Source organism: Gobio gobio (genome assembly GCF_949357685.1).
Source record: "Gobio gobio genome assembly, chromosome: 16".
Lineage (NCBI taxonomy): Eukaryota > Metazoa > Chordata > Actinopteri > Cypriniformes > Gobionidae > Gobio > Gobio gobio.
This window is the reverse complement of record NC_137109.1, coordinates 2650389-2722477: the sequence shown is the minus strand read 5'-3', so window position 1 is coordinate 2722477 and position 72089 is coordinate 2650389. Positions and strand designations below refer to the sequence as shown.

Here is a 72089-nt window from a genome sequence, read left to right as displayed (position 1 = left end):
TTACAGTTTTGCACAATAAATGTTCTCAAAACTACATACGTTTCTTTCTTTAAGTAAAAAATGCATTCAGCAGTTTGGCTTTCCTTAGTTCTCCCTGTTCTGAAACGCTTCTATTATCATTTATATATCGTTATCGCAAGATGGATTTTAGGCCATATCGCCCATCCCTAGAAGCTACAGTAGTTTACTTTAAATTAAATTACAGTGTACCAAATTTGTTTATTTTATTTATAAACAAGCCCGAAATACACAAACCATCGCCACATTTACAACACAAACACACATTTATACACTTTAACCTCAGATGCTCGACTTCAGTGTTGTGCTTCTTCACGGCGTATGATGTCATCACGTCGGAAAGGTCACATGACGTATATGGAAGTGCCGAAAAACATCTCATGTTCTCCTCCAACTTTAAAATCGTCCAATTGTACCTTTATTTGTGTAAAGGGCGTTTAGTCTTTGCACGTTCGTTTTAACACTGGGTCGGCACTTCCACCTACGTCATGTGACCTTTCCGACGTGATGACATCATAGATACAAAAGTTGAGCATTTGAGGTTAAAAAGTGTGTGTTTGTGTTGTACATGTTGGGATGGTTTGTCTAGATCAGACTCGTCTGGGATTGGTCAGAGCCTCTGAAACTGCAGTGATTTGGACCTTCAACCATTGGTTCCCATTGAAGTCCATTATGAGCAGAAAAATCCTGGAATGTTTTCATCAAAAAACGTCATTTCTTTTCCACCGAAGAAAGAACGACATGAACATCTGGGATGAGAAACTAATCCTTTAAAGGGTTAAGTTGTTTATTGTAACATTACGCGCTTTGAGACATGAGGTGGTTTAGTGTTATATGAAGGAGGCGTGGCTTTGGGCGGAAGCAAAATTGCCTTCCCTATCTATAATGTGGCGTTCACACCGGACGCGATTCGCGCAAAGGTGGACGCTTGTACATTTTGAGTTTACTCGCGCGTGACATTCACTGCACAACAGACGTGATTCTCCTCATGGGCGGGGCTTCTGCCAGCAGCTCGTCTCGTTGAGAAATGGCTGACATGGGCTGTGTTTACATGTCTTTTTGTGTTAAAATCTACTGTTAATGTGTGACAAAACATAGTTTAAAGACTTTTTCAGTCGATAATGTAGTAGTTTAAAGCTCAAATATGTGGTTTATTTATATAAAGAGTGCCTATTTGAACATGTGATGTGGTGTGTGTGTGTGTGTGTGAGCTCCAGTGGATCAGCGGTGCTCATTAACCCGGTGAGATCAGCCTTTCCTCGGCCAGTCCTTCTGCCGTCTGCCGCTGGCTCTGATGCCTCTGTGGTGTCTCGAGCTATAATTCATCTTGTAACGGCCGATCTTTGGTCTATAATTTGTTCCCTGGCAAATCGTTTAGACTGAAGGCAAAGAGAAGTTTCATTACTTTATATTTTTAGGCTATAACTGTACGTTGCAGTTGTAACGTTAGCCGACTAGCGCTGACTTTGAATGTTTGACTGCATTGTTTGCTTTATTTCATGTGTAGCTTCTTATACCTTACGTATACTTTTGTATTATTGATCATACATAAACTTGCATTTAACAAAAAGAGACTGTGTTGTGTTTCATGTCATTTAATGTTATCACAGTGATAATCATATTGTCTGAACCAGATATTAATATACAGATTTTCTCATTGTTGTCACTACTAGAGCAAGCTCCTGATTGGTTAACGCGGCGCGAAATATCCGCCAAAGTTCAGATTTTTCAACTTTTCAAAACGCTCAATTCACGCCGCCTCAATCGCGCCGCAGAATGCCATTTCGCGTCTCTGCATTGACTTAACATGTAAATCACTCGTGCGAATCGCGTCCGGTGTGAACGCAGCATTAGACTGAGCATCAGCCGAACGCCAGGATGAGGTCAGAATCCCATTAGGGGTTCGAATATGAGACACTGAACATGGCAAGCATTTGAACACATATGCAGTTGACTCTCTTGAGAAAGCTGGGTTATGGACGCACCTCTCCGGCCTGCTCTGGGGACTTCTCTGATCTGGGACCAGCTCTTCTCCAGCGGGAGATTTCCTCAGGACCCCATCGGCTCCGCGCTTCCTACAGTGGGACCATCTCGAAGAGCCTTTGTTCCTGCAAAACAACACACGAGAAGCAGAAATTAACAAATCGGCACTAGGGTTGCAACGGTTTATCGCGATATTGATATGTACAGTTATCATCTCGTGAGCATTTGTTTATTGTTATACACCAGGGTTCTCACTCTTTTTCAGCAACCATTTTCCAGGACATTTTCAATTTTACTACGGCGGGAATAAAAGACAAGGATCATGCCAAATATTGCTTTGAGTCTTTAAAAGTCGTCCAGTTTATTGCCATTACTTAATCCAGCATTTTTCAGTATGAGCTCTTAATCATACATTATGACTATGGAAGCTTGTTTACACCACAGAATAGAAAGAAAAGGTAATTGTGACTTTTTATCTCGCTATTCGACTCTCACAATTGCGAGTTTACATATGTGATGTAAACGCGAATTATTTTGTCCTCAGAACTGGACTTTATAACTTGCAATTGCAGTTTAGATCTCACAATTCTGAGAAAAGTCGTCAGAATTGCAAGATATAAACTCGCAACTGCGCAAAAAAGTCAATTGTGAAGAAAAGGTCAGAATTGCCCTAATTTTCCATGTGTTTTCCAGGACTGGAAAATTTGTCATCAATTTTCCAGGTTTTCCAGGACGAGTGGGAACCCTGATACACGGTTTTTGGGGGGAAAAATTTAAGCGGATCTATCCTGCGCTATTGCGCATATAAACTTTATTCCACACGACTGCTCAGACTCCACTCATACATGTACAGCTCAGAAAAAGCCAGAGGCTACAAATTCTAATCTCGATCCCCCGCCGAAAAATAGTTAAAATCTGCGTATGGGAATAATTTGGGTATCCGAAAAACGAACGCAGAGTTATCCTTGAAGATGGTTATCCAGTTAGCAAGAAATATGGACGAAGAGTGGCTGCAAAAGGAGGAAATGCGTTGAACATGTTCTCCCATATATGATTATTATAATAATAATAATAAACAGAGCAAAATAATAATGATTGTTTAACACCGTAAAACCGTGATATTTTCTGAGACTATTATCATACCCTAATTGGCACATTAACTAAACATTGCACATCCATAATTAATTTTTTTGTGTAAATAATGAATTCATACACATTTGGACACATCTGTTATATTATAAAAACTTTTAAGCACCAATAAAAGCAACTTATTAACCCAAATGTTAATGCTAGCTTTTGTTTTTTAGGCGCCACGATCAATATTCCACTGTCAACACTTTATATCGAGATACTCAACACAATATAAATGATTTAAACCTCCCCATTGATAGAGGGAATGTGTGTTTAATGAATACTATAGTGAAACCCTGATGTTCTGATGGCGCCAAAGGCTCATTTACACCCAAACCGAGGCGGGAGATCTTCACACCTCCTCCTTTAGCTCAATAAAGGTGTCGAGTGTTGGAAGAGTTAGAGATATGTGGGAAAAAAACCTGGAAGAAGCTCAAAGGACTGCAAAACGCAAGCAAAAGAGCGCCAAGACAATAGCGCAGAGTCGAGCTATGCTAGCAAACCGCGCAGCTATAAACCCATTCACCTGAACAGTAAAGAGAAACTAGCATGTTTTGATATGTTTACCTGTTTTCGTCGTGTTTGTGGTCGTTCTCGCGTCTGTATCTCTGATGTTCGGACATTTCTTCAGCTGGAAATCAGACACTGCGCGCACACGAACTGCAGCCGGGTTTGGATTAAACCGCGCCAACGTCCCGCGGTGTACGTCAACATCCCGGTCACGTGACGCTCGAGGGGCGCGTCACACACAGACACGCCCACAACCGTCGATCCGCACCTCATCGGGATTGGTCATTTCCCTCAGTCTATTGTATATAGATCACATCCAGAGTTTAGCGCGTAAAATCGCGTAAGAGCTCCTTTTTTTCCGCTTTAGAAAGCTTTGGCGGGAATCCAAACACATAAAGCCCACAAAGGAATCTTTAAAATAGTGATTGATGGCCGTCTCTCGGGTTAACACTGGCCTGGTTTGGTCCCGGAAGAGTAATACGTCATGAGGGGGGTTGTTGTTTTTGCAGGACAGATGGAGATTTGTGTACCCTTCCCTCTCTCTTGACCTCCAAAAATATTGATAAGGTTTTCCCTGACTTTATTTGGAATAATAAACCACATAAATCGAAGATAAATGTTTGGGCTAACAAGATGTGAAGGGGGTGTGGTTTCCACGGGTTTTACAAAGTCTTCATTTGACTTTCTACAATTTAAGGCCTTACAAATGTGTTAAATTGGAGTAGAATGTCTTATAAATCAATATCATGGCATTAAATGCGGGCCCTTATGATTTCCTAACGGGTACGGAATCGCAGGAATTTACTGTATAATGCAGAATTACACTGAATTTGTCAAATTTTGGGTGAAAAGATCAAAAGGGCTCAACATTAAGTGTTTTTTTTTGAAGGGGCAAGTGAAGGAGAGTTTTAGATGCTTGATTAAAACATCAATAACAAAAAAATAACTATGAAATCAAAATGCGAGAATCTGCATTCATTTAGTGTATAGTGGCGATTGATAGTGGATAATAATATACACATTAATATACACTAGACATACATAAGTGAACATATTTGATGTATATGTTATGTGGTAATTTTTCCTTTTTATACAAGAAAAACGACTCCTGATGTGATCATCAGTTGCGATTTTTAGATCTATGGATAACCTCAATAATTGCTCTTTATGGTGCATCTATAGAAGGTCATAAATGTGAAAAATAAGGTCAGTTGTTGACTGGGATGGCAGTTGTCAGTCTCTTAAGAAGATATGTACATAAATCAGATCATGGAACAAATCTGAGCTGGTCATTTAGAGAATCATTCATCAGTATTAATGCTGGGAATATGAACTCTTATTAGATCTGTCTGATATGGCACTCATTTGGTTGTTCTAGTAAACACTTTTCTCCATTGCTCTCAGCTGAAAAAATGAAGATAAACAGCTTTCAATGGAAACGGTCATTCAATAATAAGGCAGATTTGAAATGGTATTATTCGGTCTGGAGCAGAACTGTTCTCGGCTCTGGGTGAAGCAGGAGATGTGGTTGTACATCAGTCTCACACTTCCCTATATACTATATTTCCTAAAAACAGTACGTGACAAAAGTACGTCTGAATTCACAGTACACTGTATTATTTCCAGGATCTCACAAGATATAATAGTAATATTTCACAGTAAATTACACTATCATTATCTTAAAATATATCAGTGCTATTGTTTTGTCTCAAGACACACACCAGTAATGTTTTTTTTTTAAATAAAAGCTACTTAAATGTTCTAATCCTGGCTTAATCTAAACCAATCTTTTTTTATTATTATTTACAATATGAATTAATGTAATTTAACAAATAGTGATAAAACAGAGGTAATGCTGATCGGTTCACCTCATCACATCTACACTGTAAAAAAATTATTATGATTTTTAACGGTAAAAGACTGTAAAAATGCTACGGTGAAAAACAGTTAATTGGTTAACAGAAAGTTTCAGTGACTAACCTTACATTTAATTTACAGTAAAATACTGTTAAATTTACAGTTTTTGGAAGTGAAAAATAACAAGTCATTGTGTAATTTACAGTGAAAAACCGTAAATTGACATTCCCAGAATTCATTTGATGTATTTTCAATGTCTTAGTTTGTTCTAATCAATTGTGTACATTAGGGTTTTATGTTACGTTTAATGTTGTTAAATTAATGTTTATTGCATTTTTTAAATTTCATATGTGTTTTACCATGATGGTGTTTAGTGTGTTTGTGTGAATGACACTGAGCTCTTCTATATATTAGTATTGTCCTCTTAAAAGCTGCTTGTGATGAGCTTTGATTGATCATATGACTCTCATCTCCACTGTGATTGATGGTTGTCAGCATTAAAGGTGCATAACAGATATGAGTATTTCAATATGGTAATTTGACATTATTTGAGTTAATGAAATAGGGTTTATACCGTAATTATTACATTATAAACCTTTAAATTATATGGTGCTGTCCCTAAACACCTAAAACGTTACGGCTGTATTTTTTACAGTAAAGTTCTGGCAACCACAGCTGCCGTTTTTTACCGTATATTTAATGGGGATTTTTTTACAGTGTAGTTCTTTACCTCTAAACATTGAAGGCTCTGCTCAGGAGTTTCAAGATAAATTAAATTTGGGGGTGATAACATAAATGTAAGATTTGACCCCCTGTCCACAGAAACATGTTACTGTTTTTTGTACTATCACGCATTGATTATTGCAATGGGGTCTCAGTCTACCTTTAATGAATCACTCCACATCCCTCAGTTAGAGTCACTGCTTCAGGTTTAGACGGATGTTAAAATGCTCATGCTGACCCACTCTAAAAACAATGGGCTATGGCACTAAACGCGGTTCTTGGCTCTTAATCATAGGAGAACCACTGTAAGTGCTGTATAGCTCCAGATCTTGGTGTTTCAGTGTTTGTTTGGGATGACTGAGGTCTATATAGCACCGCTACCACATACAGAACCTGTTAAGATCTGGTGCTATATAGCAGTGGTTCTCAACCTTTTTTCCTTGTCACATTTTTTCAGCCAAGTTCCCCCTAACCAGCGCAAAGCATTTTTGGTTTAAAAAAAAAAAAGACTGTGCCATCAGTGTCTGATTTATTAAACTTTGGAACAGATAAACGCATACAAAATTCAAACATTTGAAAAAACAACAACTATTTCGGACATTTTACATGATAATAATCCATGACTAAATTTATTGCAAATATTTCTCATCACTAAAATGTAGTAATTCAAACTAATGTAGTGAAAACAGTGATATAACCATTTAAAACTCCATAAATGTGCAAAACACTGCTCATTTGTAGTGGTCTCTCTTGAACTATTTGGAAATAAAAAGACATAGCTAAAAAAGGAAAGAAATAATGAACTTTATTATAAATGAAGATGTGTGCACATAAGAATAATGATCAACATTTCAAAAGATTTGCTGCAACCGCGCCTCCATCGCTGAGCCACGTGATTGACAGCTGAAGCCAGGCTGCATATGATAGGTCAGACCATACTGGTGTTGGGGGAGACTCTGGGGTTTTAGGATAATGAAATTTAATAGCCTACTGAATATTAAATTAATTTTGTTTGACTTAAATCAGGGATGCCAACGGGTGAGCGGTACAAAAGGTGAGAACATTGGGTGGATTGAGAAAACATTCTCTGAGCTTTAAAAATATATATATATTTATTTTTCATGCTCATAGACACTATTAAGTATCTTTGCTTCTGCCTGATAACTGTAAGAGGTAAAACGTTTTTGTGTTGGGCAAAACAACGCTTTATAAAACACACAAGAGGATTCAACAGATGTGGGAACTGAACACATACAACAAAAACAAGACGACAACAACCAGATAAAATGCATGTAGGAAATCATCTTAGCTTCTTTATTAACACTCAAAACTGAAAACTGAAGATCCCACTGTTATCAATATGGGATATATTGTACACTGTTAAACCCTGTATCTGTGTGGCGTCTGGCTGTGTCTGTTGCTCCAGCAGATTTAATATTGTGCCTAATTTATGGTCACACAAGACACATTTATTTTCATTTTTTTATTTTATTTATTTATTACCTTGTAATATCACTTCACAAAACGAGAGAGAGAAAAAAAGTGATCAGCTTGAACATATATGAACATAACCCCAATATATTGGATTTTCATGATTTGCACTTCAGGTATTTATTTTGTCTTGTGCAAAGTAAAAACATTGGAAAAAACATTAACATGTCTGTATTTTCACACATTGCAATGCTCTTCTGGCTGGAGTCTCAATCCACCTTACATTACAGTCAGGTCAATATTTTGCAGCTTGGTTACACGCATGTGCGTTTATACATTAATGCTCGTAAAGCGCTTTGAGATGTACTTTTTAAAGGCGCTATATAAAAGATTGTGGTAACACTTTACAATAAGGCTCATTAGTTAACATGAACTAATAATGAACTGCACTTATAAAGCATTTATTTATTTTCGTTAATGTTAATTTCAACATTTATCAATAATGTATTCAAATCTCAACATTAGTTAACTGTCACTGTCACCGTTCCGCTGGCGGGACGCCTGGCACTGTTGTTTTTTAATACCTTTTTTCTTATCATATATTTGAGTAATTATCATAAATTCGGTATCATTCGAAAGCTTACAAACTCAAAATTCATCCTGTGAAAACCGTTTTGAAATTGGATGTCGCGTTACCATGGAAACGGTACTCTAAATGATTCTAGCGGGCTCCTCCCCCTAGTGGGCGGCGTCATGTTTCATATTACAACATTTATTTTAACTACTTTATAATCAAAAATCTTTTCTAATCTTGAAAAAACACATTGTCGGAAAGGTCCATATTTGGTGACCGTTTTGTGATGGATGTGATATTTGGACAGATATTTACAGGAAAATTAATAAAAAAAACGACACGACACCCGCTGGCTGTTTTTGGTACAGCGCCTAAACACAATCTCATTTGTGTGATATCAACTTCCAATTTAGAACACAACTTGGTTAGACATATGGCTTTGATTTTATAGTAATTTTAGATTTAAAAATATTTTGTAAAATATATATTTTAAATAAAAAATATTTAGTACAGTATTTACAGCAAATTTAAACTTCCATAACTTTTTCATACTTTCATATTTTGAATTGCTTTCACTTCAGCAATAATCTGCCGAGTGTCTTCTTTAAAACGAGACCAAACTTAGGTCTATATTCCAAAAGCATTCTTGAAATACAGCCCTTTCATTTTGGATCGTGCAATTTCATGTGTATTCTCAGAAAGGGGGGTGACAGTTAACAATCTATGGTACGCAATATAATTCCAATAAGGAAAAAATGATTTGTGGGTTTTTTCCTGCTTAAAATAGGATTTTTTTTATTTATTTTATAAAAGTTTGTTGCCTCAAGGCAACATTGTACAACAACGGACAATTTTAAACATTTGACATTTTCATGTAGAAAAAATATATTTATTGAAAACATCGATTAACTTAACCAGACACCTGAACAAACACATTTATCCAGTTTATAATGTATTACAAATTTCATATTTAATAAAAAGTAACATTTCAAATTCAGCTGTTCAGGCAACATTGTACCATCGTGGAACACAAGTATTACCAAACCATCACATCAAGTTATCATATCAATATATCGCGTCAAGTTATCATATCAATATATCGCGTCAAGTTATCATATCAATATATCGTGTCAAGTTATATCAATATATCGTGTCGTTATCATATCAATATATCGTGTCAAGTTATATCAATATATCGTGTCAAGTTATCATATCAATATATCGCATCAAGTTATCATATCAATATATCGTGTCAAGTTATATCAATATATCGTGTCGTTATCATATCAATATATCGTGTCAAGTTATATCAATATATCGTGTCAAGTTATCATATCAATATATCGCATCAAGTTATCATATCAATATATCGTGTCAAGTTATATCAATATATCGTGTCAAGTTATCATATCAATATATCGCGTCAAGTTATCATATCAATATATCGCATCAAGTTATCATATCCATCTTCAATCTCTCCCTGCCAGATTGACACGATGACCTCATCTTCCTCATCACATGACACCTCACCCTCATCGGTTGGGTTTTATACCTTTTTTAAAGTACTATAGAAAATGTGCAGATCTTAATATATGCAGTTATAGTATGTGAATTATTAATCTTGTGCATTATAAAATCATACAAAAACGCAAATACATTTTGAGAATTCCAGCTCTTGTCTTTTCCTTACAAAATATACTACATTTGTTTCCAATAGTCTGGAATGTCCTTATGCAATTTCATTATGGTACAATGTTGCCTTGAGGCAAAACATTTGATATATAAAATATAAAGTTCTTGAAAATACTTCTTTACTTACCAGTGAAGGTGACTCATTTTTTGGGGGTGATTAACTGGACAGAAATTAGTAGCAAAAAAAACTTTTCATTGGAGAATATATGGAGCCATGTTACCTGTGCTGAAAAAGGACACAAAATGGACCCATGTGGGTCATGTGACCAATTCTTTTGCACTTTCATTGATTAGCATTTAAGGTTCCCAAGATAGGTTTGACCAATAAATTGGTTTAATTTTATTAAAAATTAACTAAAATAGACATTTGCCTGGAGGTAACACCATACCACAGAGGGTTAATGCACTGTTAACATGAACAGCTGGATTTATATGAATTAACGTTAAAGATTAACTAATACAGTAACAAATGTAATGCTCATGATATTGTGAAGGGTTACCAAGAGTATTGTACAAGTACTTTATTTTAAACCTTTTCATTGACATCTAAATCAGCCGAGCAGCCAAAACCCATTACAGTCAAATACACAAGACTTAGAGTAACAACTCAGCCTTTATTTCAAACTCAACTCATTTACAAAGACCATCCGATCTGTTGATTTAACATCTCACACAGAAAACACATGTCCAGCCAATCAGAGACCTGCATTACATCTGTGCATCAGATGAAACTCCAGCACATCTGGAAGTGCATTTGCTTTGGTCTCCAGAATTACACAAGTCACTGAAGGTCAACATTACTCTGTTCCTGTGGTAGATTTGACCTGGACGTCCCAGAGTCCCACGATCGGCCTTCACATACTAACACTAAAAATACACATTTTTAACATCTGTAAACGTTGTGTTAGATCGCCAACCTCTTAATAAAAGAGAAGGGTTCAGGAACAGATCGTCACACCTTTCCTACAGCGAGAAAAGCACAGTCAAACACAAATCATGACGTTAGCGGTGAATATAGAGAAGTGTAGCAGGCTTCTTTGTCAGATTTATGTAGACTGTCCCAACAAAAATCAGTGCCAACCCTGCAGATGCTCTGCCAAGATTTAAAGACATCACAGAGAAACGCTTCAGCCATGATGGTATCGTCTTGGGTCATAATGCTGAGGGTCAAAGGTTACCTGCACTAGGAGGATCTCAGCGGACCGTCAACACCTCATCATTCATTTCATCCTGCAGAGATGGAGACAGATCAGTCAACATACGGCATTCACAACCCGTTTCACCGCCATAATGTGCCCGCTATAGGGGTGAATTCAGTGTTGATCATGAAGTGTTGAAATTAAAGCCGCTTTAGTGACGTCAGCCAAACATCACGTGTAGCTAGATCACGGTGTCAAAGATAGATTAATCTAATGGGATTCTGGCAGTTCAAATTTGAATTTTTTGACAGTTGGGAGTTTCAACAGTCTTTGCTTGTTTGAACAGCCAATGAAAGTCTAGAGCTGCGTCCGAAACCGAATACTTCTCTACTATATAGTATTCGAAAACAGTCGGCGAAAAGTACCCCGATGACCTACTACTTCCAGCGAGATTCTGAAGTGTGCATACGATGGACACTTTACTTTCCCATGAGGCCACAGGAGACAGTCTATGAATGAAGGTGATCATAGATATATACATAATAAAGGCTAGATGTCTTAAGGCAGAGTCTCTAACGTCATCACCGGCGGCCATCTTGTCACAGGCAGGGCTCTGTGGCTCCTGATGTAAGGTGAGTGATCTGAACACAAATACTCTTCTCACTGAAATCTGGACGGATTTACAAATAGTTTGGTTTCTTACAAACGTTAACGTGGCTATAATTATGGATGCTTGAACAAATGAATTTTCATAAGTATGCAGTGTCATAACTACATCTGACGTTTATAACAAACCAAACAGTTTGAAAATCGGTAGAAAAGTGAGCAAGTTATGGTTATTTAAAAAGTGCAAACACCATGAAAACACAATGTTAGGAGTGAGCGAGCTGACTGAGACAAGATGGCCGCCAGGAGCGGACGTCGACCTCCATTGGCCAGCAGCGGACGAGACATCTAGCCTTTATTATGGATATCTATGGAGATGATGGGACGCAACTGACACTGGTAGGTCACATGATCATGACAACATGGCGGTTGTAGTACGTCCGGATTACATTCATACTATATAGAACGTACTTTAACGGTTGCGAAGTTCGTTCAAATTCAAGCGTAGTACCTACTCACATAGTACACAATTTCAGACACAACCTATGAGATTTCTAAATTGACAGTTGGAGTTTGAACAGGGATTTTAAAATTTGACAGTTGGAGTTTAAATTGGAATTTTTTAATTGACAGAATGTTAAAAATGAGCCACTGTCAATTTAAAACTCCAACTGTCAATTTAAAACTCCCGTTCAAACTCCAACCGTCAAATTTAAAACTCCCGTTCAAACTCCAACTGTCAAATTTAAAACTCCCCGTTCAAACCCCAATGGACAAATTTAAAAATCCCATAGATTTTCATTGATGGACTGTTCAAACGAGCAAAGACTGTTGAAACTCCAACTGTCAAAGTCAGTCAATGTGATTCTCAAGTTAATTACCATGAAGGAAAACTGTAAGTGGATCAGTCTGAAGATCTGAGCAGAGTTTGGTGTATGTAGCTTGAAAAGTCTAGGCAGTAGCAGCATTTAGAAACTTTAGTCCAAGAAGAATAAGCTTAAATAGTACATTAGATCAATAAGTTGCCAAGCCAAGAACTAGAAGAATGTCCTGTGGCAGTGTGGGCCCTCAGACTAGGGCCGGCTCCTGTAGTGAGCACAGTCCACTCTCAGAGGGCCCGGAACAGCCAGTGCTCCACACAGGACTCACTAAAACAGCCAGACCTGATGGAGCACAGACGGCCACGCCTTCCTCTCCCAGCAGAGTAACACTAGCTCAGGCACGGGCTAGCCTGGACAGCTGACTACCGCTGGGTCCTCTCACACACACACACACACACACACACACACACCAGCAGAGTAACACTAGCTCAGGCACGGGCTAGCCTGGACAGCTGACTACCGCTGGGTACACACACACACACTCACCTTCTCAGAGATACAGCAGCTCCGGCTTCATCTGGAGTCAACACCGCATTCAGCCACCTAAAGAAACACCAACACACATGTCAACACACTGCTACGGGAGGGCACTTAAGATCATGAGAAATTATAATATTTTATAATTATCATTTAAATCTGACCAATTTTCAAATTGGGTTATAAAAATAATATCTCAGGAAAATGTTATGGGTTTTCATTCAAGCCCAATAGAGGACACCGGGACTTATATCATGTTTATCAGGCATTCTGGGAGACACAACAAGTGAATACGGAAGGAAATTACATATAACAATTATGAAAATGTTGTAAATTAGTACACATTACTCCCATTTACATGTTGCTCCAAGTACACAATATGCAAATTAGAGACCGTGTGTAGATACATTGAATGGGAAATCTCACGGGTGGCCATTTTACCCACATATTGCATAAGTAAAAGGGTATATCAATTCACTCGGTTAAATCTTTCATAATATAGTTGAGAATCATATATACAGAGTTTAGTAAAAAAAAAAAACTAATAAAAAAAAAAACTTGATTGGTGAATTACTTTTTTTTGTCCATTTTGAGTCCCGGTGTCCACTTACGAGGACATAACATTAATAAAATATATAATTATTAATATTTCCATTTGTTTATTATGCCCTATAAACAATGTAACAACATGAAAACAAATATTAAATTCAAAAGACTTAGGAGGTTAAAATAAATTCTGTTTTAAAGTACTGAGGAAAAACCACGTGCTACTGAACCCTGCGCGCGCTCAAACGCGCAGCACGTTTAGAAGCAGCCATCAACTCAACTGTACCTTGTCCAAACACTTCTGTAACTACACTAATTGTACTATCTTCGATGTTTTAGTTATATTTACCGTCTTGCAGCCATCTGACCTCCTCATCTTCATGTGTCCTGGTTAGCGTCCACTGCGACATCGCGAAATGAGAGAACGCACAAGAGAACGCGTCGCTATTTATAGCGCTGCTCCACACACCACCGAAGAAGAGCGCGCGTGACGTTACGCGGTGACGTCTGATTCGCGAATCACTCGCTCTTATAAACCGATTCATTCGAATCGATTCGCAAATTCAAAGCTTTTTAAAATATATTTTCGGACACAGATCCGTTTCTAAGCACAACATCAACACTCGTTCATAAACATGGAATTTGGAGAATTAATTTACAGTCGAAAGTAAATATTTGATTTCCTGCAACATAGGCTACAGATGATAGTATTTGATTAATATAGTATTTCTCCTTTGGGACCCACGAATAGACTTTTGTCCACTGTATTGGACATTATATTTGAGTGAATTTCTCTGACATCATAACATGTCACATGTCCTGTAAAGAGCACATCCGGGGCTTTGCAGAGATACCACATGCTCTTTTTGCCTTCAGTATGAAGAGACTATTACTCACTTGTTTTGGGATTGTACTTACTGTAAAGTCTTCTGGATTGATTTTTCACATTTTGTTAAAAAATATTTATATCCAAACTTCTGTATAACCCCCAAAATTGTGTTATCCTTTGAAGTTAGACCCTTCTCATTGTAAATTTATTAATTTATTGCTTTACTGTGCTAAATTTTACATTCATAAGTGTAAATTTTCAAAAAAAACTCCCGACTTTTTTATTTTAAGGAAAGATTTTGATATGTATTTAAACTTGTTAAGAAATTCTGATAATTCTATTGCATGTAGGGTAGAGTGGGGGAAAACGCCCCCCTGGGGTAAAACGCCCCCCACCCGTTTTTCCCAAAATAACCACTAGAGGGAGTCAAGATATAGTTTCACTGTTGCTATGCACTTCGTTGACAACGGGGATAAACAAATCTCCTTGGAGAAGCTGACACCAGCGACGTATTTGAAGAGAAGAGGATTACATGCTAAGTGCTATAATTTTCAGATATTAGTAAACAAGTGTTTAAGAGAATATTGTTCTGCAGGATATCACAGTGATGCATGATAGATGAATAGTGAAGTCTGTAGTTTGAGAGGAAATGTTATTTATAAGAAATATAATTATATCTTAAAATTTTTTTTTTTTTTTTTTAAGTCATAGCTTGTGGGGTAAAACGCCCCCTACGCTGAGGGGTAAAACGCCCCCCCAAAGGGCATAGTTTCTCTCTATCATAATTACTATAATAACATATTAGATTATGTGAATGGCTACTGAATTAAAGTTTATTTATGTATGTATTTATTTATTTGTTTATTTAGTATTTATTTGTTTATTTATGTATTAATTTATTACAACACATTTGTTTGCATGGCTTAGTTATATAAATATAAATGGTAAAATTGCTCCGAATGGCTAATGAATTAATGTTTATTTATGTATATATATATTTATTTATTTGTTTATTTATTATTACAACATATTTGTTTGCATGGCTTAGTTATATGTATAAATATAAATGTTAAAATGGCTGTGAATGGCTAATGAATTAATGTTCATTTATTTATTACAACATATTTGTTTGCATGGCTTATATATAAATATAAATGGTAAAAATTTGGATATTTTGGACATTCCTCAAATAAATATTAATATATATACATGTTGATACATTACTTGCCTTTTACTTTGAGAGATTAAAAACTATAGTCTGCTCATTTTGCTGTTGATCTATGAAGCAAACTGGTTGGGAAGAAAGGGGGCATTTTACCCCACCTTGGGGGGCGTTTTACCCCACCGCTGGGGCAAAACGCCCCCTTTGTACAAAAATATTTTCAGTCAAAATACTAATTAATTATGAAGGCTGTGCAATTTTAATATTTGGTGAATAACTCCTGCCATAGTCACTCAAAACCGGGATGGCAATTCAAGTCACATTTATGTTTTGTTTCACTGTAATGTCACATTTTCCTTAAGGGGGGCGTTTTCCCCCACTCTACCCTAAGACTCTTTCATGGTGTAAATCATTTAAGCTATAGCTTAATTTGCTTTATTGTTTGTAACCCTCATTGTTCTTTGTTCTTTGTAATTGTAATTGTTGTTCTCTTGCATATTTAAAAAAAAAAAGAAAAAAGATACCACATGTTTGGAGGTTTCATCAGAACAACTTCTTCTTGGTCTTTAAAAACGGCTGACATTAATGTTTAGCACTCTTATGGAAATATGATAATATTTTTTAATTATAATTTAAATCGGATTAATTTTCAAATTGTTTGTTAAAAATCAACATCTCAGGAAAATGGTATGGGGTTTCTAATCAAAATATGACTTTCTGTTGCAGAACAGGGCATTGATTTCATAAATGTCCACTGTAGAGACGCCAGGACTAAATCATGTTTATCAGGCATTCTGGAGACACAACAAGTGCATAGGGAAAGAAATTACATATCAATATTCCTATGAAATATTAGATATTATTTTGAAAATGTTGCCAATTATTACTCCCATTATTACACTTATTTTTTCATTACATGTTGCACCAAGAATACATTAATATGCAAATTAGATGCAGTGTATAGATGCATTGTTTTGAATGGGAAAATCCAAGTATGCCATTTTGCCCACATATTACAAAAAGTAAAATGGTATATCAATGCATTTCATTATATCTTTCATAACATAGTTCAGAATCATCTTTAAACAAAGTTTGTTTTTAAAAAAATCCTGAAACCTAAAAATGTATTGGTGAATTAAAAATAAATCCCATTGTGTTTGCCTATACATGCAATTTCATGTCATTTAATTTTTTTTAACAAATGAGTCCTGGTGTCAACTACAGAGGACAAAATATAATTTAAAAAAAAAAAAAAAAATTTTCCCATTTGTTTCTCATGCTCTAAACAATGTAACGACATGGACAAATACTAAATTCAAAACACTTTTTTTTTCTGGATCCCAGGAGGATATTGAGAATGAATCTATATTCTGCGATACATTCCTGCATGTAAAGTGCTGATTGCCATCATCAAATCAAAAGTTTAACTATTAGCCTAATGAAATGTCAAGCACTGACTCTAGATCAGTGACTATAGGCAATGTGTGGAACACCTGCCCTGCACAGACTCAGTCATGTTGTTCATTTTCAGACAGAAGGTGGCGCTGTTGGGCTGATAAGATGAAGCTGCACAGATATTCACTCTGTCCAGTTGTATGTATTGTTTTTTTAAAATGATACAAATTGTGTATTAATGATGCTCAAGCAGTCACACTGTATAACTATGGGATGATTTTAGACTCAAAATGATTAATAAATGCACACACTATTATCCATGAACTTGCTAAATGTTGCAGACATGTTTTACTATCCACAAACAAATGCCTTTTGGGTCGTTGTTATACAGTGACTTTTCTGTCTTTATGATTTACTTACTCATATTTTCTATAAAATGAGTCACATATTTATAAGAAATGGCTTAAATTATAAATTTAGGTCTTCTTTATCACTTAAACAGATATAATAGATATTAAAAATACGATTTTGTATTTTACACACCTTTTTATTGATATATGCATTCAAATTTATCATGTCCTCATTGCAAAGTAATCAACTTCCACAAGAACTATAAACCATGAAATGATAAAAATCTCAAAATATTTTTAGATTATGTTATAGAATAGGCTAAACTACCTCTAGTTATACATAAAAATCATGTGAAACTATAGTTATATATATATTTTACAATTGTCTTCATTCCACCAAGTCACCAAGTTGATCACTCAAAGAGCTGAGATTATCTTAAACTTTTCCACCCTGTTAGATCTATAAACATAACAGGGTGGAAATTGTAATAGAATAAATCGTATTTAGTGTATATTGCAAATTCTCTAAACACATATATGTATATATAAATATTAAATATAAAACCATGTTATATAGGTGCAGTGCCACACATTACTGATGGCAAATCATGCAGGACAATGAGGGAAAACTCCTCCACTGTTATGGTCTTCCACCCTGTTAGTCATTTTTAAATAATAATTTGACAGCAACGTTAAATGTTTTGCATACTTATGTTTTATTTTGGGAGGTGAGGAGCATTAACAGCATATGCAATCTATGTTTTTGAACACTTTATTTTTTATTATTGACATAACAGTCACACATTTTTTTATCATAATTTAATATTTTATTATAAAACCTTAGACCTTTCTAATGATTTATGTTTTCTGTAAAATATAATAATAATAATTGTTATTATTATTTTTATTCTTAAATATTTGTATTGTATAGCACTTTTTGCATTTTTCAGACATGGTTACAGACGTTTTATACATGTGCTACAATTTTGTGGGCTGTGCTACAAAATTTTCAACCTCTGTAGCACCAGTGCTATGTGCAAAAAAAGTTAACGTACAGCCCTGCTACCCATTTTTATGTTTGCATTTACATTGTGAAAAACAAGGTTGTGTCCCATATCTTAACATAGTGTCGTCATCATATCAGTGTAAATGGACCAAAATAAAACCATTAAAATATCAAGTAAATAAGTATTGTGATACTTATCCCAAAAATAATTGTTATACCTCGATACTCAGTATGTTTTGAGGGTTCCACACCTGCCAAATCCCACTTTAACCCCTGGTCATGACGTATGTCATCTCAACTCAGGGGGGTAATCCAGTTCCCGGAAAGCGTACCTTCCATAGGGGCAGCCATTGCTAACCAAGCCATCACCTGCTGTTAGCATCCCATTGACTCCCATTCATTTTGGCCTCACTTTGACAGTGAATAACTTTACATTTGAGGCGTTTAAAGACTCATCAAATGGACATTTGTCCACTGATTATTTCTAAAGAGACACAACATAAAAGGCTAAAATGTATAAAATATGTATAAAAGGCTCCATTGCCTTGTATACACTATCACCCAGTAGAAGCCGTTTTTGTAAAAATAGGCTAATGATTGCATCATAACCACGCGACTCTCGGCGCGCAGTAGAGAAATTACCATATAGACAGGAGGAGAAGCTCATAGGCAATCTTTTACTGTCTATGAGGCAATTTATTAAAATAAATAAATACTATGCAAAATGACAAAATAATTAATACTTACCAAATGTTCCCCTGCTCACGCTCTCCATCTCTGCAAGATTCAGTGATTCAGATTTCACTTTGCACAACTACTAGAAGACTTTCAACTGTCAGACAGGCTGCTCACGTCACATCTACGTCCTCAAGCTCAGCCATCAGGAAGTGATGCTTCTAAAGGACTTCACTTTCCTCTGCCCTTAAATTATCTAATCTTTTGAATGTATTTTTTGATGATTAAGCCACTTGTATTTTATTTATGTATTTAATAAAATTTTCTCTTTGTTAATATTTTAATTTTTTTTGTTTATATGCATTTTTGTTATGCTGCTATTTGGAATTTTGGAATTGTATTAAGATTTTTCTTATACCTGTTCAATTGGCTTTTTGTTTGTACTTAAAAGCAATATATATATATATATATACATTGAAAAAATACTTAACTTTTCTCCATTGAAGTCTATGGGGTCACTGTGTCCATTTCTTTTACTGTCTATGGGTACGTCTTAATCAGCTCCCTAGCTCGTGAATCAGTATATGGTGTTCACTAATTAGGCCACTGGTAAGGACAGTAAAGGACGCTGGTTCACTACACATTGGGACACTGATGACTGTATTTCCGGCGACATGAAACCGTCCTCATTGTGCAACATCACTACTGGTATTTATGAACAACAGCAGAGCTGATATCTGTCTGACTTGACTTGTAATGTCATTTAATAATAATAATTTGTTACATTTATATAGCTCTTTTCTAGGCACTCAAGCACTACTGTGCTTGTTACAGTATAGTGTCCCCATCACTGGGGTGTTAGGACCCACACAGAGAACAGGGTGAGCGCCCCCTGCTGGCCTAACTAACACCTCCTCCAGCAGAAGCCTAGTTTTCCCAGTTGGTTTCCCATCCGGGAACTGACCAGACTCAGCCCTGCTTAGCTTCAGTGGGAAACCAGTCCTGGGCTACAGGGTGATATGGCTGCTGACTATACACGTACTATATACAGTGATTTAAAGTACATAAATACTTTGCTTGCTACATATACATGCAACATTTCAGCCGTAAATAAATTATAAATGTTAGCTAGATTGTGTTCATTACCTGTCTAGCGATGTATGTTTATGCTGAAATATAATAAAATAATGGTTTCTGTTTTTAAAAACACATATCGCGTGTCGTTATCGGTCATAATGTGTAGTGAGTTGGCTCACTGTCTTACGTTAAGGGATCATCGATGCACCCTGGGTTTTGCGGTGCATTGTGGGACTTGTGAGGGAGCGAACACTTCAGTGTACTGGAAGGACACTGAAGGACTCCCTGATCAGTGCCCTGGCTACTAAACAAGGGAGCTGATTAAGACGCACCCTACGTCTCAAACTAGCACACAACATCAACGTCATCGTTCTCAGCCACTCCCTCTGTTCGCTGATTGGACCGGTTAAAATGGGACCAGAGAAAACCAGAGAATAGGCTCGTTTGAGATGAGCAAAATCTGTGCAGAACCGCAAGATGCATGCCGGTTAGAAAAGTGTCCGAGTTACGTCCGACTTGCTCTGTCATGCTGACATGTGCCAACAATCTCTCGTGGCAGCAAGGCGGCTGTTTCATTCTGCGCAGTCGGGCACAGTTGCTCTCTCTCTGATCAAAAGCATGATGGGAAACAACTTACTGACGACACAGCTTAATGCTCATTGGTTTAAACAACCGTGATGTATGGTTTTCTTTTAAAATGTCTGATTTTAAAACTCTGATATCATGTTTTTATGTGTGTATAAATTATGTGTGAATATTCTCAAACTCTCAGACAGTGCAATCTCTCTGTGGGTTGTGATTGTTGTCATATTTATAAAAAATATAAAAACATGTATGTAATTACAGTAAAAATGTTTTATATACAGTTTATCAGCAACAAAGCGCACAAGTGGGAATCCCGCGATATCCGCCTTTGATCTCGCAGGTGATCCACTACGAGAAGAGAGAACTGTCCATCTTGCCTGCACTTGTTTCACTCCTCCCCTCACTGCAGGTTTGACTGTGTGTATCTCAGAAACCAAGCTGAGTTGGAGTTTTTTTGCCTCATAAAACCACTGTAAATATGAAATATGACCAAATTATGAATTGTCCACGGACTGCGTACAGGGGCCCCGTCAAATAAGTTACAGGTGTACTTTACCATATGAGATAATGCTTCCTAAAAATCAGAGATAAAGTTTCCGAGAATTCATCTACTCCAAAAAACGAAAAACAAAAGTCCAAAACAGCATCCCACCTGTTGTCTATTCGACAGGGCCCCTGTATGCAGTCTGTGTATGGTTAAATTGTAGGCTAACTATGCATAATTAATAACTGTAATGTACATCATTGTGTTGTACTGTGTCCCCTGTGTGGTGTACAGTGGGATTTACCACATAAAACCACTGTACATATGAAATATGACCCATTAATGCATTGTACACGGATTGCGTACAGGGATGCAGGGAATTAGATGGGACTTTGACCGGGGCTATCTCAGAAACCAAGCCGAGTTGGAGCTCCATACTCCGGGCATGGGGAGGGACCCATGTGCCCCCTGACTGACCCCCTAACCCCCGAATATGGAGCCCCAAATCGGCTTGGATCCCAAGATACATTTGGTCAAATTTCCATATTGGACCAACTGCAATGTATCCCACCGGTGATCTATTTGACAGGGCCCCTGTATGCAGTCTGTGTACGCTTCAATTTTAGGCAAATTATGCATAATTAATAACTGTAATGTACATCAGCGTGTTGTACTGTGTCCCCTCTGCTGCCTTTGACATGGTCAATCATCACAGCAACACTTCCAGCCACGGGGGTCTGCCTAGAATAGCAAGAGGCCTGTGTGAGAGATTTTAACAAAGCCAGCCAATTTCCCCCCACTGCTTTCTAGAGACTTGTCCTCCCAATATGCTGTATATACAATGGACGGAAAGGTCTGATCGTCCCGAGCTGACATATGTGTCTCGTATCGGGCCCCTGGCAGGGGTCAAAAGGTCAGGTACATTAATGCATTGTACACTGACTGCATACAGGGACCATGTCAAATAAGTTACAGGTGTACTTTACCATATGTGATGATGTCTCCTAAAAATCAGACAAAAGGTTCATCCACTTCTAGCCACGGAACGCGCATTTGTCCCCTTTCTGCCTATTTCGCCCCATGTTCCAGGCTCCGAAATTCAAACGGCTTCATCTCTGCAACCAAGCTGCCTAGAGGCACCAAACTCTGGTCAAAGGAATGTCTCGGAAGGCCCTCTCTGACGCGAGCTTCTAGGGCACCCACAGGCCAAGATACAGGGCCCAACAGGAAAGGGTGCACTTTGAAAGGAAGGGTCCCAGAGGCTCGGGACTCTGGGGTCCGAGAGTGCCCCTAGGGACCCCTCACCACACTGAAGGGCGAGCCGATGAGACTCGTCCTTTCTGAGATATGGGCAGTTTTGTCCAAATGTCCCATATGTATGACCGGGTGTATCTTGGGAGTTGAGCCGAGTTGGAGCTCGTGCTTCCGGGCCTGGAGGTTTCCCATACAGCCCTTTCCACCCCCACTGTCCCCAGCTCCTGGGACCTTCCGGTTCCAATACACGGCCACTTCCGGTCCAGCTTAGACCGGGAGTATCTAGGAAAGCAAGCTGACCTGAAGCTCCAAACTCTGAGGTCTGGGAGGTACCCGTGGGACTCCCATAACCCCAGAGTATGAAATCCCAACTCGGCTTGGCTTTGGAGTTATGCCCGGTAAAAAGATGGGATTTTGACCAAGTGTATCTCGGAAAGCAAGCCGAGTTGGAGCTCCAGACTCCAGGCATGGGAAGGTACATATGGGAGCCCCCTAACCCCAGAGTATGAACCCCCTACTCGGCCTGCTTCCCGATATACATCCAGTCAGAGTTCCATCCTGGACCAACCGTGAGTCATCCCACCTGTGATCTATTCTACAGGGCCCCTGTATGCAGTCCGTGTGCGTTACAATTTTAGGCTAATGATGGATAATTAATAGCTGTAATGTACATCACTGTGTTGTATTGTGTACATGAATATGTGTATTTACACATATTTATATAGCTCAGTTAAATGACAGCGGGTGGATTCCTGTAAACTCTGTTGTTGGTGTTGGGTTAATTTTTCTGTAAACTTCTGGTGAAACCGTGGCAGGACATAATTAGTAGATGTTATGCGCATCAGTGTGTTGTATTGTGTAAACACACTGTAAATATGTGTAATGCATTGTACACTCACTGCATACAGGGACCCTTGATTTGGCTGAGATTATGTAGTCAGGGGTCACTTTTGACTATTCGTGAACAAGAGAAAGACTATGGTGAGGAATAGGCAGTTAGGGGGCACTCTAGGCTACTCGTGGACAAAAGGATGAAGATTAGGCAGTCAGGGGGCATTTTAGGCTACTCGTGGACAAAAGGATGAAGATTAGGCTACTCGTGGACAAAAGGATGAAAATTAGGTTGGAAGGGGACACTTTAGGCTACTCGTGGACAAAAGGATGAAGACTAGGTTGGAAGGGGACACTTTAGGTTACCTGTGGACAAAAGGATGAAGATTATGCAGTCAGGAGGCACTTTAGGCTACTCGTGGACAAAAGGATGTAGATTAGGCAGTCAGGGGGCACTTAAGGCTACTCGTGGACAAAAGGATGTAGATTAGGCTGGAAGGGGACACTTTAGGCTACTCGTGGACCAAAGGATGAATATTAGGTTGGAAGGGGACACTTTAGGCTACTCGTGGACAAAAGGATGTAGATTAGGCTGGAAGGGGACACTTTAGGCTACTCGTGGACCAAAGGATGAATATTAGGTTGGAAGGGGACACTTTAGGCTACTCGTGGACAAAAGGATGAAGATTAGACTGGAAGGGGACACTTTAGGCTACTCGTGGACAAAAGGATGTAGATTAGGCTGGAAGGGGACACTTTAGGCTACTCGTGGACCAAAGGGTGAATATTAGGTTGGAAGGGGACACTTTAGGCTACTCGTGGACAAAAGGATGAAGATTAGACTGGAAGGGGACACTTTAAGGGGACTGGAAGGGGACACCTGTGGGATATTCTGTGCGCAGTGGGATGGTTGGAACTCAACTGGCCTAATTCTTTGGCTAGAAAGAACTGCAGCTAATCCAGAGTGAACTTTGATGATAGTAATGTTTATTCAGTCATCCAATTGCAAGGCATAAACAGGTTTGCGTGGATATGTACATAAATATGGTTTGGAGTTATTAACGCACAGAAATACCACACAAGGAAAAACAGACTTTTGAGGAATGAACAAGCCAGGAAAACTCTTTATAACTCTGTTACTGGACGCTGCTGAGATGAAAACTCTCTGCGCATGCACCAGACAAGTCTGAACAAGTTGACGCGCACATGCGCGAGGCAGGGAATTTTGTACACTACCCGTGGACAAAAGGATGAAGATTAGGCTGGAAGGGGACACTTTAGGCTACTCGTGGACAAAAGGATGAATATTAGGCTGGAAGGGGACACTTTAGGCTACTCGTGGACAAAAGAATGAAGATTAGGCAATCAGGGGGCACTTTTGGCTACTCATTAGATTAGATTAGATTAGATTCAACTTTATTGTCATTACACAAGTACAAGTACAAGGCAACGAAATGCAGTTTAGGTCTAACCAGAAGTGCAATAGCAGCAAGTGCAGGATATACAATGGATGCGTAAGTGCAGGACATGGATATGTACTGAATATGTATAAATATGTATAAATAGAGAGACGTTATTACTATAAACAGAACTGAATTTACAGGTGAATATGTACAGTGAATAAATATACAGATGGCTATTACTATAAACAGAATTTACAGGTGAATATGTACTATGAATACAATATACAGATGGCTATTACTATAAACAGAATTTTACAGATAGAGGTATACAATAATATGCTAGGCTAATATGAGGAATAGCAGTGGATTAGGGTAGTGCAATAAATTATGGACAGAGCTATCCGGAAAAAAAAAGTGGAAAGTGCAGTGGAAAGTGGTTGCATATTACAGTTAGAAGTACAGTGCAAAATGCAAATGTAAACATTGGTACTATAAATACAGTCGGCAGTGCAAATGAGCATAATCCAGTTAAGATATGGCAGTGCAAGATGCATATGTAAACAGTTGTTACTCTGATAAACAGTCGGTAGTGCAAATAACAAAGTGAAGGAAGATGTGAGGTAGGAGAGTTATCAGTTTATGAGGGAAGTGGATCAACGGGGGTTTGAGTTCAGTAAAGAGACAGCTCTGGGGAAAAAACTGTTCTTTAGTCTGCTGGTCCTGGTCCGGTGGATCCTGAAACGCCTGCCGGAGGGCAGGAGAGAAAACAGTCTGTGGGCTGGGTGAGAGGAGTCCTTGAGGATGCTGCGAGCTCGATGCAGACAGCGTTTCCTCTGGATGTGCTCGATGGCAGGCAGTGGAGTCCCTGTGATGCGCTGGGCAGTTTTCACCACCCGCTGCAGTGCCTTGCGCTCCGCAAAAGAGCAGCTCCCATACCATACTGCCACACAGTTGGTCAGGATGCTTTCTATTGCGCAGCGATAGAAGTTCACCAGGATAGCCGAGGAGAGCTGATTCTTCCTCAGTGTCCTCAGGAAGAAGAGGCGCTGGTGAGCCTTCTTGACCAGGCTGGAGGTGTTGGTCGTCCACGACATGTCCACCGAGATGTGGATCCCCAGGAACTTGAAACTGGAGACACGTTCAACAGCCATTCCATTGATGTGGATGGTGTCGTGTGTGCCTCTTGACTCCTTCCTGAAGTCCACGATGAGCTCCTTCGTTTTGGTGGTGTTGAGGAGCAGGTTATTATCAGCGCACCATGTGGCCAGGTGCTGGATCTCCTCCCTATAGGCAGTCTCATCGTTGTTACTGATGAGCCCAATCACCGTAGTGTCGTCCGCAAACTTGACGATGGAATTAGATCCATACACAGGCTTGCAGTCGGCGGTGAAGAGGGAGTAGAGAAACGGGCTTAGCACACAGCCCTGTGGTACACCAGTGTTAAGAGTGATGGATGTGGAGCAGGTGAATCCTGAACGAACATTCTGGGGTTTGTCTGTTAGGAAGTCCAAAATCCAGTTACACATTGAAGTGTTGATGCCCAGGTCTCCAAGTTTGGCTATTAACTTGGTTGGGATGACAGTGTTGAATGCTGAGCTGAAGTCAACAAACAGCATGCGTGCATAAGTGTTCTTATTGTCCAGGTGAGTGAGCACAGAGTGCAGTGCCATGGAAACGGCATCCTCTGTGCTCCTATTGCTGCGGTAGGCAAACTGGTGTGAGTCCAATGTGGATGGTAGAGAGTCTTTTAGGTGTTCCAGGACCAGCCGCTCAAAGCACTTCATGACGATGGGTGTGAGTGCTACAGGGCGGTAGTCATTAGGGCACCTCGGGTTAGAGTGTTTCGGCACTGGCACAATGGAAGTGCATTTAAAGCATGTCGGTACAGCTGCTTGGGCAAGAGACAGGTTGAAAATGTCTGTAAAAACCCCAGCGAGCTGCTCCGCACATGCCCTGAGCACACGTCCAGGGATGTTGTCTGGTCCAGCAGCCTTGTGTGCGCTGATCCGGCTCAGTGCCTTGCAGACATCTGTGGAGGAGAGTGTGATTGGTAGGTGGTCAGCTGAGGGTTTGAGCTTGGTGGCAGTTTCTCTGTTGTCTCTTTCAAAACGAGCATAAAAGTAATTTAGCTCGTTCAGGAAGTTGACATCAGTGGCTGCGGGGGTGGAGTGGGGGGGTTTGTAGTCACTGATGGCCTGGATGCCCTGCCACATGCGTCGAGGGTCAGAGTTGGAAAAGTGACCCTCTATCTTTAGCTTGTAGCAGTGCTTGGCCTTTTTGATGCCCCTCTTCAGGTTAGCTCTGGATGTACTGTAGGCTTGTGCATCACCTGATCTGAAGGCAGTATTGCGTGACTTCAGCAGGAGTCGAACTTCCCTGTTCATCCAAGGCTTCTGATTAGGGTATGTGGTGATCTGTTTCTGGGTTGTAACACTGTCGATGGTGGTATTGATATGATCCAATACAGAGGAAGTGAATGAGTCAATGTCCGTGTGAGCGCCACTGGTGGCTTGAGAAGCAAACATACTCCAGTCTGTGTTTAGAAACCTTTCCTGGAGTGTGGAGTCAACCCCCGCAGGCCACACCTTGATGGTCTTCACTGATGGCTTCACACGGTTGATGAGGGGTGAATATTTTTGGGTGATAGAAACAAAGAGAGGTGGTCTGACTGTCCCAGGTGGGGGAGGGGTGTCGCAACGTAAGCGCCAGCCATGTTTGTGTAAACATGGTCTAAGGTTTTGTTTCCTCTGGTGTGGCAGGAAACATGCTGGTGAAACTTGGGTAGCACTGACTTTAGGTTTGAATGATTAAAGTCACCTGCAACAATAAAAGCAGCTTCCGGGTGATCAGTCTGTTGTTTACTGATGGCTGCGTGAAGTTCTTTCATAGCAAGCTTGGCATCAGCATCCGGAGGAATATAGGCTGCAGTGATAATAGTGGAGGTGAACTCCCGCGGTAGATAAAACGGTCTACATTTAACCATGAGAAACTCCAGGTTAGCTGAACAATGACTCCCAACAATAGCAGAGTTTGTGCACCAAGCTTTGTTAATATAAATGCACAATCCACCCCCTCTGCTCTTCCCGGAGCCATCTAGTGTTCTATCCGCCCGGAGTGTGTGGAGTCCCGCTAGCTCAATAGCGGTGTCCGGTATTCCGCTGTTTAACCAGGTTTCAGTGAAGATTAGGACGTTACAGTTCAAAAGTTTCTTACTGTGTGTAATGCTGAGTCGAATCTCCTCCATTTTGTTCACTAGCGATCGTACATTGGCAAGGAAAATGCTGGGTAAAGAGAGCCGGTAAGGAGTTAGCCTTAGCTTAGCTCTTAGACCTCCACGCCTACCCCGTCTTTGTTTACGATCACAGCGCCGCCTTCTAGCACTTCCGCCCGGCCGGGCAGAGCGCATCGCCTCGGGCGTCCGAGCGATCTCAGGAAGGAGTTGAAGATTGTCCATAAAAATTGTCCCGAACGGAAATTCGCAAACCAATATCCAAAAGCTCACAACGGGTGTACGATGTAAAAGCACAACTGTTCTGTACGAACAGACCCGAGATGAACAAGAAAAATACCGCAAAATTGCAGAATCTGGAGAGACGCTGAGCCTCGCGATCTACTCGCGCCGCCATCTTGGTCATAATGTTGGCTCATGGACAAAAGGATGAATATTTGGCTGGAAGGGGACACTTTAGTCTACTCGTGGACAAAAGGATGAAGATTAGGCAATCAGGGGGCACTTTTGGCTACTCATGGACAAAAGGATGAATATTTGGCTGGAAGGGGACACTTTAGTCTACTCGTGGACAAAATGATGAAGGTTAGGCAGTCAGGGGGCACTTTAGGCTACTCGTGGACAAAAGGATGAAGGTTAGGCAGTCAGGGGGCACTTTAGGCTACTCGTGGACAAAAGAATGAAGATTAGGCAATCAGGGGGCACTTTTGGCTACTCATGGACAAAAGGATGAATATTTGGCTGGAAGGGGACACTTTAGTCTACTCGTGGACAAAAGGATGAAGGTTAGGCAGTCAGGGGGCACTTTAGGCTACTCATGGACAAAAAGGATGAAGATTAGGCAATCAGGGGGCACTTTTGGCTACTCATGGACAAAAGGATAAATATTTGGCTGGAAGGGGACACTTTAGTCTACTCGTGGACAAAAGGATGAAGGTTAGGCAGTCAGGGGGCACTTTAGGCTACTCATGGACAAAAAGGATGAAGATTAGGCAATCAGGGGGCACTTTTGGCTACTCATGGACAAAAGGATGAATATTTGGCTGGAAGGGGACACTTTAGTCTACTTGTGGACAAAAGGATGAAGGTTAGGCAGTCAGGGGGCACTTTAGGCTACTCGTGGACAAAAGGATGAATATTAGGCTGGAAGGGGACACTTTAGGCTACTCGTGGACAAAAGGATGTAGATTAGGCTGGAAGGGGACACTTTAGGCTACTCGTGGACCAAAGGATGAATATTAGGTTGGAAGGGGACACTTTAGGCTACTCGTGGACAAAAGGATGTAGATTAGGCTGGAAGGGGACAATTTAGGCTACTCGTGGACAAAAGGATGAATATTAGGTTGGAAGGGGACACTTTAGGCTACTCGTGGACAAAAGGATGAAGATTAGACTGGAAGGGGACACTTTAGGCTACCTGTGGGATATTCTGTGCGCAGTGGGATGGTTGGAACTCAACTGGCGCATGCACCAGACAAGTCTGAACAAGTTGATGCGCACATGCGCGAGGCAGGGAATTTTGTACACTACCCGTGGACAAAAGGATGAAGATTAGGCTGGAAGGGGACACTTTAGGCTACTCATGGACAAAAGGATGAATATTTGGCTGGAAGGGGACACTTTAGTCTACTCATGGACAAAAGGATGAAGATTAGGCAATCAGGGGGCACTTTTGGCTACTCATGGACAAAAGGATGAACATTTGGCTGGAAGGGGACACTTTAGTCTACTCGTGGACAAAAGGATGAAGGTTAGGCAGTCAGGGGGCATTTTAGGCTACTCGTGGACAAAAGGATGAAGGTTAGGCAGTCAGGGGGCATTTTAGGCTACTCGTGGACAAAAGGATGAAGGTTAGGCAGTCAGGGGACATTTTAGGCTACTCGTGGACAAAAGGATGAAGGTTAGGCAGTCAGGGGGCATTTAAGGCTACTCGTGGACAAAAGGATGAAGGTTAGGCAGTCAGGGGACATTTTAGGCTACTCGTGGACAAAAGGATGAAGGTTAGGCAGTCAGGGGGCATTTTAGGCTACTCGTGGACAAAAGGATGAAGGTTAGGCGGTCAGGGGACATTTTAGGCTACTCGTGGACAAAAGGAAGAAGGTTAGGCAGTCAGGGGACATTTTAGGCTACTCGTGGACAAAAGGATGAAGGTTAGGCAGTCAGGGGGCACTTTAGGCTACTCGTGGACAAAAGGATGAAGGTTAGGCAGTCAGGGGGCACTTTAGGCTACTCGTGGACAAAAGGATGAAGGTTAGGCAGTCAGGGGGCATTTAAGGCTACTCGTGGACAAAAGGATGAAGGTTAGGCAGTCAGGGGACATTTTAGGCTACTCGTGGACAAAAGGATGAAGGTTAGGCAGTCAGGGGGCACTTTAGGCTACTCGTGGACAAAAGGATGAAGGTTAGGCAGTCAGGGGGCACTTTAGTCTACTCGTGGACAAAAGGATGAAGGTTAGGCAGTCAGGGGGCATTTTAGGCTACTCGTGGACAAAAGGATGAAGGTTAGACAGGTAGGGGACAGTGTAGACACTTTGTGAACAAGAGGAAGACTACAGTGAAGAAAATACAGCCAGGGGACACATAGGCACTTTGTCCCCCATGGAGTGAGAGTGCCCCCAGAGGTGTCCACCATGGGTCAGTGGGTCTTTTATCCCACCTTACCATGGTTAAGGGTAAAGTGTCCATTTAACAATGCACTCGATTGTACACAGGATTATAGCTACGAACCGACACAGAGCACACCTTTATCCACAGGTCGGGGAGGGCTGTCCTTTCTGTGGGGAACCGGAAACAGTTTTTCATTTATTTTTAAAGTGTAAAAGGATTAAACCAGTGTTTTGTTTTTTAGAAGAGTGGTCTAATACATTAGGAGAAATGTTGTACACCAGAATTTTTTATTTATGGACCAAATATAGTAGAAGTAGGAGGGAAGTGCATGTGCTAGTTAATTTTAACTTTTGGAAAAGCTAACTGGCTATATGGTTATCAAGAAAATATAGTTTGAATGGTGTTGGGTCAGCTGATGTTGTGTCTATTTTTAAAGGACTATTAAAATCCAGTATTGGAATTGAGTTCACATATCACTAACTGGTCAATGATATGGAGATGTTTAAACATAGATGGGCTGTAAACCAGTGTATTTGTGATGACTGTTTGCTATTGTATATTTAATTGTGTACCTTGTTTTTCTATTTAAATAAAAAAAATGCAAGACCGCTTTTTAACTTATTTTGTAAATAAATGTATATAAGCCCTCCCCCCCTCCCTCTCTCTCTCCCTCTCCCTCAAAAAAAGAATATCACATTTTATACTTATTTTCATGACACTTTATAACAGTAAAACATTTCTGCAAAACATCAGAGAAAATGTATTTAATGTAATTATTGCATTTAAGAACTGAGAATGTTCAAAACAAAAATAAAAAGGAGTTGAACAAATATTATTTAATTATTTAAAATGCTTTTTAAAGAGACCTTGTTCTCTTGTGTGACGTCTTTGTTGTTCTCTGTCACACCAAAGGATATTTCAGCCATTTGAGTCAGTTCATGAACTTGCTAACCTGTCATTAGCAGTTAGCAAGACACATTTGTAAAATTTTCGATTAATATGTATGTAATAATTTCACTTTTGGGCCCAAACAAGGGACGCCAATTATGTAGTGATTTTACCTTCATCCATCCAAGGACGTTAATTAAGGTAGTGATTGGTACTCACGTCACCGCTGACATGGTGATTTTTGTCACATAAGGTGTGGTTATGAGTACATCAGATGACCACCTTCCCCCTCTCTTAGTTTGGGACACTAGTCAAGGTCTTTTACCTTGGCCCTATGAGAACACTCCACACAGGAGGCGGTTCAATCATTTTAGATTGAATGTAAAGTGGGAAGAGTTGGTCAGCTGATTTATCTGAAAGATTGGTGAGATTCCTAACTTGTAGAGCCTTTTCTGTATTATCAGCTCAAGCAAGACACAATTGTAATAAAATAGATTTTATTAACAAAAGATAAACAAGAATAACTTACACAACTATTAAATGAATACAATGAATGATAAAGGAATAAAGTGCATAAGATACATAAAATACATGTGATTAAGTTGAGTGTGGCTATGGAAGAGTTGCGTTATCTTATGGAAAGATAAACAGTTGTTTCTCTGAAACTAAGGTGAAGAACCTTATTCTGCATCAAACAAATAAACGAAAGATCAATTGTTATTAACTAACATCAGTTAAATTACCTCTAATGTAAATTAGAAAATCATATACTGATAATATACAACAATGCCAAGGTTTCTGGAAAGAGGTTTGGTTAAGTGATATTTACGTTCCACATGGTTGAGTTAGCAGACCGATGGAGGTGACTTCTTCCACTGGTTGTGCTGGTGACAAATGCAGTGGGAAAGGAGCTGGAATCCGTTTCAACAGTCTTGAACATGAAGATCTGTGGGATGCTGATCTCCTGGAGCACCAAAGGGTCCTAAAATCTGGAACACGCAGATGAGGCCCTGAAGTAGGTGCAGAAGGTCCTTAATCTGAACACGCAGACGAAAGAACCTGGAAGTGAAGGTTTGCTCTCCTGAGCTTAACCTTGTTGCAAATGTCTCTGTGTGTCTTCTGCCTCTGTGGGTCAGACACTCAGGACTTGGTCAATCCGCTTTGGTCTCTCTGGCATGGAGACTCGAGACGTGCTGTAGTCGTCTCGCTGGACTCAAACTGAATGTAGTGGTTGTTAATGTCTCTTTCCTCACAGGCTGGAGGCTCAGAACGTGATCGTATCTGTTGCTGCCTCAGAAGCTGTAGACTCAGATCCTTGGATCTTTTGTTGTCTCTCTGGATGAACCAGAGGCTCAGAACTTGGTGAACTGTTACAGTCTCATCCTCGCCGGACAGGCTCAGAATTTGGTGAACTGTTTGTCTCTCTCAAGGAGAAACTCAGAACAAGGTGTGTCTGTTGAAAGGGTACCTTTATCCTTTTCCGAATAGGAGGAGATTGCAATTTGGCGCTTCTCTATTCCAGTGTTGTGATTGGCTGCTGGCATCAGAGGGGGCACACCATGTGGCCCACCCTCCTTTCTCCTGTGGAACTCATTTGCATACTGTACACAGTTAGAAGTCTTTAAAGGGTCTTTAAAGTTTACCAATGCATTTCTCACTTTCCAAACCACCATCAGAATACCCTTGGCAATATTCTAAACAAATAGAAACCAAACATGATGGGAAAAGATTGAACTGTTCATTAATTTGTTCATTAACAGCTGATTCTGTGTAAGATGTTGCATTACAAATAGCTGTCACTGAGAATACTTATTTATCTCAATAAGTATGAAATGGATGTGTGTAGTTTACATTAGGGATGAAACGGTATGGAAATTTAACATCACGATTATAGTGACCCAAATTATCACGGTTATCAATATTTTCACGGTTTAGTTCAAACGAGATGAAAGTGTTCAAAAAGAACAGATGCACACACTTAAAACATTTCAACAAGTTTTATATTTGAAAATCAACAAACAACAAATAACTAAAGCAGCTCTATGCACTTTTTAAGATAGATTCTGTGGGATTTCCTTCCTTATAATGGCCGTCGTCAATAGCAACGCATAAATAATAATTTGTCTTAAATATAATCTCTAGTATTATCTATGTAAATATATTCTCAAGCAATATTCTCATCAGTGTTCAGCAATGATGCATTTAAATATAGTATATTTTGTGTAAGAGCCCAAACAGTATCCTAGTGAAATAATGCATATCCATATTTCCATATGATTTGACAGTTTATTTGATTAAATATCAAAATGTGTGCATCATACCTGACACCTAAATGATCACTTTACAGTCAGTTTTATGACTGTCATTCTCTTCAAATGCTAGTGAAGTTTAAAACGTGTATAACGTTACCAATGTTGTGTGTAACTTTACAGACGGTCCCTAAATTCGGCCAGCGTTATGCCAGTCATATCAGATGCGCTGTGGTTCTGCTGTGTTTCTGCTGTGTTTGTTTTAAACCATTTTCGCCGCTGAAATGGAACAAAAACAGTCAACCACGGTATGATGAGTGAATCTCTTGCGTACATCGCACGTTTATCTCTGCTTTTAGTGTAGATTTCAGCGAGTGAGAGCGGCGCGCGCTCTGAAGAAAACTCCGGCTAATCTGAACGCCTCTGATTATGAGACATTGCATTCATAAACTCAATATAAACACGTGTGAGTGGTTATAATGCGCAACGCGATTATAACTGATGGCTTTTGAGAAGACTATAATAAGTTCAACAGCCAGAGTGGCTAACTTAGTGTGCAGCCGAAAAAACGTTACACCCGCAAATGGAGGTTGTTAATGTCAAGCCCTGATTATTATCCCTTAAATGTCACCCTAGTCTTGTCTGAATTTGTTCGTTCGCTTCACGTCATTATTTCCCAGACGTAGTTTTGGTATTCAGGTCAAAGTCCACTTGCCTTGTGTTCGTAGTGAAGTGTTTCCCCTATTACAGCGACTTTCTTCTGGCATGTTCTGCAGACAGGGTGACCATCTTCGATTAAATTTCCCTCAGGACTTTTGTAAAAGCCAAAATATGACGACCGCCTCAGATTTGGTCCTTTTAGAAGGCTGAACAATCTCCAGGCGCTGTCACTGCCTTGTGCCTTCTGCCATTTCTTCTCATTCAAAAACAGCGGTGCGCTGCGCCAGACTGGCGCTGACTGGATAAGATTTACCTCAAGTTTTCACAATCGTGATAGTCACACGCGGTTTTAATGATAATTAAATTTTATACGATATTACTAACCGTCACTAAATTTTATCGTGGTTTATCGTGAAACCGGTAATCGTTTCATCCCTAGTTTACATCAGTCTCAATGTTTCCAAACATAGTTATGAATGGATTTAGATGGATCATTGTGGTCTTTGTTTCACCCACTACTGCTAAGGTCCTGTGGAATTTTTATGGCAGTCATAGACCAGGACACTAGGGATTTGGGTGAAGGGCAGAAACTGCATGTGGACCAATGAGATGTCTTGTCCTTCCTGGGCTTGGTAGAAGAAATCTTCTTCTTGCCCTCTAAGAGGTGTCTGGCTGTTATCCTAGCATCTTTATCTGATGGTGTTGGACAGTTTGTTTGTGTCAGTCTACCAAGATCCAATCAAAATGTAGCAAACCTTTGTCCACTGTTATGGACAGAGAATGGCCCAGCCATAAACTGGGCCCTGGAATGTGCTGTTCACTACATGTAGTTTAACACACATTTTTTATTAAAAATATAATTTATGGGTGTCACACCAAATGACAACAAAACTTAACACTTTTATAGTGGCTCCAAAAAAGAGACAAAAGAGACAAAAACGAACCATGTGCTCATGTCATGGGCTTCAGTCACATGACCTTCAATGGGGTCCTTCAACTAATTAAAGTTGTCCGTGGAATTGCGCGATTTAATATCAGGATATGGTGTCACACCAGAGGACATGGTTTTGCTATCAAGATCCTACGCTTTTAAAAATATATGGATGACAAAAAAAATATTTTTAATGAAAAATGTTATGCTTTTCTTTTTAGTTTATAAAAGTTGTAGTTTACCGACCCATGCTTGAGATGGTCACACCACAGGACAATTCTGAGATTGGGCTCAAAAATGTAAAGAATCTAAAGACAAAGCAGTTTTTATAACAAGAGGTCCATGTAAGACAAATAAATGTTTAACCATTTCCTGCATTTTAAATTATTACAATTATTATATTAATAATAAATTGTATCTTGTGTGACAGTGAAAATGCCACATCACGTCAACAACCCATTGATCTGGAGGCAGAATCAGATTAAACTGTGATTTTCTGCTGTAATTATCAGTTTAACTGGTAAAATCCTCAGAGGGGAAGTTGTGCTTTGATTACCTAAGAATGGAAACGCAGTCTCTGTGAAGGACGTCCTGAATGTGAGTAGATGTGTGTTAGTTACAGGATCAGAGAATGACACTGTTCCTCTGTCATAGTCCAGCTGAACTCTCACACGCTGAAGCTTCTCATTAACAGGAAAGACAGTGACGGGTTGATCTGGGGATTGAGAGCTGTAATCGCTGTTCACATATCGCACACGCCAGACATTAGACTCAAAGAAAACCCGTCCCTTCCTTTGGTTTGATGCTGTGGTTATTCCAAGACACCAGTATGTATTGTCACCAACCTCCACATCCCAACAGTGGGTTCCTGAATTAAAGCCCTCAGATCCCAGGACACATGGATACCCGTCAAACCTCTCTGGATTATCAGGAAGTGCTTTACATTCATCACTGTACTTCATACTGGTCAGATCAGACGAGAGTGTAACCCAAGGAGCTGCTGTGTTAGGATCTAGAGTCAACGGAGCTGCAAAGAGAATAACATCAGATTACAGGATCAAATATGATCAGAAATGTAAATATAAAACACATATACAGACTTTGTTTGTGATTAGTGACAGTGGTTGTTGGATTGCTCCTGCCTGATCGATTGCTCCTGTCTCCTGTCTGCCTCCTGCTCAGCTAGTGTTTGTAGCTCTGTACAGTCTTGCTTTTGAATCTCTATTTAATATATTTTCTTTGTTCTACAGCTAAATATAACTTACTCATCACCATATATTGTTTAAATATTGTTTAAATATATATTGATCTCATTAAATTTGACATCGCTAGGTTTTAATCTAAATCACCATCACACGTTAGCATTTCGCTAGCCTGTTAGCTTGTCATCTCTGCACCCGGGTCTCCTGTTTTCTGAGTTCATTAAACAACCGTGGTGATTTGGATTAGTAAATAGTGTCCAGCAAACAACTGTGGTAAACTGTTGCACTGCTTGCTGCATGTTTAATATAGGCTTCTCCGTTGGCGAACAGGGCTTCACATGTGATAAATGTAAGGAGATAGTTAGGCTGACAGAGAAGATTTCAGAATTAGAAACACGCATCCATATTTTATCTGAGAGTAGTGAGGATGTAACAGCTTTAGACACTGATTTGGATGCGAATAGCTTAGTGAACTCTGTATATTCTTCGGTTCCGGCTGCAGGGTCCCCGCAGCAGGGAAACTGGGTGACAGTGAGACGGCATAGTCGCGTATCTAAAAACTTTTAAAACCTTTCCGTTCCGATTAGAACATCAAACAGGTTCTCCCCTCTCAGTGAAGCACCCACTGAGTATCCTGTTGAAAGTGCCCTAGTCATTGGCGATTCTATTACACGGAACGTGAAAATAGAGACACTAGCCACCATAGTCACATGTTTACCGGGAGCCAGAGCACCTGACATCAAAGCAAATTTAAAAGTGCTTTCGTAATTTGTGGAAAGAGCGCATGATCGCATACAGAAAGACTGCAAAAACTGCTAGATCTGCTTATTTCTCGACTCTCTTGGAAGAAAACAAACACAACCCAAGGTATTTATTTGATACAGTGGCTAAATTAACCAAAAATAAAGCTTCAACTTCTGATGTTTGTAAACAGCACAGTAGTAATGACTTTATGAACTTCTTTACATGTAAGATTGATAATATTAAAAAGAAAATTTAACCATGCAGCCGTCTACTACAGTATCACATCAGACAGAGCATTATAGTGTCACAGAGGAAAAAAACACTCATTCACTGCTATAGGAGAAGAAGAATTGGCTAAACTCATTAAATCATCAAAATCAACAACATGTATGCTCGACCTTATACCGACTAGGCTATTAAAAGAGATGCTACCAGAGGTCATAGATGCTCTTCTTAATATCATTAATTCATCTTTGTCATTAGGATATGTACCGAAAACTTTTAAGTTGGCTGTTATTAAACCACTTATTAAAAAAACGCAACTTGATCCTACAGAATTAGTTAATTACAGGCCAATCTCAAATCTACCCTTTCTGTCAAAAATACTTGTAAAGGCAGTGTCTTCACAATTATGCTCCTTTTTAGAAAGAAATGGTATCTGTGAGGATTTCCAGTCAGGATTTAGAGCGTATCATAGTACTGAGACTGCTCTCATCAGAGTTACAAATGATTTACTCTTATCATCCGATCGTGGCTCTATCTCTCTATTAGTGTTACTCTATCTTAGCGCTGCATTTGATACTATCGACCACAACATTCTTCTGAATAGACTCGAAAATTATTAGTGGCATTAGTGGAATTGCATTGGCATGGTTTAAATTATACCTATCTAACCGTTATCAGTTTGTAGCAGTAAATGAAGAGATGTCACACCGATCACAAGTTCAGTATGGAGTACCGCAAGGCTCAGTGCTAGGACCGCTGCCCTTCACCCTGTACATGCTACCACTGGGAGATATCATTAGGAAGCATGGCGTTAGTTTTCATTGTTATGCTGACGATACTCAGCTCTTTATTTCTTCACGCCCTGAAGAAACTTACCAATTCACAAGATTAACGGAATGCAGAGCTGATATAAAACATTGGATGACCAATAATTTCCTGCAACTCAATTCAGAAAAAAAAATATTTTTAATTATTGGACAAAAAAGCTCCACAAGTACTAACCTAGAATACTCTCTAACACTTTATGGCTGCTCTGTCAAGTCCTCGTCGTCAGTGAGGAACCTGGGTGTGCTCTTTGATACCAATCTTTAATTTGAAAGCCACGTTTCTAGCATCTGTAAAACTGCTTTCTACCATCTTAAAAATATATCTAAATTACGGCACATGCTCTCAAAGCAAAATGCTGAACAGTTAGTTCATGCGTTCATGACCTCAAGGCTAGATTATTGTAATGCTCTACTGGGTGGTTGCCCTGCTCGCTTAATAAATAAACTCCAGCTGGTCCAAAATGCAGCAGCTCAAGTTCTTACTAGAACCAGGAAGTGTGACCATATTAGCCCAGTTCTGTCAACACTGCACTGGCTGCCTATTAAACATCGCATACATTTTAAAATCTTGCTTATTACTTACAAAGCACTAAATGGTTTAGCTCCCCAGTACTTGAGCGAGCTCTTAACACATTGGGCCCTATTCTAACGATCTGAAACGCAAGTGTCAAAGCGCGAAGCGCAAGTAACTTTCTGGGCGGGTCTCGGCGCTGTTGCTATTTTCCCAGCGGGATAAATGGCTCTTGCGCCCGGCGCAAATCTAAAATGGGTTGGTCTGAAGTAGCTTCATTATTCATAGGTGTGGTTTGGGCGTAACGTGAATAAACCAATCAGAGCGTCATCCAACATTCCCTTTAAAAGCAGGTGCGCAAGTTCCATTATGGATTGCTATTATTATGGCGTATTTACCAGGCGCACGCCAGGAGCGGTTCACAGCCGAGGAGACTGATGTTCTTGTAAGAGCAGTGAAAGACAGAGAAGTGAAGTTGTAATGTTGTACATTATGGTAAAGGTGATTTCACAGTCTTTTTTTTTTCAGTCTTTCAGTTTTTTTCAGTTTTTCAGTCGATTTTTTTTCCTGGTTCTTGACGGACAAACCAATTTGTCAGATGTCCTTATATACATATATGTCTTGCCACTATTGGGCAAACAGGTCTTATCCTTAATTATTACAATTAGCCTGAATAATTTGTAAGCTAGATTTATGCCTATTTTTTCACATCTTCGTGGCACACCACAATGATTTCCGTCATCTCATGTGTTATTTTTTTAGTGTAACAATTTATGATTTGCAAAAATAACTGTTGCATCTGTGTAGATTACATGAGCAAAGTGTATGCGCGTTGTGCACGTTATACATTATGGTCAAGCATGCGCCCTTAAAATAGCATAATGAACAACGCGCAACGCGCCACTGACTTTAGACTAGGTTTTTTCTGGTCAGTGGCGCAATTGTTTAATGGAACAGCAAAATAGCACCAGGGATTGTTTGCGCCGGAACACGCCTCCTTTTTTGCGCTGAACCGCCCAGGGAGCGCAAGTTCATTCACTAGTTTAGCGACGTGCTTCTGTGGAGGGAAAAGCGCGCTTTGCGCGGGTGCAAAATAGGAATGACACATGTGTCGGTGTACAAAGTCAATTGCGCTGGGTGCAAGATAGGGCCCATTATATTCCATCACGTCTACTGCGCTCTCTGGCCAGTTAATAATACAGAGAATATCAAAATCAACTGCAGGCGGTCGATCCTTTTCCTATTTAGCACCTTAACTCTGAAACAGTCTTCCTAGCTTTGTTCGGGAAGCAGACACACTCTGTCAGTTTAAATCTAGACTAAAAACACATCTCTTTACTATGGCATACAAATAAAACACTTTTTCAATTAAATGATTGTTAGGCTGCATTAACTAGGTCAGCCGGAACCGGGAACACTTCCCATAACACCTGATGTTACATCATCAGAAGAATGGCATCTACGCTAATGATAATCTCTCTGTTTTATCCCGAGGTTTACTGCAGTCAGCCGGATCCAGGCCGTATTCAGATCAGATGCTGGACCTGCGCCCAGAGAAGACCAACGCAGGACCCCGAAGTGTCTGCAGAGACCGTGTCAATTAGACTCCCCCAGAAATTGCCTCATCGACACGGCATCCTCAATAAACCCTTCTCCGGCCTGACGGCTCCGATTTTTCGAATATTCCTATTTAATAATTGTTTCATCAATACGGCATCCTGAATAAACCCGTCTCCGGCCTGACGGCTCCGATTTTTCGAATATTCCTATTTCATAATTGTTTCATCAATATGGCATCCTCAATAAACCAGTCTCCGGCGTGATGACTCCGATATTTCGATTATTCCTATTTAATAATTATTTAATCGACACATCATCCTCAATAAACCCGTCTCCGGCGTGATGACTCCGATTGTTCGAATATTCCTATTTAATAATTGTTTCGTCAATACGGCATCCTCAATAAACCCGTCTCCTGCATGTTGCCGATCTTTTGAATATTCTGATCTATTATGACCTCTGACCTGTAAAGTTTCCAGAATAATAATCATACGCTGTTTGTTAATTGGCCAGAGGAGAACTGGTACCCCGACTGAGCCTGGTTTCTCCCAAGGTTTATTTTTCTCCATTATGCTCCTGATGGGGTTTGGGTTTCCTTGCCACTGTTGCCTCTGGCTTGGCTTGCTCAGTTGGGGACAATACATCTAATTATTAAACTAAATTAATCATATAAACTAAATTACTGATGTAATTACTGATCTGCCCACATTGATGACATCACCGTTTTCTCCAGAACCGCTATATGGCTGAATAAAATTCTGTTGCATTATTTTACAGGTTTAACACTGTGAAGCTGCTTTGAAACAATCTGCATTGTTAAAAGCGCTATATAAATAAAGTTGACTTGACTTGACTTTTTTGAAAGAGATCATAAATCCTGCTATCATAACAATGGTCTCTCAGTTTCTGTCAGAATGGATTGAGGCTTCAGGTTTAATATCAGTATTCAATAAACACTATTGTATCCTAATACACAAGCAGAGACCACAAGGAACAGACTTCTGTAGTCATTATGAGTTCACTGTATGATCTGAGGATCTTCTGAAATACAGTTCAGATTCACTCAGAAATTCAAGTGATTATTAAATATATTTCTATCAGATGTTAATGTTGTGTGTGTTTCTATCTGAAGGATCTTTTGCGCTGGTGTCAGATCTGCTGAGACTCACTGTGTTGGACAGTTTCCAGCATCTTCTCCCAGACTCTGAATGGCAGGTTACCCAGGTAACGGGACACATCAATCAAAGCTCCAGAACTCATCCGTGGATCCGGCTGTGAGATCTGGACTCTGGAGGAACATTCAGGAGTCAGAACTGCAGTGAATTTGAGTTCAGATCCACTGAGAGAAGAGATAAGAGCAGCTCACTCACCTTTCCATTGAGACGGTAAAGTTCTGGAAAATATAGAGTTTGAAAACATGTTAATATCTTATCAAACACTCTCATTGTCAGCGAGTCTCAAGATGTTTTATGCTCAAAGAATGAATCCAGATTGATTGGTCACCTTTAGAAACGAGATGTCATTGTCTTTCATCATCTCCTCCATGTCTCTGATTGTGTGTGAAAGAGCTGAGATGTGTGTGTTCATCTCCTCCAGCTTCTCCTTCATCATCTGCTTCTTCTGCTCCTCTTCCTCCCTCAGTGCAGTGATTGTTGCTTCTTCTTCATCTTTGAGAAACTGATGAAGCTTCTCAAACTCTTCTTTAATCTGACGCTCTGTATGCTCAGCTTGAGACTGAAATCACATCACATTCACTTCAGTCAGCTCTGTGTGAACACACACTCCACTAATGTCAATAATAAACTGTGTGTGTGTGTGAATGTTGAGTGTTTAACTCTTTACACATCCTCACCTCGATGTGTTGGATTGTTTCATCACACTGTTGTTTCATTTCTTCTCCATGTTTGAGCTTGTTTTGTAAGGACGTCAGCGCTGTATTAAATTCCTCCTACAGGTTAAGATGAAAATCTGTGAAACTTATGAATCTATAAGAGGTTTAAACATTGTGTGTCTGGATGTTTTTTTTGTTATATTTATATTTTATGCTGAATGTGTTAATCTCAGAAGCATTTGTGAACATATTTATTTATGTTTATATTGAACATATGATGAACATCAAGAAATCATGTTTTTACCAAACAATGGCCAATTCTTAATTATTATATCCATGCAGTTGTAAATGTGTGGTTGTACAAATGCAAATACAGGAAGTGAAAGTTCACTATATTGCCAAAAGTGTTGTGACGCCTGCCTTCACACGCACATGAGTTTTAATGCCATCCCATTCTTAATCCGTGGGGTTTAATATGGAGTCGGCCCACCATTTGCAGCTCTAACAGCTTCAGCTCTTCTGGGAAGGCTTTCCACAGGGTTTAGGAGTGTGTTTATGGGAATTTGTTTATGGGAAGCGGATTTGTGAGGTCAGGCACTGATGTTGGATGAGAAGGCCTGGCACTCAGTCTCTGCTTTAATTCATCCCAAAGCTGTTCTATCGGGTTGAGGTCAGGACTCTGTGCAGGCCAGTCCAGTTCCTCCACATCAAACTCGCTCATCCATGTCTTTATGGAGCGACGCTTTGTGCACTGGTCAGTCATATTGGGACAGGAAGGGGCCGTCCACAGACTGTTCCCACAAAGTTGAGAGCATGAAATTGTCCAAAATGTCTTGGTGAAGCATTAAGAGTTCCTTTCACTGGAACTAAGCCCAAGCCCAACCCCTGAAAAACAACCCCACCCCATAATCCTCCCTCCACTAAACTCCAAGGCACAATGCAGTCAAGCAAGTCCCGTTCTCCTGGCAACCGCCAAACCCAGACTCGTCCATGGGATTGGCAGACAGAGAAGCGTGATTGGTCACTCAGAGAACACTGCTCTGTCCAGGTACCTGGCTAAAGCCATGGAGGCCTTGCCTCTCTCGTCCCCTGAACTGCCTGTACCGCCATGGTCCGATGAAATGTTTGCACTGCCATGGTCCCATGATCTGGGTTCACCCACGCTCCGTGGCCCAGGTCCACCCATGCTCCCAGGCCTATCTCTGCATTGCCAGGGTCCATGCCCTGTCCCCCTGCAGGGGCCTGGCTCACCATCCCTCCTCCAAGACCTCCTCCGCTCCACCACCCTCCTGAACTCCTGTATGTTTTGTGTTGGTTCTGTTGGCCGTTGGGAGTCGCCCTTAAAGGGGGGATCTGTAATGTCTAGTGTGATGATTCATATTTCATGTTTTTATCTTGTTTTCCCATTGTCTTGTTTCCTGGTTTGTCATGTGATTCCATTGTGCCCTCATGTGATCATGTCATGTGCTTCCCTAGTATCTTGTGTTATGTTCTCAGTGGTTAATTTAGTCATGTAGGTCTTTGCTCAATAGTATTTATTTGTGCTGCTGCTTGTATTTAAATTATTTGTTCTTATTATTTTCTTTATCTTTATTTGACAGTAGTCCTTTTTGTTTGTTTGGGGAAACTGCCATAGAACCATGATGTTTGTCCATATATCTACACGGTAAATTAAGAAATGGCAAAGTAAAGTAATAAGTAGTGTAGTTACTTTTCAAATACAGTAACTAGTAAAGTAATCTCATTACAATTTACAGATGTAACTAGTAACTAGTAACTAATTACTTTTTTTGAGTAACTACCCCAACACTGCCCTCAGCATGCGCTGACCCCGCTCTGTGATTTCACTTTGCGACTGAGTTGCTGTTGTTCCCAATTGCTTCCACTTTGTTATAACAGCACTAACAGTTGAGCGTGGAATATTTAGTAGTGAGGAAATTTCTCGAATGGACTTATTGCACAGGTGGCAACCTATCACGGTACCATGCTTGAGTTCTCTGAGCTCCTGAGAGCGACCCATTCTTACACAAATGTGTGTAGAAGTATCTGCATGCCTAGTGCTTGATTTATACACCTGTGGCCATGAATGGATTGAACACCTGAAGCCAATGATTTGGAGGGGTGGCACAATACTTTTGGCAATATAGTGTATGTTAGTATCAAGCACTTTTGGTGTGTCTTGTAATAAAAATATTAATAACCCATTACATATCTATTTTTTCAAAACATGTTTTGTGCCAAGCCATTACATTCAAGATATGAACATCAGAGCAGTTGAAGCAGTGGAGAGTTTTATATCAGTAGTAAGTCGTGGAGATTTAGTCTGAGCAAAGTAAATGGGCTACTAGTCTATTGAATACACAAATATTAGTGTGTGTTTATCACTGTATTTAACACATGAAATGAGAGACATTTGTCTTACCTTGTAAGATGAAAGCACTTCACTGAAGGGTCTGAATTTATGATTGTCATGTTGTTTTGAGACTATGCACACTAAACACACAGGCTGCTTGTCCTCCAGACAGAAGAGTTTGAGTTTCTCACCGTGTAAACTGCATATCTCCTCAGACTCTGATGAACGCCTCTCATTTATCTCCTTTACCAATGAATCACACAAGTTTTTCAACTCTAGATTAACTGGAGGTTCACCTCTTGAGGATCTTCTCCTGCAGACGGGACACTCTTGAGTTTCCTTAGTTTTCCAGAACTGTTGTAGACACTCTTTACAAATACTGTGACTACAGGACAGAAAAACAGGAACCCTGAAGATTTCATAGCAAATAGGACAAGTAGGATCTTCAACAGATTTTGAATCCATTTCCCCGTCTTGTATAAGATCCAATAATCTACAATTTACTTTCACTTTCTAAACTTTGCTTTGAAAAGTAAATAACCATTACAATCAAAATCAAATTCAGAAAAACACAATAATCCTCCTCTGTTCTTCACAACACCGACTCGCTTTAGCTTTCAGTAAAAACGAAAGGAAATAATAAGACTAGTCACTTCCTGATAACGGTTTTGTAAGAGGGTGGAGTTTCTGGGGTTACGTAAACCACTAAAACTAGTCACAAGTTAGTCATCTTTTTTCTTTTCTTTTTTTCTTTTTTTTAATTGAACATGTTAAAAAAAAAATAATAACAGGAAGAAAATATATATGTACCTAAATCATACATACCTACATACATACAATACAATTGAAAATACCAACAAACAAAAAAAAACTCAAACAGTAAGACGACTGTACGGAAGGTTTCTCCACACCCATCCACCATGGAGATGGTGAAGGAAGCTCTGAAAGAGCTGGACTCCAGAAAGGGTGATTCAGCGCAAGCTATCCGTGGCTACATTTTGGGGAAGTACAAGACCGTTGATGAGACTTGCCTGAAGTTTTTGATGAGGGAAGCCCTGAACAAAGGCATCGAGACTAGTGTGTTCGTGAGACCTGCAAATTCTGGGACAACGGTAACCGGTGCTCAAGGGCGCTTTCGGGTAACTTCCATGTTTCTTGCACCATTCTATGAATCAATGTTGGGAATTTCAATATAACGAAATGCCTGAATGGTCACATGTCCTCTTTCAGATTGCTACCAAGACCAAAGCAAAGGAGCCCAAGGCACAGTTAAAGGAAAATGCTGATCCCAATGTTCAGAAAGCATCCAAACCTAAGAAGGCCAAGGCAACTAAAGCCAAGGGTGAAGGTAAAATTGAAGTAGGCTATTAAAGTTTTAAACTTGTCTTTCAAGGCATGTTTACACTAAAGTTAAGAATTGTTCCAGTTAAGAGAATCACAGCATCCACAACCATGACAATTGCAAAGTGTAAAGGTGTTCTTGGGTTCACTTGCAAAGCAAGTGGTTATATACACAAAGTGGAAATGGCAATGGAATCTATTTGCACATAAAATGGCAGTTTTCTTTGCAATAAGTGTATATGGTAGTTATATGGTATTTATACCTCTAAATGGTGGCAGATACTATTTGCTTGGTGTTGTACACTAAATGGTATGCAATAAGTAAATGATTATATTTATTAAATGGATGCTGCCTTATTGGGACAGTCCTCCCTACACCTGACCCTAACTGAAACACTTTATTAAATGCATATTAGACAGTTTATTTCCCCTTCTTTTTTTGCTTGAAAATGAATGTCTTTCTGATATGTGCTGGTTAAAGGGAGTAGAGTGAGTTTGGCAAAAGGCGAATACGTTTTTTGCGACAACTTTCTGCCACATGCCTTTCTCCTAAACTATCGCTACTATTAACACTCCAGTGTCTTCTGTAATTTGTCTGGCCCAATCAGACCTCATTGGGTGGAGTTGGTGTGAATGGCCTTTGCCAACATGCAGACTTTTTGCGCTTGGTGTAAATGGACATTTTTTTTCTTCTTTAAGCTGATTGGGGTAATCAGCTTCTTTAAGCTGATAAGTAATCTCTCTGTTGTGCTGCGGTTATGTTGACATCACTGCTGGTTGCGCTTGGAATAAACCAGTCCTTGTGGCCCATTGGTGTAGATGGTTATGATATTTAGTTTGTTCTTGGTGAACAGGCCTTTGAACTCAAAGCCATTTGTGTAACCATAGCTGAATCTGAAATCACTCCCTCAACCCTCATTCACTATTCCCTACATTAGTCCACAAATACAGTTCACTTTAAGGAGTGAATTAAAACGAGTGTACATCTGTTGTACATGATATTGCGGTGCATTGTGGGATGGAATGCGTGCACTCAATGTCCACTATGTCCAAAAAATGTCCGGTTTTGGACACCACTACAAATGGCTTTCCCCTCAAATAGTGCCATATTTGAGGGTATAGAGGGCTTTTTTCAGCCCGTGTCTATAGAATAACTATTTTAATAATGTCATGACTGCTTCAGTCCTTTTTAATGGACACTTCAGATGACCAACACCTGTGAAGAGACTCCTGCGAGGACTTCAGATGACGCAGCTCTGCGTCAACACGCACTAATGCTCATCTCTATATACCTATTCATTAACAACATGTATTCTTATTTCTGTGCCATAGTTATTATATTGATTAATAATAGATGGTTAGCTAACCTGTGTGCTTTGTATATGTGCATTTCTGAAATTCATAACATGTACAAATCAATTTAAATGGACACCCCCCCCCCCCCTTTCCATTCAAGGGACGAGCAAAGAAAAGTCCACAAAGAAAAAGGAGGCTGCAGATGTGAGTTGTCTTATTTTCACTTCCTACATGCACAGACACTCAAAGCCGTGAAGTCTGAATGCACATCCACCCCCTTTCCATCTTTCCTCCCTTTCTCTTGGGATGCTAAGCCTAAGAGTCCTGAGAGTGATGCCACCGCCTCAAAGGTGGCCCCTGCTAAGAAGCCAAAGGTCAAGAGTGCTGCAGGGGAGGGTGGAACGGAGCCCAAACCGAGCAAAGCTAAAGCCTCTAAAGCATCAAAAGAGGGAGTTGAGGAGCCGGCAGTTAAGAAAGGAGGGAAGAGAACTGCAGCAAAGGGTGACTCAGGAGAGAAAGGTGCTGTAGCCGCTGCAAAAGCCCCAGAGAAACGAGGAAAGTGATTGGAGGACCTTTTTACTGTTTTTACTCTGTGTAGTGACTTTTATTCAAGCACTTGTGTACCAAATACACAATTTTTACATGTTCAAGAAATGTGTGCCCTTGGATCTGTTCTGTTCTGTTCCTTTTCTGTTCTGTTTTTATCTCGGGACGCCCATCCTGAGGTAACTAGAGAGTCCGTCAGCTCCAGTCTGGATCCAGCTTCTCGTAAAGACTTCAGATGACCAACACCTGTGAAGAGACGACTCAACTCCTGGAGGACTTCAGATGACGCAGCTCTGCATCAACACGCACTAATGCTCATCTCTATATACCTATTCATTAACAACATGTATTCTTATTTCTGTGCCATAGATATTATATTGATTAATAATAGATGGTTAGCTAACCTGTGTGCTTTGTATATGTGCATTTCTGAAATGCATAACATGTACAAATCAATTTAAATTAATGTAGATGTATATATATGTATATATATACATCTACATATGCATCTAAAATATATGTAGATGCATATTCTGTGAAGCTGCTTTGAAACGATATGTATCGTGAAAAGTGCTATACAAATAAATTTGAATTGAATTGAAATGTTTCATACAAAGTATTGAGATCTTGGTTCGGGGATATTACGTCCACTATATTGTGTCTATTATATAGGTTTAATTGGCTTGATTCAGTTGCTTTAATATTGTTTGAGTAAAATGCACTTGAAATTGCAATACTCAAAGTTACCTTCACTGGAAAATATCAAGTTATGATAAAAGTAAAAGTTAAAATAAAAGTAAAGTAAAATGCCCATTGGATGTGTGGTGATTATGGTAGTTCATATTATTGTCCCCCAGGTGGCAGTAACATACCAAATATACAATGGGCAGATAAAGTCATAAAAGGAGCTAAGCTCGTGTTGAGGTTCAGTGTGTGAAGAAATAAAGAGGCTACATGCCAGTTCATACAACTTCTTCAAGAGTGTTTATTCAATGAACACCACATGGTACCAGGAGAACACTGACCTGTGATACAATGAAGATGGATGCTGTTAAACCACTGGAATCATTTAAAATTATCGGGAATGTTGATAGCAGCTGGCAGACATTCAAGCAGCAATTGACGCTATACATGCAAGCAGTTGGTCTGGATCGCAAGTCAGATTCATGGAAAATAGCGTTGCTCTTGACAGTTGCTGGACCTCAGGCAATTGAAGTATATAATACTTTCACGTTCGCGGCCGCTGCAGACAGAGAAAAATATGATACGGTCATGAAGAAATTTGATGAGCACTGATCACCCAAGAAAAATGAAACCAATGAGAGGTATGTGTTGTTTCGCTCACGCATTCAAAGACATACCCCTTTTCCACCAAGGCAGTGCTGGTGCTGGTTCGGAGCCAGAGCCTAGTTTCAAATCGGTTCTTTGTTTTTCCACACCCAAAGCACCAGCTCCGAACCAGGAAAAGCGGTTCTTAAGTAGCACCAAAACATTGCTGGTCTAGAAGTAAGAACCTTGCTTGTGTCAGGGGCTGAGGGCAGGGTTACCATGACCAACAAGACAAACACAAACTTGTGACCACCACTTTTGAAATGGCATCTAATGGAGCTAACAGCTGCTCGATTGTAATCTCCGTCTATACAAATCACAGTGAGCTGTGTGCGTTTGATTCGCTGTGTTTTGATGCCGATGTAGGATCGTAAAGCCATGAGCATCAATAGTGACGCAACTTTCGCCATTGTTGATGAAGGCTTGTTCGAGATGCATCGCCGCTGTGCAGACTGATCGCCGTATGACATCAGAGTACAGCGAGAGCACACGACTCCTTATGCTTTTGAATCGCTCATGCTGTGTTTTGATATCATGTGTGGATCGGTCTGCGCAGCGCCAATGCATCTCGAACAAGCCTGGTGTGTGTGTGTTTCCCGCTGCCTTGCTAGCGTTGCTGAGAAATATGAGACGTATACAGTGATGTAAGACTGGCTCTGTGGTAGCTCTCTAGCCCGTGGAAAGACAAATCGGTTCTTAGAAGGCTCGTCAGTCAAACCAACTAAGAACTGGCACTAGCACTAGCTCTGAACTAGCACCCGGTTCATTCTGGAGGAAAAGGGGTAACAGGGAGAAAGTTGAGACTCATTTTTGACTGATCGGAAAATAAAGGCAAAAACATGCAACTTCGGAATCTTGACGGAATCAATGATCAGAGATCAAATCGTCTTTGGAATTCATGACAAGAAAATAATAGAAAGACTGCTCAGAGAAACGGAGCTGACATTAGACGCTGCTGTCAAGATTTGTCATGCGAGTGAACTTGTTTTGTTGCATTCTAGAACTTTCAGTGATGAAGATAACACTATTACTGACAGTCCAGTAGTCAGCGCTGTTACCCACAAAATGAAAAGACAGAGTCAAAAAGCTGCCCCAAAGACAGTGACAGATTCATTCAACTGTAAAAGATGTGGCTTGGAGCAGCAACCTAAACAATGCCCAGCATATGGAAAGCAATGTGCAAAATGCAAAGGCATGAACCACTTTGCTAAGCAGTGTTTTTCAAAGAATAAAACAAAGGCATCAACAAGTGTGCATGTTGCTGAAGAGACATGATTGTCAGACACGTTCTTTGTGGGCATGATCAATGGTTGACACAGAAAGAATTCTGCAAGAATATAAAGCAAATTAAAGAAATGTCTCTGATGTCAACTGTGTGTCACTACAATTCAATGGAGAAATTAAAATCAAGCCCCAGATAAAAAGAAACCCTGTGTCACTCAAAACCTACAACGGACAGGACATAAAGACTTAAGTTGTGTGCAGACTCAGAATATGTGTCAAGAACAAAACTCATCACCTGCTCTTTGTTGTTGTCCCAGATGATCATCAGTCTCTCCTTGGTGACAAAGCCTGCGAGGAATTAGGACTGGTGAAAGGAGTGTAGCGCATCAGTAGTCATGATGTAACAGCAACTCATCAGGAAACTACAAATAACATTGTTTGCAGATTTGGTGATGTTTTCAAAGGACTGGGAGCTCTACCATTCATTTACAAAATTCAGCTCGAACAAGATGCTGCTCACCCTGTAGTCCACACTCCAAAAAGGGTTTCCGCGCCACTGAAAGAGAAACTGAAAAAAGAACTTGATAAAATGACAGCTCTAGGAGTAGGCTAATTAAGAAAGTGGAGGAACCTACAGACTGGGTAAATTCAATGGTCTGTGTTAAAAAGAAAAATGGTGATCTGAGAGTATGCATGGATCCTCAAGACTTGAGTGCAAACATAAAAAGGAGCACTACCAGATTCCAAAGCATGAGGAGATAACAAGTGAAATGACTGGTGCACAGTACTTCAGAAAGTTGGATGCTTCACAGGGATTCTGGCAATTGAAGCTTCATGAAGACCGTACAAAAATACAATTTGGACGGTATTCATTTCTACCCTTTGGCATAATTTCAGCCTCAGAAATCTTTCATCGTGCCATGGAGCATATCATAGAAGGACTGGAGGGAGTTCCTGCATATGTTGATGACAGTAGTTGACAATCATCATTGCAGGAACACAATAAGAGACTTTTCCAGCTTCTTCAAAGAGTTCGGAAAAAATTGACTAAAGTTAAACAGAGCTAAATGTCTGTTTGGTGTCACTGAAATTACTTTTTTTAGGTGACAAGTTGTCTGGACGTGGTGTTGAACCTGACAAAAGCTAAATGCAGGCAATTCTGGATATGCAGAGGCCAGTGGACGAAAAAAGGTGTGCTGAGGATAATGGGAATGGTAAACTTCATTGGTAAATTCATTCCAAACCTCTCTGCAAAAACTGCGAGCCTTAGAGAACTGTTGAATCATAGAAATGAGTTTCCAAGTAAACATGAGCAAGAATGGAAAATGCTCAAGTCAACACTGACATAAGAACCAGTTCTCACCTACTTTGAGTCCTCTAGGAGTATCAAAATCTCCACAGACGCGTCTAAGGATTGTCTAGATGCTGACAGCTGGAAGCAGATAGCCTATGCCTCTAGGACGATGACGCAATCTGAAGCAGATATGCTCAGATCGAAAAAGAATGCCTTGGGCTCATCTTCGGATTTGAGAAATTTCACGACTATGTCTATGGCTTACCATCATTCACAGCAGAAACGGATCATAAGCCTTTAATTGCAATCATCATTAAAAATCTGAATGAGATTTTGTGACGGGGCGCATAGCGACCGTCACGGTAGCAATGCGCTACCTATTCCCGTTCACAAAGACTGAGTGCAAATGTTGCTTGTATTTGTTTGTATAGCGTGTTAATGTGTTCTGTTAATCCTCATACTGTTTTAAATCAGCGGTTAATCTAGCCTTTCATCAAAACCCCATAGTAATCCCGTAGCTTTCGTGTGCACACTTTTAACATCTAATACTACGGCTATAGCTATTACTTTCAATACATATCTGACTGTTTAAAACCATGCCATTTACTTCACAATCATAATCTGTTAAAATAACCACGTAACACATGTTTTTGTTAATTATGTATTTGTTTATTTAGTTTAAAAGGAACATAGCTTTGACATACCATCTTTACGTCTGACCAGCGTCTCCTGTTTGTTTGTGTAAAGGAATTTTTGCCGCAATGGTGGGGTTTAAATAACGCTATGACTTCCGGGTCAATAGGAAGTGACCCATAGTTTTGAGTTATTTTTGTTTAGCTGTTAATATGACTTGTGGCTTTGCCAAAGGTTAGCTGAAATCATAGAAATTATATTCTGTATTTTTCTAATTTTATAGATGTAGCATTTTGGCTGTTTTTAAGCATTTATGGTTTGTTTACCTGAGCCACCCCTGTATTGTATTATTGAATTGGTATGTGCCAATTCCAGGGGTGCCTTCATGTGTATTAAAGACTAGTAGTTTCAATCTCTGGAGAGGGTGAAGTGAGAAGACATAAGTCTGTTGATGCCCTAAGTATAGTGACTTGTGTAAAGGTCAATTTCAAAGCAGCTGTAAAATTATGATTGTTTTTTTTTTGTTTTTGGACTTATTTACTAATTTTTTATTTAATTTTTTTCTTGTATATATTTTTTTTCTTAATTTTGATTGCCTTTCTTTGGCCTTAATTGGGGTAAATAAAAAGATCCCATCTGTTAAAACTCATCCAACTTCTCCTAAGTGCTTACATCTACTCACAACGCCTCAGTCACATCTACCCTCAACAGATTTCTCCACGCATTCAGCGTCTGATGATGAGACTGCAAAAGTACGATTTTGTACGAATTTTACTTTTAGAATAAGTAACATTGAAGTATTATGCAAACGCTGTATTACACTCTGCTGCTGCTGTTTTGTGGACATTGATGTTGTAGAAATGAAAAATTATTTTTCTAAAAAGGTTTATTTCCAATTTTATGATGTTGTTTTGTGATAATGCGGAAATGAAAGTATTCTTTAGAAAATCCAGTGTTTCCAGTTAGAGAAGGTTTTGGATCAGGGCCAGTGTTACGAGAGTTATGTGGCATATATGAATATTCATGAGAACTCGTGACCGCGCATCTGATAATAAAGGATCGCACAGGTGAGTCTCGATCTCAAAGCAAAAGTGTTTGCCAGACTTCTGGATTCTGTTCCTGTAGGACAAGCCCGTCTGAACTCCTGCAAGTGAGCTTTAATACTTACACCATTAACCTTATCTGGGGAATAATATTATAAAAAATATTGTTTCATATTGGATTTCATATGAGTTAGTGTGATAATGTGATAATTATTAGGTTAAGTTATGACATATTAACTTATACCCTTTGTAAAAGTATAACAAATGATCAAGAAATAGCCAGGAATTACTAAAACAAACCGTTTTGTGGACATTAATGTTGTAGAAATGAATAATGCTTTTTCTAAAAAGGTTTATTTCCAGTTTTATGATGTTGTTTTGAGAAAATGCGAAGTTGAAAGTATTCTTTGGACAATCCAGTTTTTCCAGTTAGTTTTGGATCAGGGCCAGTGTTATGAGAGTTTAGTGGAGTATAGGAATGTTCATGAGATTCACAGACATGCGCGCCTGCACATGCACCTGAGAAGTTCACGTCATCTCAACACGTTTAGTTACTTCCCTGGCTGTAGCACTGAGGCCCGGTCCTCTGCATTTTTCCGAGGTGTATATAATACATGTTTTGAAATAATTGCCCAATATAGTATTCTGCTCTAACTCTTTACTTAAGTGCTGCATTGATATTGTGCAGCAAGATCTTCTCATCTGAGCTGTCATTGGTCTGTCACCGCTCGTTTAAAAAAATGTTTAAGATGACCAATCAAATCAAAGTAGGTGGGCTTTATGTTCACAGAAGGTGCAAGATAAGATGTAAGGAGATAAACTAAACATTTCATATTTGACAGCTGTTTTATGATATAAATGTTAAACAACCGTCAAAAATAATCAGAGATGCAAACTAATAAACTTTTGTCTAATTTCGCCATTTTGAATTGAAATAGGCCTATAATTTACGCGATTCATCTAATAATTAGTATTTTTATTTCATTTTTTTTATTATTTATTTTTTTAAATGCCAAGGTATCAGATTTACAAGTACAAAGCAAAATTGCAAAGGTTACTTTCAATTAAATAATAATAAAGGTAAAACATAATTCATACATACATAGGGTCTATAAACAGAACAGAAAACGTTTAAACGTTAAAACATTTAATGAAATAAATTAAAAAGTTGAAATAAATGTGTTGTTTTAAGAGCTTTAAGATTCTTAGATGATGAAATATTTTGGATGTACTGTTGGACTTCTTTTGTAAAAACAATGAATAAAGGTGTGGGGAAAGTGCAAGGAGCAATAATAGGTTAATAATAAAGTATTAATTCTTTTTTATATTCAAGAAGCCAAACAGTACATCTTTTAAAACCAAAGAGAAACCCGTAAGCACAATGCAGTTAATACATTTTGAGAATTTGTCCCAAAATAGTTGTGTGTGTGAGGACAATCCCAGAAAATATGAAACTAAGTTTCATCAGGGGCACCACAGAAAGAACAATATCTGACTTAAACCTTTAAAAAAAAAAAAACTTTAGCAGGGTAAAATTTGTGTAATAATTTGAATGAAATTTCTCTAACCTTGTTAGTGATTATGTATTTCAAAGGCAGAGTCCATACTTTTTTCCAATCAATATGATCGACCAAATTCGTCCAATATAACGCAACATATGGAACTGTTACAAGCTCCTTTTGAAAGAGAGATCTAATTCTATAATTACGTGATGAAGGATGTGACAAAAAGCACAGTTTTCCTACTGGAAGTTCAAATGGGTCTAAAGAAATAGATAAAGTGTTGGATGATCTAACAGACTCTCTTAGAAGTAAAATAACTCCTTTAGGAACAGCATCTATTACAATGGAAAATTCTCTGGGAATTACTGGGAAATTAAATTTACATAAAAATTCTTCATAATTTAAAATGACCTTCTGAATTAAATAACTGGGAAACGGACATAGGACATAGCAGAGTACTCTAGGTCATGTCCAGAGTGTCAGTTGTCTGCTCGCTCCAAAAGAGGCTTAAAAGCTCCCCTCATCAGTCTCCCAATTATTGATACACCTTTTAGTCGCATTGCCATGGATGTAGTTGGTCCCTTAGAGAGGAGTAGGGCAGGGCACCGCTATATCTTAGTAATTTGTGATTACGCAACACGTTACCCTGAAGCATTTCCCCTCAGAAATACTAAGGCAAGTGGCCAATAGTTTAATTCAACTTTTCTCCCGTGTGGGTGTCCCCAAAGAAATCTTAACCGATCAGGGAAGTAACTTCACCAGCAAGGCATTGAGACAGGTGTACTCCCTGTTAGGGATCCGGGGCATTAAAACCACACCCTACCACCCGCAGACTGACGGCATGGTTGAGCGATTCAATCAGACCCTGAAGTCGATGCTGCGGATGTTCGTGTCAGAATCAGGAGCTGACTGGGACCAGTGGCTTCCTTACTTATTGTTTGCCTACAGAGAAGTACCACAGTCATCCACCGGGTTCTCCCCCTTCGAACTCTTGTTCGGCCGGGAAGTGAGAGGCCCACTTGACATCCTCCGAGAGAGTTGGGAGGGGGACGCTCCTCACCAGCCAACCAACATTGCGAGTTATGTCCTGAAAATGCGGGAGAAGCTGGACCAGCTGAGCTCCAGGGCCCACCAACACCTGGCCCAGGCCCAAACGAGGCAGAAAACGTGGTATGACCGGACAGCACGCAGTCGCACCTTTATGTCCGGACAGAAAGTGCTGCTGCTGTTGCCATCATCAGAAAGCAGTTTGCTGGCGAAGTGGCAAGGCCCTTTCAAGGTACTTCGCAAGGTCGGCGAGGTTACCTATGAAATCTCAATGCCAGACAGACGTCGCTCCAAACAGATCTTCCAAGTGAACCTTCTAGAACAATGGATTGACCGACCATCTTCTATCCAAGACCAGCTGTGGGCACGGACCGTGGAAGAGGAAGAAGAGCCGTCGGAGCAGTACTTTCCTACTGCGGGCGGCGAATCAACCTACCCTTCCATTACCCATTTGACAACTGAACAGCAGGAGGACCTGCTTAAAATCATCCAAAAAGGCCTGTTCCGAGACCAGCCAGGGTGAACCGACGTCATCACACACGACATCCGGCTGAATTCTCCAGGCCCCATCCGGCAGACCACCACAAGGGTTCCAGCGCGACTGATCCCTGCGCTGAAGCAGGTGTTGGTGATGCTGGAAATGGGGGTAATCGAGGCATCACACAGCGAGTGGTGTAGTCCCGTGGTCCTGGTGCCAAAAAAGGACGGGGGGCTCCGCTTCTGTGTTGACTTCTCGAAGCTGAATACCATCTCAGCTTTTGACCCATATCCCATTCCCCGTGTGGACGAGCTGGTGGAGCGCCTGGGAAAGCCGGAGTTCCTCAGTACCTTAGACTTGTGTAAGGGGTACTGGCAAGTGCCACTCAATCCCCAAGCACGGGAACTGACCGCTTTCAAAGCTCCATCTGGCTTGTTCCAGTTTAGGGTTATGCCCTTTGGCTTGCATGGAGCAGCAGCAACATTCCAGCGTCTCATGGATGAGGTACTGAGGGGCGCTGAGGACCATGCCGCGGCTTATATCGGTGATGTCATCATTCACAGTTCGTCATGGGAAGAACATCTTCAACACCTTAGTGATGTCTTCCGAAGGATTCGGCAGGCCGGGCTGGTAGTGAATGCCTGCAAATGCCAGCTTGCCCGGTCTGAAGTGTGCTACCTGGGATATGTCCTGGGTTCCGGCACCATACGTCCTCAGGTCAGCAAGGTGGAAGCCATCCGCAGCTCCCAGCTGCCTTCAACCAAAAAGGGGGTGAGATCTTTTCTGGGGTTGGTCGGATGGTACCGGCGTTTTATCCCCAACTTTTCGAGCCGAGCAGCTCCCCTGTCAGACCTCACTTGCAAGACCAGTCCCAATAAGGTGGTCTGGATTGCTGAGTGTGAGGCAGCTTTCCAAAACCTCAAGGAGAGCATGTGCCACGACCCGGTGTTGCAGAGTCCGGACTTTTCCTTACCCTTCACGGTGCAAACTGCTACATAGCGTAGCGCAAAGACTGAGTGCAAATGTTGCTTGTATTTGTTTGTATAGCGTGTTAATGTGTTCTGTTAATCCTCATACTGTTTTAAATCAGCGGTTAATCTAGCCTTTCATCAAAACCCCATAGTAATCCCGTAGCTTTCGTGTGCACACTTTTAACATCTAATACTACGGCTATAGCTATTACTTTCAATACATATCTGACTGTTTAAAACCATGCCATTTACTTCACAATCATAATCTGTTACAATAACCACGTAACACATGTTTTTGTTAATTATGTATTTGTTTATTTAGTTTAAAAGGAACATAGCTTTGACATACCATCTTTACGTCTGACCAGCGGTTCCTGTTTGTTTGTGTAAAGGAATTTTTGCCGCAATGGTGGGGTTTAAATAACGCTATGACTTCCGGGTCAATAGGAAGTGACCCGTAGTTTTGAGTTATTTTTGTTTAGCTGTTAATATGACTTGTGGCTTTGCCAAATGTTAGCTGAAATCATAGAAATTATATTCTGTATTTTTCTAATTTTATAGATGTAGCATTTCGGCTGTTTTTAAGCATTTATGGTTTGTTTACCTGAGCCACCCCTGTATTGTATTATTGAATTGGTATGTGCCAATTCCAGGGGTGCCTTCATGTGTATTAAAGACTAGTAGTTTCAATCTCTGGAGAGGGTGAAGTGAGAAGACATAAGTCTGTTGATGCCCTAAGTATAGTGACTTGTGTAAAGGTCAATTTCAAAGCAGCTGTAAAATTATGATTGTTTTTGTTTTGTTTTTGGACTTATTTACTAATTTTTTATTTAATTTTTTTCTTGTATATATTTTTTTTCTTAATTTTGATTGCCTTTCTTTGGCCTTAATTGGGGTAAATAAAAAGATCCCATCTGTTAAAACTCATCCAACTTCTCCTAAGTGCTTACATCTACTCACAACGCCTCAGTCACATCTACCCTCAACAGATTTCTCCACGCATTCAGCGTCTGATGATGAGACTGCAAAAGTACGATTTTGAATTAGTCTCCACTCCAGGAAAATACATAGTCCTAGCAGATGCATTATCTCGTGCACCACTAAAATGCAAATCCACAGATGCGAGTTCCACGGAAGATGATGTGAAAGTGCATGTGAATCTTGTTGTCGAATCTCTTCCCGTGTCTGATCGGAAGCTCAAGCAAATAGCTGAGGAGACAGCAAAAGGTCCAGTTCTCCAGGCTGTAATTTAAATTTTGAACAATCCCTGGGACAGAAGTTCATGTCCACAATTCTCCAATGTTAGAGCTGAGCTCAGTGTGGCAGATGGTGTTCCTCTGAGACGAGACCGAGTAGACTCTCCTATACTGAGAAAATCATCACGTATCATAAAGAAACCTGATAGACTGAATTTGTAAATTACTATGCCCAGTTACATTTGAAATGTGCCAAACAGATGCATTGTTTTGAATTTACCATGTTTAGTTACAAATGGATAAGTTTGTGTTATTTTTCTATTGTTGTTTTATGCACTTCAGTTTATACTTTATTCCTAAAGGAAATGGGATGTTGTGATTAGTGGTTGTTCATATCATTGTCCCCTAGATGGCAGTAATATACCACACGTATAAAGGGCAGATAAGAAAGTTACAGAAGGAGCTAAGCTCATGTTGAGGTTGGGGGTATGAAGAAATAAAGAGGCTACACGCCAGTTCATACGATGATATCTGGAGAGTGTTTATTCAATGAACACCACAGTTATATCATTCTGAAAGAGATTTTGAATCTTTCTGTTCCTGAGAGAAGGACTGCATCTAAAGCAAATCTTCCCTGTCTGTGTTTCACAGGGATTAGTCAAGGAAATAACAGAGGGTAAAGACACAAGAGTTTTTTAAAAGTACAATAGCTACACTGGAAATGGCTTCCATAATTATGGCAAAGTCACGAGGGGTGACAGGAAAACAATATTTAACTCAGAATAAGAAAGCAAATTACCATTATTATTTAGAAGCTGAGAAACTAAAATGATATTATTTTTTAAAACTAAATAGGAACAAATATATAGATTTATTTATAACAGATTTCCTGGTTATTCCAGATATAATAACGGTGGGGACTGAACACCTTGAGAATCTTGAGATGACAACCATAGAGGATGACAACACGTGACGTTGTATTCGGCGCTGTTCACGCATAGATATGTATACGTAGATGCCTCATTCAATTCGACCGCTCTAGGTACATTGACGCGCCGCCATTTTGGAACGGTCAACACTTCAGATGCTGTTCACGTCCTTGAACTGGGGATTAGGCCTATCTGTTTCTATAGTGGCCGTCAGTCATAAATAATCCGTGTGAAAGAATGACGTAATTTAATTTAAGTAAAATGTAATAGAATGTAATTTTACTTTTAGAATAAGTAACATTGAAGTATTATGCAAACGCTGTATTACACTCTGCTGCTGCTGTTTTGTGGACATTGATGTTGTAGAAATGAAAAATTATTTTTCTAAAAAGGTTTATTTCCAATTTTATGATGTTGTTTTGTGATAATGCGGAAATGAAAGTATTCTTTAGAAAATCCAGTGTTTCCAGTTAGAGAAGGTTTTGGATCAGGGCCAGTGTTACGAGAGTTATGTGGCATATATGAATATTCATGAGAACTCGTGACCGCGCATCTGATAATAAAGGATCGCACAGGTGAGTCTCGATCTCAAAGCAAAAGTGTTTGCCAGACTTCTGGATTCTGTTCCTGTAGGACAAGCCCGTCTGAACTCCTGCAAGTGAGCTTTAATACTTACACCATTAACCTTATCTGGGGAATAATATTATAAAAAATATTGTTTCATATTGGATTTCATATGAGTTAGTGTGATAATGTGATAATTATTAGGTTAAGTTATGACATATTAACTTATACCCTTTGTAAAAGTATAACAAATGATCAAGAAATAGCCAGGAATTACTAAAACAAACCGTTTTGTGGACATTAATGTTGTAGAAATGAATAATGCTTTTTCTAAAAAGGTTTATTTCCAGTTTTATGATGTTGTTTTGAGAAAATGCGAAGTTGAAAGTATTCTTTGGACAATCCAGTTTTTCCAGTTAGTTTTGGATCAGGGCCAGTGTTATGAGAGTTTAGTGGAGTATAGGAATGTTCATGAGATTCACAGACATGCGCGCCTGCACATGCACCTGAGAAGTTCACGTCATCTCAACACGTTTAGTTACTTCCCTGGCTGTAGCACTGAGGCCCGGTCCTCTGCATTTTTCCGAGGTGTATATAATACATGTTTTGAAATAATTGCCCAATATAGTATTCTGCTCTAACTCTTTACTTAAGTGCTGCATTGATATTGTGCAGCAAGATCTTCTCATCTGAGCTGTCATTGGTCTGTCACCGCTCGTTTAAAAAAATGTTTAAGATGACCAATCAAATCAAAGTAGGTGGGCTTTATGTTCACAGAAGGTGCAAGATAAGATGTAAGGAGATAAACTAAACATTTCATATTTGACAGCTGTTTTATGATATAAATGTTAAACAACCGTCAAAAATAATCAGAGATGCAAACTAATAAACTTTTGTCTAATTTCGCCATTTTGAATTGAAATAGGCCTATAATTTACGCGATTCATCTAATAATTAGTATTTTTATTTCATTTTTTTTATTATTTATTTTTTTAAATGCCAAGGTATCAGATTTACAAGTACAAAGCAAAATTGCAAAGGTTACTTTCAATTAAATAATAATAAAGGTAAAACATAATTCATACATACATAGGGTCTATAAACAGAACAGAAAACGTTTAAACGTTAAAACATTTAATGAAATAAATTAAAAAGTTGAAATAAATGTGTTGTTTTAAGAGCTTTAAGATTCTTAGATGATGAAATATTTTGGATGTACTGTTGGACTTCTTTTGTAAAAACAATGAATAAAGGTGTGGGGAAAGTGCAAGGAGCAATAATAGGTTAATAATAAAGTATTAATTCTTTTTTATATTCAAGAAGCCAAACAGTACATCTTTTAAAACCAAAGAGAAACCCGTAAGCACAATGCAGTTAATACATTTTGAGAATTTGTCCCAAAATAGTTGTGTGTGTGAGGACAATCCCAGAAAATATGAAACTAAGTTTCATCAGGGGCACCACAGAAAGAACAATATCTGACTTAAACCTTTAAAAAAAAAAAAACTTTAGCAGGGTAAAATTTGTGTAATAATTTGAATGAAATTTCTCTAACCTTGTTAGTGATTATGTATTTCAAAGGCAGAGTCCATACTTTTTTCCAATCAATATGATCGACCAAATTCGTCCAATATAACGCAACATATGGAACTGTTACAAGCTCCTTTTGAAAGAGAGATCTAATTCTATAATTACGTGATGAAGGATGTGACAAAAAGCACAGTTTTCCTACTGGAAGTTCAAATGGGTCTAAAGAAATAGATAAAGTGTTGGATGATCTAACAGACTCTCTTAGAAGTAAAATAACTCCTTTAGGAACAGCATCTATTACAATGGAAAATTCTCTGGGAATTACTGGGAAATTAAATTTACATAAAAATTCTTCATAATTTAAAATGACCTTCTGAATTAAATAACTGGGAAACGGACATAGGACATAGCAGAGTACTCTAGGTCATGTCCAGAGTGTCAGTTGTCTGCTCGCTCCAAAAGAGGCTTAAAAGCTCCCCTCATCAGTCTCCCAATTATTGATACACCTTTTAGTCGCATTGCCATGGATGTAGTTGGTCCCTTAGAGAGGAGTAGGGCAGGGCACCGCTATATCTTAGTAATTTGTGATTACGCAACACGTTACCCTGAAGCATTTCCCCTCAGAAATACTAAGGCAAGTGGCCAATAGTTTAATTCAACTTTTCTCCCGTGTGGGTGTCCCCAAAGAAATCTTAACCGATCAGGGAAGTAACTTCACCAGCAAGGCATTGAGACAGGTGTACTCCCTGTTAGGGATCCGGGGCATTAAAACCACACCCTACCACCCGCAGACTGACGGCATGGTTGAGCGATTCAATCAGACCCTGAAGTCGATGCTGCGGATGTTCGTGTCAGAATCAGGAGCTGACTGGGACCAGTGGCTTCCTTACTTATTGTTTGCCTACAGAGAAGTACCACAGTCATCCACCGGGTTCTCCCCCTTCGAACTCTTGTTCGGCCGGGAAGTGAGAGGCCCACTTGACATCCTCCGAGAGAGTTGGGAGGGGGACGCTCCTCACCAGCCAACCAACATTGCGAGTTATGTCCTGAAAATGCGGGAGAAGCTGGACCAGCTGAGCTCCAGGGCCCACCAACACCTGGCCCAGGCCCAAACGAGGCAGAAAACGTGGTATGACCGGACAGCACGCAGTCGCACCTTTATGTCCGGACAGAAAGTGCTGCTGCTGTTGCCATCATCAGAAAGCAGTTTGCTGGCGAAGTGGCAAGGCCCTTTCAAGGTACTTCGCAAGGTCGGCGAGGTTACCTATGAAATCTCAATGCCAGACAGACGTCGCTCCAAACAGATCTTCCAAGTGAACCTTCTAGAACAATGGATTGACCGACCATCTTCTATCCAAGACCAGCTGTGGGCACGGACCGTGGAAGAGGAAGAAGAGCCGTCGGAGCAGTACTTTCCTACTGCGGGCGGCGAATCAACCTACCCTTCCATTACCCATTTGACAACTGAACAGCAGGAGGACCTGCTTAAAATCATCCAAAAAGGCCTGTTCCGAGACCAGCCAGGGTGAACCGACGTCATCACACACGACATCCGGCTGAATTCTCCAGGCCCCATCCGGCAGACCACCACAAGGGTTCCAGCGCGACTGATCCCTGCGCTGAAGCAGGTGTTGGTGATGCTGGAAATGGGGGTAATCGAGGCATCACACAGCGAGTGGTGTAGTCCCGTGGTCCTGGTGCCAAAAAAGGACGGGGGGCTCCGCTTCTGTGTTGACTTCTCGAAGCTGAATACCATCTCAGCTTTTGACCCATATCCCATTCCCCGTGTGGACGAGCTGGTGGAGCGCCTGGGAAAGCCGGAGTTCCTCAGTACCTTAGACTTGTGTAAGGGGTACTGGCAAGTGCCACTCAATCCCCAAGCACGGGAACTGACCGCTTTCAAAGCTCCATCTGGCTTGTTCCAGTTTAGGGTTATGCCCTTTGGCTTGCATGGAGCAGCAGCAACATTCCAGCGTCTCATGGATGAGGTACTGAGGGGCGCTGAGGACCATGCCGCGGCTTATATCGGTGATGTCATCATTCACAGTTCGTCATGGGAAGAACATCTTCAACACCTTAGTGATGTCTTCCGAAGGATTCGGCAGGCCGGGCTGGTAGTGAATGCCTGCAAATGCCAGCTTGCCCGGTCTGAAGTGTGCTACCTGGGATATGTCCTGGGTTCCGGCACCATACGTCCTCAGGTCAGCAAGGTGGAAGCCATCCGCAGCTCCCAGCTGCCTTCAACCAAAAAGGGGGTGAGATCTTTTCTGGGGTTGGTCGGATGGTACCGGCGTTTTATCCCCAACTTTTCGAGCCGAGCAGCTCCCCTGTCAGACCTCACTTGCAAGACCAGTCCCAATAAGGTGGTCTGGATTGCTGAGTGTGAGGCAGCTTTCCAAAACCTCAAGGAGAGCATGTGCCACGACCCGGTGTTGCAGAGTCCGGACTTTTCCTTACCCTTCACGGTGCAAACTGCTACATAGCGTAGCGCAAAGACTGAGTGCAAATGTTGCTTGTATTTGTTTGTATAGCGTGTTAATGTGTTCTGTTAATCCTCATACTGTTTTAAATCAGCGGTTAATCTAGCCTTTCATCAAAACCCCATAGTAATCCCGTAGCTTTCGTGTGCACACTTTTAACATCTAATACTACGGCTATAGCTATTACTTTCAATACATATCTGACTGTTTAAAACCATGCCATTTACTTCACAATCATAATCTGTTACAATAACCACGTAACACATGTTTTTGTTAATTATGTATTTGTTTATTTAGTTTAAAAGGAACATAGCTTTGACATACCATCTTTACGTCTGACCAGCGGTTCCTGTTTGTTTGTGTAAAGGAATTTTTGCCGCAATGGTGGGGTTTAAATAACGCTATGACTTCCGGGTCAATAGGAAGTGACCCGTAGTTTTGAGTTATTTTTGTTTAGCTGTTAATATGACTTGTGGCTTTGCCAAATGTTAGCTGAAATCATAGAAATTATATTCTGTATTTTTCTAATTTTATAGATGTAGCATTTCGGCTGTTTTTAAGCATTTATGGTTTGTTTACCTGAGCCACCCCTGTATTGTATTATTGAATTGGTATGTGCCAATTCCAGGGGTGCCTTCATGTGTATTAAAGACTAGTAGTTTCAATCTCTGGAGAGGGTGAAGTGAGAAGACATAAGTCTGTTGATGCCCTAAGTATAGTGACTTGTGTAAAGGTCAATTTCAAAGCAGCTGTAAAATTATGATTGTTTTTGTTTTGTTTTTGGACTTATTTACTAATTTTTTATTTAATTTTTTTCTTGTATATATTTTTTTTCTTAATTTTGATTGCCTTTCTTTGGCCTTAATTGGGGTAAATAAAAAGATCCCATCTGTTAAAACTCATCCAACTTCTCCTAAGTGCTTACATCTACTCACAACGCCTCAGTCACATCTACCCTCAACAGATTTCTCCACGCATTCAGCGTCTGATGATGAGACTGCAAAAGTACGATTTTGAATTAGTCTCCACTCCAGGAAAATACATAGTCCTAGCAGATGCATTATCTCGTGCACCACTAAAATGCAAATCCACAGATGCGAGTTCCACGGAAGATGATGTGAAAGTGCATGTGAATCTTGTTGTCGAATCTCTTCCCGTGTCTGATCGGAAGCTCAAGCAAATAGCTGAGGAGACAGCAAAAGGTCCAGTTCTCCAGGCTGTAATTTAAATTTTGAACAATCCCTGGGACAGAAGTTCATGTCCACAATTCTCCAATGTTAGAGCTGAGCTCAGTGTGGCAGATGGTGTTCCTCTGAGACGAGACCGAGTAGACTCTCCTATACTGAGAAAATCATCACGTATCATAAAGAAACCTGATAGACTGAATTTGTAAATTACTATGCCCAGTTACATTTGAAATGTGCCAAACAGATGCATTGTTTTGAATTTACCATGTTTAGTTACAAATGGATAAGTTTGTGTTATTTTTCTATTGTTGTTTTATGCACTTCAGTTTATACTTTATTCCTAAAGGAAATGGGATGTTGTGATTAGTGGTTGTTCATATCATTGTCCCCTAGATGGCAGTAATATACCACACGTATAAAGGGCAGATAAGAAAGTTACAGAAGGAGCTAAGCTCATGTTGAGGTTGGGGGTATGAAGAAATAAAGAGGCTACACGCCAGTTCATACGATGATATCTGGAGAGTGTTTATTCAATGAACACCACAGTTATATCATTCTGAAAGAGATTTTGAATCTTTCTGTTCCTGAGAGAAGGACTGCATCTAAAGCAAATCTTCCCTGTCTGTGTTTCACAGGGATTAGTCAAGGAAATAACAGAGGGTAAAGACACAAGAGTTTTTTAAAAGTACAATAGCTACACTGGAAATGGCTTCCATAATTATGGCAAAGTCACGAGGGGTGACAGGAAAACAATATTTAACTCAGAATAAGAAAGCAAATTACCATTATTATTTAGAAGCTGAGAAACTAAAATGATATTATTTTTTAAAACTAAATAGGAACAAATATATAGATTTATTTATAACAGATTTCCTGGTTATTCCAGATATAATAACGGTGGGGACTGAACACCTTGAGAATCTTGAGATGACAACCATAGAGGATGACAACACGTGACGTTGTATTCGGCGCTGTTCACGCATAGATATGTATACGTAGATGCCTCATTCAATTCGACCGCTCTAGGTACATTGACGCGCCGCCATTTTGGAACGGTCAACACTTCAGATGCTGTTCACGTCCTTGAACTGGGGATTAGGCCTATCTGTTTCTATAGTGGCCGTCAGTCATAAATAATCCGTGTGAAAGAATGACGTAATTTAATTTAAGTAAAATGTAATAGAATGTAATTTTACTTTTAGAATAAGTAACATTGAAGTATTATGCAAACGCTGTATTACACTCTGCTGCTGCTGTTTTGTGGACATTGATGTTGTAGAAATGAAAAATTATTTTTCTAAAAAGGTTTATTTCCAATTTTATGATGTTGTTTTGTGATAATGCGGAAATGAAAGTATTCTTTAGAAAATCCAGTGTTTCCAGTTAGAGAAGGTTTTGGATCAGGGCCAGTGTTACGAGAGTTATGTGGCATATATGAATATTCATGAGAACTCGTGACCGCGCATCTGATAATAAAGGATCGCACAGGTGAGTCTCGATCTCAAAGCAAAAGTGTTTGCCAGACTTCTGGATTCTGTTCCTGTAGGACAAGCCCGTCTGAACTCCTGCAAGTGAGCTTTAATACTTACACCATTAACCTTATCTGGGGAATAATATTATAAAAAATATTGTTTCATATTGGATTTCATATGAGTTAGTGTGATAATGTGATAATTATTAGGTTAAGTTATGACATATTAACTTATACCCTTTGTAAAAGTATAACAAATGATCAAGAAATAGCCAGGAATTACTAAAACAAACCGTTTTGTGGACATTAATGTTGTAGAAATGAATAATGCTTTTTCTAAAAAGGTTTATTTCCAGTTTTATGATGTTGTTTTGAGAAAATGCGAAGTTGAAAGTATTCTTTGGACAATCCAGTTTTTCCAGTTAGTTTTGGATCAGGGCCAGTGTTATGAGAGTTTAGTGGAGTATAGGAATGTTCATGAGATTCACAGACATGCGCGCCTGCACATGCACCTGAGAAGTTCACGTCATCTCAACACGTTTAGTTACTTCCCTGGCTGTAGCACTGAGGCCCGGTCCTCTGCATTTTTCCGAGGTGTATATAATACATGTTTTGAAATAATTGCCCAATATAGTATTCTGCTCTAACTCTTTACTTAAGTGCTGCATTGATATTGTGCAGCAAGATCTTCTCATCTGAGCTGTCATTGGTCTGTCACCGCTCGTTTAAAAAAATGTTTAAGATGACCAATCAAATCAAAGTAGGTGGGCTTTATGTTCACAGAAGGTGCAAGATAAGATGTAAGGAGATAAACTAAACATTTCATATTTGACAGCTGTTTTATGATATAAATGTTAAACAACCGTCAAAAATAATCAGAGATGCAAACTAATAAACTTTTGTCTAATTTCGCCATTTTGAATTGAAATAGGCCTATAATTTACGCGATTCATCTAATAATTAGTATTTTTATTTCATTTTTTTTATTATTTATTTTTTTAAATGCCAAGGTATCAGATTTACAAGTACAAAGCAAAATTGCAAAGGTTACTTTCAATTAAATAATAATAAAGGTAAAACATAATTCATACATACATAGGGTCTATAAACAGAACAGAAAACGTTTAAACGTTAAAACATTTAATGAAATAAATTAAAAAGTTGAAATAAATGTGTTGTTTTAAGAGCTTTAAGATTCTTAGATGATGAAATATTTTGGATGTACTGTTGGACTTCTTTTGTAAAAACAATGAATAAAGGTGTGGGGAAAGTGCAAGGAGCAATAATAGGTTAATAATAAAGTATTAATTCTTTTTTATATTCAAGAAGCCAAACAGTACATCTTTTAAAACCAAAGAGAAACCCGTAAGCACAATGCAGTTAATACATTTTGAGAATTTGTCCCAAAATAGTTGTGTGTGTGAGGACAATCCCAGAAAATATGAAACTAAGTTTCATCAGGGGCACCACAGAAAGAACAATATCTGACTTAAACCTTTAAAAAAAAAAAAACTTTAGCAGGGTAAAATTTGTGTAATAATTTGAATGAAATTTCTCTAACCTTGTTAGTGATTATGTATTTCAAAGGCAGAGTCCATACTTTTTTCCAATCAATATGATCGACCAAATTCGTCCAATATAACGCAACATATGGAACTGTTACAAGCTCCTTTTGAAAGAGAGATCTAATTCTATAATTACGTGATGAAGGATGTGACAAAAAGCACAGTTTTCCTACTGGAAGTTCAAATGGGTCTAAAGAAATAGATAAAGTGTTGGATGATCTAACAGACTCTCTTAGAAGTAAAATAACTCCTTTAGGAACAGCATCTATTACAATGGAAAATTCTCTGGGAATTACTGGGAAATTAAATTTACATAAAAATTCTTCATAATTTAAAATGACCTTCTGAATTAAATAACTGGGAAACGGTCAATTTTTTTCCCCTGAAACCAGTTAACAAAAAAACAAGGACTTATTCTTATATACAATATCTCGATTGTTCCAGATAAAGTACCGGTGAGGGGAAAAGTTGTGCTTAAAAATTAAAGACCATGCAAGTAATGCTTGCTTATGGAATTTAGAGAAGTTACAAGGGATTCTAGCAATATTATAATTGCAGATCAATAGGAAAGGCAGACCGCCTAATTTGGAAAATAAATAATTAGGGATAAAATTCCAAATGGAGTTAGGGTTACACAAAAAATGTCTTATCCAATTCATTTTGAAAGTGTTGTTCAGAGATGAGAAATCAAGAAAATTCAACCCACCATTCTCGTATGTATTCATTATTACTGACTTCATAACATAGTGTATTTTGTTTTTCCAAATAAAATTAAAAAGGGTTTTATCAACTGACCTACATATTTTGTTGTCCACATACAGAGAGAGTGCAGCATATGTAAACCTGGAGATGCCCTCAGACTTACCTCAAGCCTCTCAAGGTCATGTCTCTCTGCAACCATGCGTTAAAGCTTTTCTGGGCTTTTATTATAACAGGGTCAAAGTTCAGGGTAATTTTTAGTGATCACGATGCCTAAATATGTAACTTCAGATATAACTGGAATATTATAAAAGGAGGGTGCTGTGCAATCTTTAATAGACAATAATTCACATTTATTTATGTTTAGATTAAGTCCTGAAGTTTTAGAGAAAAGTTTTATATTATCAATTGCTATAGGGATTTGGGAAGCATCTCTTAAAAATAAGCTGGTGTCATCCGCTAATTGACTAATAATAACTTCCCTATCTGCTATGTGGATCCCCGAATACCACTTTCATAGATAAACGTTGAGAGTAATTGCACACAAAGTCAAAATAAATAGGGGGAAATGGGACACCCTTGTCTGACTCCTCTAGATTAACTAAACCTTGGGGAAGTGCCATTTTTTCAATTTAATCGAACAGCTTCCATTATTCTAAAGGGTTTTAATTACTTTACAAAACATATCACCAAAACCAAAACTATGTAATGACTTAATAATAAATTGGTGCGCTAAAGAATCAAACGCCTTATTGAAATCTAAAAAAAGAATGAAGCTCTCCTCCTGTATCAATTCTGAATAATCGAATAAATCAAGAACCAATCTTATATTATTAACAATATGCCTTTTATTCATAAAACCAGATTGTGTCTCATTGATTACAGAACTTAGTACAGATTTCAATCTTTTAGCAAATATAAGAGCTAAAATTCTATAATCATTGTTGAGCAGAGATACAGGACGCCAATTGTCAATTAAAAGTAAATCTTTCTTGGGTTTCGGGATTAAAGTAATTAAACCTTGAGTGAGAGTTTGGGGGAGAGTCTCATTCTGTACGCTTTCTTCAAAGAGCTTAAGTAAAAAAGGGGATAATTCTTTAGAAAACTGTTTGAAGAATTCTGCGGTAAGCCTGTCAGTTCTGGGTGATTTATTGTTTTTAAATTCTACAATTGAGTTATTAATTTCTAATAAAGTAATTTCACTATCACAGACATTTTTGTCATCACCAGAGATAGTCTTGTAGTTTTTAAGAGACTCAAGAAAACTACAAGCTGCCTCTTCAGAATATTTTTTATGGTAAAGATTACTATAAAAATTAGCACAGAAACATGCAATTTCTCGAGGGTTATTAGTCACTGTCTCATCAATATTTAAAGATTCAATTAATGAGGTTTTGAAACGACTTTTTTCTAATCTGAAAAAATATGCTGTGTTACATTCTCCTTCCTCTATCCATTTTTGTCTAGATCTTATGGAAGCGCCCTGTGCTCTGTAAGTGTACAGCCCATCTAATTTACATTGTAATTCAGCATACTCAAGCTTATCAGATTCAGAAAGCAGCTCTGGGGGTTTAGAAGAAAGTATTGCAATTTTAGACACCTCCTTATTTTCTTCTGCTCTTTTAAGTTTAGCTAAGTTACAACCAAATTTTCAAAAAAATACAGATTTCAAACTTCAACAACTCCCATTGGCTACTGTATGAATCAAGCTCTAGTGCTCTCTTCCAATACTGCTCAATTAATAAAGTAATAGTCGTTTTAACATCTTTATACAGGAGAAGAGAATTGTTCAGCGTCCAATAAGAATGAGTTGATCTGAAATCAGGGGATGCTGAAAGACTAACCTTAAGAGAGACAGCACTATGGTCTGTAAGAGGTGTAGCATTAATGCTGACTGAGTTACAACTGTCTGCTAGACTTTGGGAAATAAGCCAATAATCTATATGTGACTGCTTAGAGTGGTCCTTGCTGTGCCAGGTATAAAGTCTCTGCTGTGGATATGTTTCTCTCCATATGTCAACAACATTAAAACGCATATTAAATGACTCCATAATCGGAGTTACAGAAGCAGCCCTAGGGGGAAACCTATCCAAGTCACTATTTAATACCATATTAAAATCCCCACCCAAAATAATACCGGCATTGGGGTATTTATTTATCCAGTACTGTATTGTATCACTAATCACATCAATTAAGGTGGCATTTTCCTTCAAATAATTATATCCATACACATTTAAAAGAACTGTGGCGGTCTGGCCAAGTAAGACCACTAACAAAATAAAATGTCCTTTGTGGTCACTGACAAGGTGTAGTATTTCACCAGCAAACTTATCTTTCAAGATTGCCATCCATATCTCACTGCCCCTCTGGGAACATCATCCTGTGTTGAATGGGTTTCTTGAAAAAAACAAAAATCAAATTCGTGGTTTTTAGCAAACAGAAAAAGGGCTTTGTGTTTCACATTGTTTCTTAGTCCCCTGGCATTAAGTGAGATGAACGATATCGACATTAACAAATGGACAGTGAACAATTATTAATAGGAAACAAAACAAAGGCAAAAAGTCAAAATTGACTGGTAGGTAAATGAGAAGAAAATTGAAAAGAACTCGTGACCATTTGAAACGGTCCAGCTATAATATTACGTAATGTAATATGAAGAAAGTTCAAGAAAGCCGTTGTGATAGCTAATTGCCATCATTTTTGAAAAACGTGACTCTTTTATGTGACTCTTAATGGAATTCACAAAGTAATCTCCATGCCTTCAATGAATGTGCGTGCTCCGATGTAATAGGCAGTTTTTCCAGCAGCCCTCGCCTCTTTTACTCTCGGCCATAAACTCTTCCGTCTCTCCCGGTCTGATGAAGTTAGATCCTCTGCGAAGCGCAAGTTGTTGTCTTTAAGAAACTTAAGATTCGAATTACCTCGGATCTGACATCTTCCTTGTGAGTTTCAGGCACGTCTTAACAAGGCGCCATCTTGAACCCCTCAGACAATTGTAACAATTATTATCTGTCGATAGACCCTTTTTGCGCCGACGTCACAATTACATCACAGCGTTAGCTGGAGGCAAAACAAAAGGGAAAACTGGAGGCAGCCAATACAAACCAGCACAGAGTCGGAGCTCAACATGTCATCTTGTTGTGTTTTTGGGTGCCAGAATCGACGGAGTACAGGCTCCAAATTGAAATTTTACCGCATACCTGCTGCTACTGCCAGACAAAAAAACAACGACAGCTGTGGTTAAACGCAATAAAACGAGCGGACTGGAGTGTGTATGCCAGGCGCTGGCTATAGGCAAAACTTCGGATCGTACGACACAAAACTCATCT

The 72089-nt window shown here is 39.5% G+C and overlaps 4 protein-coding genes and 1 long non-coding RNA gene across 7 annotated transcripts in view; 2 read left to right on the top strand and 3 right to left on the bottom strand.

The window, feature by feature from the left end:
* Window positions 1-3844, bottom strand: part of slbp (stem-loop histone mRNA binding protein) — a 15571-nt gene extending 11727 nt beyond the window's left edge. For both annotated transcript variants that reach the window (XM_079838541.1, XM_079838540.1), the window contains exons 1-2: window positions 3700-3844; window positions 2004-2126 (exon numbers count right to left, since the gene is read on the bottom strand). In XM_079838541.1, the coding sequence (XP_079694667.1) occupies window positions 2004-2126; window positions 3700-3755 (179 nt within the window). In that variant the 5' untranslated portion in view covers window positions 3756-3844. The remainder of the gene's footprint in view (window positions 1-2003; window positions 2127-3699) is intronic.
* A 5156-nt stretch (window positions 3845-9000) lies between these two features.
* Window positions 9001-14041, bottom strand: LOC307139345. Its single transcript, XR_013818113.1, has 3 exons — window positions 13918-14041; window positions 13032-13088; window positions 9001-11149 (listed from the first exon to the last, which is right to left on the bottom strand). It is a non-coding gene; the product is annotated as an uncharacterized lncRNA (long non-coding RNA).
* A 21038-nt stretch (window positions 14042-35079) lies between these two features.
* Window positions 35080-45069, bottom strand: LOC307139654 (E3 ubiquitin-protein ligase TRIM35-like). Its single transcript, XM_079838705.1, has 6 exons — window positions 44505-45069; window positions 42104-42199; window positions 41755-41985; window positions 41622-41644; window positions 41421-41539; window positions 35080-36209 (listed from the first exon to the last, which is right to left on the bottom strand). The coding sequence occupies exons 1-6, from the start codon at window positions 44898-44900 to the stop codon at window positions 35659-35661; spliced, it is 1416 nt and encodes a 471-aa protein (XP_079694831.1). The 5' UTR covers window positions 44901-45069; the 3' UTR covers window positions 35080-35658.
* Window positions 45070-45325: 256 nt separating this feature from the next.
* On the top strand, window positions 45326-47635 carry LOC307139513 (uncharacterized protein; the record flags this gene model as incomplete). The annotated part of the gene is made up of 4 exons (XM_079838508.1): window positions 45326-45574; window positions 45666-45783; window positions 47233-47276; window positions 47387-47635. Coding segments are annotated over 4 exons (660 nt in total), but the record flags the coding sequence as incomplete, so codon positions are not given.
* An 18893-nt stretch (window positions 47636-66528) lies between these two features.
* LOC307139815 (uncharacterized protein) overlaps window positions 66529-72089 on the top strand; it is a 72445-nt gene continuing 66884 nt past the window's right edge. For both annotated transcript variants that reach the window (XM_079838925.1, XM_079838923.1), the window contains exon 1: window positions 66529-66596. The gene's annotated coding sequence lies outside the window, so the exon portion shown is untranslated. The remainder of the gene's footprint in view (window positions 66597-72089) is intronic.

Coding starts and splice junctions, on each gene's coding strand:
- LOC307139654 (XM_079838705.1), bottom strand. CDS start 44,900: ATGGATTCAAAATCTGTTGAAGATCCTACTTGTCCTATTTGCTATGAA. Junction 42,200..44,504: donor AAGTGCTTTCATCTTACAAG/GTAAGACAAATG, acceptor CTTAACCTGTAG/GAGGAATTTAATACAGCGCT. Junction 41,986..42,103: donor AAACAATCCAACACATCGAG/GTGAGGATGTGT, acceptor ATGTGATTTCAG/TCTCAAGCTGAGCATACAGA.